Here is a 72,089-nt window from a genome sequence, read left to right on the forward strand (position 1 = left end):
ACTTACCTGAAGGGCATAAGAACAGCCCTGGTTTGTTTTCAGTCTAACATCAATACTATATGAGATTGACCCTGAGGCGTTGTCCCACATGGATAATATTTATCTCACAGATGACGAGCTCAACATATCTCTGGCCAGGGTGTTAGGATTTGCCGCTCAAGGCTACAAATTCAATTTCAGGAAAACTAAGGCCCTCATTATAACATTGGCAGTAAAAACCACCTACCGCCGCGGCGACGGCCGCCAAAAGACCATCGCCGCTGCTACCAGCTGTCCGTCGGATTATGACCACAGATGGATTTCTGCCAGGAGGATGGCGGAAATCAGGCTGTGGACATGCCGGTGGTTCGCGGTAAGGTGGCGCTGCTGCCATCAGCAGCGCCACACCAGTAGACCTCTGTCGGCCATATTATGACAATAATACGGCCTGGCGGTGTTCTGCTGGAGGACCTCCTGCCGGAGGACCCCCTGATGACAGGTAAGTCGGGTGCTCCGACAGGGGAGGGGGTGGGGGTGTTGTGTGTGTGTGTTTTGGGGTATGTGTGTATGTCTGTGAAAGCGTGTATGCGGGTGTGTGTTGCATGTAGTGTGTGTGTGCATGTATGTATGTGTGAGTGTGTGTATGTTGAGTTGTGTGAATGCGTGTATGTATGTAAGTGTGTGAGGTGTGAGGTGTGTGTGTGAATGTATGTATGCATGCATGGATGAATGTAGGAATGGGTGTGTCTATGCGTGTGTGCTTGTATGAAGGGAGGGGCATGTAGGGGGTTTGGGGTCTGGAATGGAAGGAGGGGTGGGGGAAACCAGGGGAGGGGAGTGGGGAAGACCCCTATCAGTGACAGGGAAGGAATTCCACTGATAATGCCTACCGCCATGGTTTTCGTGGCGGTAAGGATGCCACGAAAACCATGGTGGTAGGCGGGGTCATAATCCTGCAGGTGGCCAAGTGACGGCTGCCAGGCTGGAGAGTGAAATCTCCAGCCCGGCGGTCATTAGCCAAACCACCAATGTCTTATATTGGAGAAAAGTACAGCCAGCTTGTTGGCAGTACTTTCCTTCATATTTACGCTGACCGCTGGGGTCATAATGTCCCCCTAAGATTTCTTTCTTGAACGTCCTATTTCTGGGATACAAACTATCAGATGAAGGCAAGAGCCTGGCCTGCACTTTCTAGAAAAATGCGCTCAACTTCAACATCCAAATACCATTAAGAAATTGAGGTCATCAATGAGTTTCTTTAACTTTGGCAGAACATACATCCTTGATCATGCACAACGCATAAAACCACTTTATGATTTAATTAATTCAGATTTTTCAAGCAAACACTGGACAATAGAATAGTAATTTACCATGATGCTTTACTGAGTGACCAGAAGGAAGGCTTACAAGAGGGATTATCATGGCGATCTAGATTGGAGTTGCTTTGAAAGTGGACTTATACGTTTTACAAAGTGACATTGAGACTGAATTTACTCAGCCGAAATTTATGAAGCAGATTTATGTGAAGATTGCAATGTTCCTTACTATTACAAATCATCGTTGCCCTGAGGAGGTTCATTTGTGGTGAACGAAATGCGTTGGATGCTTTTCATTGTAAGAAGAAAATAAAGACTGTGTTGGAAGAGACCTGCTTGGATGATTCAACTTTTTTTAAATTGTTGTTGGTGCTCCTCCAATTGAGTTATATGGACAATAGATCACACGTGCATGCTCAGAGAAATGCAGCAGCACATGCTAAAAGCAAACCATTTACACACATGTGACAACAAAACAAATTTGGTAATCAGAATAATTGTTGGTGCCATCATCTTCACCAAGGTCACATTCAATGTAGGTGACACGGTACCCATAGCATACAAATCATATTTGTATTCCAATGCAGAACAATGTTTTACACCAACAGAAAAAATACTGACTGTTGTTCAGATGGCTGTCATCAAGGAGCAGTCACTTAACCCAAGTGACATGCATTATTGTTGCTACCCCTGTTGCAGCCCTCAAGTTGGTCACCAAAGCTAGTGTTCCAAACGGAAAAGCATTACATCCAGGTTGGATTCAATGCACAACCTCCCTAACTGCAACTGATGTTGATTACATATTTGACCCAAAACTTAAAACCCAGGAATTTTACACTATGAACAGGAGTACCCCGCACCTACTAATAAATTACTGTTAGACCAATACCAAACCGTCATTTACACTGATGGTTCAGCACAACCAGCTGTAGGTACTAAACATCCATATTCAGCCTCTTTTGCTTTCATAAGTGGAGTGATGAGGGATGGTGCATTCCTCCCTCAAAATACCTACACACAGATCCTAGGGGACTTCTCTACACAGTTGGCAGAGCTTAATGCTCTTGTCCTGGCACTGGAACATACAAATTCTGAACAACCAACACTTATTGTGTGTGATTCATATTATTATGTCCAATCCTATAATGACTACTTAAATCACTTGTGCGGGGTGCGTGGCTAGCCAGCGCCGAAGATGGCCGCATCTTAACGAATCTCCGGCCGCCGCCAAACTGTAACTCCTGGATATCTGCCATTAATCCAGCACTGAGGGAGTAAAACTGTTATAGCAAGGTCGGGCGGACTCACGGATCGGTACAGGGTCCGGTGATGCAGTAGAGGCGGTCGCAGTCATGACGACCCAGCGAAGGGCAGTGACGGAGCGGCCCTCCCGCCTAGAGGACTGTGGGGCCAGGGAGACGGCCCTGAAGCTGATTACGGTGAGTGGGCGCAGTGCAGCTTTCGGCTGCGAGGAAGGCCCGAGGGGGGACGGGAGGTAAGTGGGACTTCAATGGGGCCGATTACAGAGGGAAGGCAGCGGGGCCCGAAGAGGTGGCACGCCTGGCCATGAGTGAAAGGTTTCCTTCCTCGGTCCAGCCTCCCATCCCCCTACCACTACTGAAACGAGATCCACTAAATACGAGGCCCCGGGAGGTCGGAAATGACTATTGCCACACAGAGGTTATTGCGAGGTGGATGGCAGGTGAGGAGGACACTGAAGGAGGGCCACGAAATCGGCAGCCAGTGTGCTGGCAGGCGGAGGAGACGGAGGGACCATAGTGAGCGTCAAGAGGCTGCAGAGGCCATGTGCACAGAGACAGGCCAGAGGACATGGGGCCCGAACATCAATGGGGCCCCAGTGAAGCGGACAGTTTGAGAACTGTGAGGCGAGAGCTGGGGAGTGATAAGGTGGGTTGGCAGGGGAGCCGTAGTGAAGCCACTAGGGGGTCATGAGTGAATTGCGTCTGCACGCACAAACGCTAAAGACAGTGATTACAGACACATCCAATGGTTGCCCCCCCCCCCCCCCCCCCTGGAGAGCTGTGCAGCATTGGGCCAGGAGCAGACCCCGAGGCCTGCACTGGGTGAAAGCTGAAGTGGCCTTGGTAAACAACAACCTGCGGGCCCGTCCTTGCCCGTCATTGCCAGGAAGAGGCAGGGCAGGGCCACCCCCCTAACATTCTCCCAAAAGAAGTCTGGATCAGCTAGCCCAATTGGACAGGGCCGCCTAAAGGTACTGTGCCGGTGATTACTCTTCTAAATAAAAGAGGGTCCTCGGGGAGTGCCCCTTTGGCGCTGCTGTGGAGGAGCACTAATTACTAGCTGAAGGACTCACCCCCCTCACGCAAGGATTGACCTAGGCGATTCACCCACAAGCTATAAGTCAGGCCTATAACTCTATAACTGCAGTAGTTTTTGGTGTGGTTAAAGGCTGTGACTGGACATTTGAACCATCTAGGGTCTGACTATAATCTGATTCTATTTTCTTTCCCCCAGACAGGGGATCTGAGTTTGATATATCTGTTAAAGTAATTTACAGTGCCCTATCTTGGACATAGGGACTAGCCTGTCAAAATGGGAAAACGCAAGGGAGATAATGGGGGAAGGCAAACCACCCAGGAGGCCCCCCCACCCAGGCTAATAACAAGCTACCTAACGTCTGTAATGGGTGCCATTGAGACAGAGATAGGGAGGGTAGAAGCTACCCTAGAGTCGTCTCTTGAGAAAGCAGGAAAGGCTGGGGAGGGGGGACGGAACCCGTCGGCAACACTGCTGCCAAGTAAGATTAAGGAAAGAAACCCCTGTGTAATAACTGAAACTGATTTAATCGATCTAATAACTCCTACAACCCCAGAGAGTCCACCCTAAAAAAAAAGCAGGCAAATAATCCCCCCCCAAACGGCACTAACCCCCATACACCAAGGGGGACTTCCTGTAGATAGGGAAGGCTTTGGAGAGTCCTCTTCAGGAACTAAGAAGACCAAGAGCAAATGTCCCTCTAAAACCCCAAAAATAAAACAAACTATAGGGAAACAACCAAGAGACAGTAAAAATCTGGATTCAACTAAAACTTATTTTTTGCAAATTGAAGACCAACTCAGAGACATTAAAAAGCTATGCTCATTAGTTCTGGAGAAAGTGGCCGTCCTCGAACAGAAGGTTGAATCTATATCAAATATAAAACCCGAACCTCCGAAGGCTGAATCTCAGAACATTCATTCCATTCCGGAATATTTACCAGCTCCACCTACTCACCAACATCAGAACTTTAGAATATCTCCTACCCAGAACCCAATCCAAAAACCCTTGAATGTAGAGGCCCCACAACATTCTACAAACCCACAATATCAGCGGGACATAAATAAACGGGAAGGCCGCCGGGGCCAGGAAACTATAAGTACTCAGGCAGCCCGCCCAAGGATACCTTTGGCATGTACCCCCTATGTTTTAATCTTGGAAAATGCCCCCATACTGGAAAGCACCCACCCCGAATCCCATATGTCTCTATTGAATAAAGTGACGCATTGGGTAGAAAAACACACGGGAGGGCGGGTTGACTTCCATAGGGACATTTTAACTGTAAGAAGGGTACCTTGGGTTGGCTCATCCACCAAAACATCACCTGGGGACTGTATTATAATAAATTTTAGGACCCCCCGGACTGTTAATGTTCTGTATCACCACCTCTCATCTATGAGATCACCCGTAGGGCCTATAAGAGCCCAACTCCTGACTAAGTTTATCCATCCGTTACCAAACCCATGTCATTCTGATTCAACCTACTCTGGATTTCAGAATCCCAGTAACCTTGGTCTCTCTAACCCCTCTGATACCGCCCTGACACTATCTAATAGATATGAGACCCTGACCTCACTAGAGCAGTTAGATTGACAATCACTAACTGACCCATCCTTGCAAGATCCTCTGGAGACAAACGTACTCTCACAGTCCCCCCTAGAATCTAAAGGAGTCTCTAACATACGTGATATACAGGGTACGACACCCCTAGGGATTATTTCATGGAATGTTGCAGGTCTAAAATAAAAAATTGGAAACCCCGATTGGATAAATTTAGTGATGGGAAATCTTATTATTTGCTGCCAGGAGACCTGGCTCACAGAATCACCACATATTAATGGCTATACCACATACTATGTTCCTGCAACCAAGGCCCAGGCAGGTAGAGCTAATGGCGGTCTGGCTATCTTTTTATCTGTGGAGGCTGGAGGGACGGAAGCACGTGTTGTAGGTAAATCACCTTTTTTTCTGGCCCTATCTCTGAAACTAGAAGAATCATACGATATATTACTGATCAACTATTATAACAACACCTTTGACAACTCAGACACTAGCGTGGTCAGTAGCTTGGAGACCCTAATACATAAGGTAACAGTATCTAGTAAAAAGGACAGAAGAATAGTCTGGGTTGGTGATTTTAATGCCCATCTCTGCGAGTCAGAACTCCTCGACTGCTGTGGACTCCTGGACGAGAATGACATTCCCATTCAACACTTCAAACACTCCCCGTACGGGAACGCCCTCAACTCTCTGATAACAGTAAACTCCCTTTCCTTTCCCACACCTGCTACCTGAGGAATACCAACATTTGTAAGGGGGACACTAACACCAGTATTGATTATATTATTTATTCTAGAGAATTGTCCCCTATTATAGGTCAATTCAGGGTTACCCCGACCTGTTTTAGTGATCACAACCCCTTATCCATTATGATTAACTTAGATCTGACAAATGATCCAAGCAGAGGGAAGCAACACCCTCCCATGAAGCTCTCATCCTAAAAAGGGCTCACAATCAAATGGGGAAAGATAAACAACAACAAAAATTTTAGTGATGTTTTCTTGAACAAATGGCCAGATGTTATGACATCCCTGGACGACAATAAGGTCCCACACGAAATTATCCGGGCATTCTCCTTCCTAACAAATTACATGGCAGAGAAACTACAACCTCAACGAGCCAATAAAGCCCGTGGCCCAAGATGGTTTAACCACGCATGTACCTCATCTTTAAGCAAGCTTAAAAAAACAATCAATGCATCTCCCAAAGATCTACAAGCAATTAAGATTGCCCGGAAAAACTATAAAGAAGTTCTTGCCAAAAGGAAAGTTGATCTAAGTGAATCTGCATGGGAGGAACTGATGACTGCAAGCAAACTCAAAGATACAACTGCATTCTGGCGTGTGGTAAACTCCTCATTATTCAGCGATACCTATGAGACGCCCATGGACACTGTCATTCCAGCCAAGACCTAGGTGGACTATTTTAAAAAAACCTTTGCCACAGAGACAAACACCCAATCAGAAATACAAAAATGTTTAAAACCTGCAGGAAACGATCAGCTAAATTTGGCTTTTAGTAACACTATAAGTGTAGACGATGTTAAACATGCAATCCAAGATAGTCCATCTGAGAAAGCCCGGGGTCCAGACAGAATTCCTGCTGACCTATATAAAGCACTTCCAGACTTCTGGGGCCCATTGCTAACCAACGTCATGAGGTCAGCTGTGGTAGGCCCTTTAGTAGACTCTTGGAAAGAAGCGATCATCGTCCCGATTTTTAAGAAGGGAGATAGGGCAGACCCTCTGTGTTACCGCCCAATCTCTTTGCTGGATAGTTCAGTCAAAATTTTGGGCCGGGTAATTTTAAATAAGCTAGAAGAATGGGCGACTGATACTCACTCCCTCTCAGAGGTACAATTTGGCTTTCGCCCAGGGGTGGGCACAGTCGAACAAACCCTTAATTTGACACTCACAGTCCAGAAATATACTAAAGCCAAAAGGGGTTGTATACACTTAGCATTTATGGACCTCTCCTGCGCCTTTGATACAGTCAGCAGGGAGAAATTGTGGAAGGAAATGCTGGATATGGGCGGGGATGAACACATAGTTATATTACTCAGCAAACTTCATGCCTGCACAGAGGCTCGGTCCGTTACTCTCGGGAGGGAGGTCTGACAGAGACATTTCCCTCACAAAAAGTGGTCAGACAGGGTTGTGTCCTTGCCCCTTTTCTCTTTCTCTTATATATAAATGGGCTGGAGAAATTTCTTTGCAATCTAGAAAAAGACTCCGCAGTTATTAACAACTCCCCAATCCCTGTACTCTTATGTGCAGATGATGCAGTTTTAATTTCAAGGACAGCGAATGGCCTCCAGATTTTACTGAATGCTTTTAACACCTTTATGAGGAACCTTGGCCTTAAAGTTAATAGAACCAAGTCATTTGTCATGAAGTGTGGTCCTAAGTTAGCAAAAACGAAAACATTTACTTTAAATGGTCATGAGATAATTAAGGTCCCACATTTTACGTATCTGGGGGTCCCTATTGATGTAGATTTTAACTGGAAGTTTTTAGTTAATACACGCTCAATACAATTCCAAAAAACCATTGAAGCTATTTTTAGATTTGCAAGAAGACTACGACATAAACCTGTTAAGGAAATGATGACTGTCTACACTTCTAAATGCCTTTCCGTCGCAACATTTGGAGCTGGGGTCTGGGGGCATGCAGACTGCATAGGGCTCCAGATTATAGAAAACAAATTTTTAAGAAGGCTACTATCAGTCCCCCAATCTACACCAATAAAGTTCTGTCATAAAGAAGTAGGTCTAAGATACATATCCAGCTATATAAAACTTCAACCTCTCATATTGTGGATACAAATCTTGGCTAAGCCTGAAACGCTTCTATGTAGAAAGGTGATACAGGACTCCCTTCTTCTGTCACGATTTCTAGATATACCCTGGCTTAGATATGTTTACCTTTCCCTCCTATCATTAGGGCTAGGAGATTTTTTCCTTAAACCAGATACCTTAACAAGACAGGACATTAAGAAGGTCAAAGACATATTCTGGCAGAAAAATCAGGATATGGACCCAGCCTCTTGCTTAATGAGCCAACGGACAAGATTAGAGACACAACAACTTCAACCGAAGCTGTACTTGACCATCATTAATCATGAGCGACAAAGGTTTTTACTCACAAGACTACGCCTAAATACCCTACATTATCTGGTAGCATTCCCAGTCGCTGGAACCTGGTTTAAGATCCTCCCTCCCTGTTGCTGCGATGGAAAGACAACTCAAAGTACATTACGTTTTATGCTTTTTTGCACTTTATACACTACTCCAAGAAGAAGGTTTTTACGCCCACTATTTCAATCTAACAGTATTAGAACTAGCCAACTTGCTTACTCCCACTTACATGATTTGGGAACTATGGACATAATCCAGGCTGTGCTTAATTTTATACATGCTGCTTTTGGTGCTCGGAAAATGTATTAACAGTGTTTTTTAGAAATTTTTTATGACTGGAAATTCTGTATGTTATGTATTTATTTTATGTCTTTTATGGTCTTTTTGCACCGAATAAAGTAAATTAAAGAAAAGAAACAACCTGCGTAAAGGCTATGGTCAGAAATCGAGGTCCATGCCCCACACAGTCGCATAATACCACCAAATACGCAGTCCCACGAAAGGCAGCAACTGAAGTGTCCTCTGGGCGGCAACCTGCTTGCCTGGACCCGCCGCTACACACAGAGCCCACAGTGAGAGACATCATGACGGCCATTCAAAGCGTCAAAGACACTTTGGAGCCAAAGGTGGACACAGTAACATTGGAAGTAAACCTCATCAGGGCGGATTTTAAAAAAGTCACAGAGAAATTAACCGATCAGATCTCGGGCCTGCAATCAGTCATGTAACGCCTGGAGGAACAAGTACAAAATCTCACAAAGCAAACCAGGGTCCTCGCAGCCCCACTCGAGGATCAGGAAGGTAGGGTGTTAGAAATGGGGTTCTTGGTTGGCAGTCAGGTTACCCCCTGTCCAAGCAAGGACCCTCACTCTAGTCAGGGTAAATCACACACAATCCAAAATATCCTGTGACCACCCTCTCGTAGCTTGGCACTGAGCAGTCAGGCTTAACTTAGAAGGCGATGTGTAAAGTATTTGTGCAATAAAGTATACAATAACACCTTATAGCACCACAAAAATACAACACACAGGGCCTGATTCTGACCCCGGCGGTCAAGGACCACCGGGGCCGGGGTTGGCGGGAGTACCGCCAACAGGCTGGCGGTGCCCCGCAGGGCATTCTGACCGCGGCGGTTTGGCCGCGGTCAGAACAGGAAAACCGGCGGTGTCCCGCCGGTTTTCCGATGCCCTGAGGAATCCCCCATGGCGGCGCAGCTTGCTGCGCCGCCATGGGGGATTCCGACCCCCTCACCGCCATCCTGTTCCTGGCGGTTCCGACCGCCAGGAACAGGATGGCGGTGAGGGGTGTCGTGGGGCTCCTGGAGGCCCCTGCAGTGCCCATGCCAATGGCATGGGCACTGCAGGGGCCCCCGTAAGCGGGCCCTACATAGAATTTCAGTGTCTGCATTGCAGACACTGAAATTCGCGACGGGTGCAACTGCACCCGTCGCACCCTTCCCACTACGCCGGCTCCATTCGGAGCCGGCGTCCTCGTGGGAAGGGGTTTCCCGCTGGGCTGGCGGGCGGCCTTCTGGCGGTCGCCTGCCAGCCCAGCGGGAAACACAGAATGGCCGCCGCGGTCTTTTGACCGCGGTGCGGTCATTCGGCGGTTCCCGCCAGGCGGGCGGCTCCTGCCGCCCGCCGGGGTCTGAATGACCCCCACAGTGTTTAGAAAAAGATATAATATTTATCTGGATAAATGCAGGTCAAAACGATTAAATTGCAATAAGTATATGTTGAGATATCACTGAAAAGTGATATAAAGAGGGTCATTTTGACCCTGGCGGTACGGGACCGCCAGGGCTAAAACGACGGAAGCACCGCCAACAGGCTGGCGGTGCTTCCAGGCGTATTACGACCGCGGCGACTGCAGCGCTGCCCAGGGGATTACGAGTCCCCGACCGCCAGCCTTTTTCTGGCGGTTTGCACCGCCAGGAAAAGGCTGGCGGAACGGGGATGCACTGCCATGCCAGTGGCATGGGCAGTGTAGGGGCCCCCTGACAGGCCACCATGCAGCTTTTCACTGTCATGCAGACAGTGAAAAGCGCGACGGGTGCAACTGCACCCATCGAACGGCCGCAACACCGCCGGATCCATTTGGAGCCAGCTCCTATGTTGCGGCCGTAATCCCCGCTGGGCCGGCCGGTGGAAACCAGGTTTCCGCCGGCCGGCCTAGCGGGGATCTCCAAATGGCCGCGGCGGGGGTGCGGCCGCATTGGCGGCCGCATGGCGGTCAGATCTTGACGGGCGGATGATGCCACCCGCCAAGGTCGTAATGACCCCCAAAGTGTCTTAAATCTTTTAAAAGCAAACAAAGGGGGTCATTACAACCCTGGCGGACGGTGTTAAAGCAGCGGAAATACCGCAAACAGGCCGGCGGTCAAAAAAAGGGAATCATGACCCTGGCGGAAACCACCAATAAAGACAGCCACTTTAACACTTCGCCCGCCCCGGCGGTACAGACAAGCAGGGCGGCGCTCACCGCCAACAGACAGGCGGAAGACAATGTACCGCCCACACTATTACAACCCGCCAATCCGCCACCTTTTCCGGGGCGGATTCACAGTGGATAAAAACACGGCGGAAACAGCTTTTGCTATGGGAAAACGCTCACCTTAACATATCCCACGAGGAATCCATGGAGCCGGAACTCCAAATACTCCCTGCCCTTGTGTTTCTGCTCTTCTACGACCAACAGCTACGTAGGCGCCGCAGACAACGGTGAGTACTGCACCTACGACATGGGGGAGGGGGGAGGCAAAAGTTAGGGGGACACACACCAAACACCCCCACCCCCGCATATTACAACATACACACCAATGCATTCACAAAAATCACAGTACCAACCCACAATCCCCCCGGAAGAATGAATACACAAAGCGAAAATCGGTCAAACAATGTAATGTGCCAACATACATGTCATACAAAAATATACAGATATATATTTGAAAATCAGTCATAATTATATACAACACGAGAAGTAGTGCAGATATGTACATAACAATGTCCGTGCACCATCAGTCCAAAAATACATGGGCGAGGCCCACAAACGATACCTGACCACAATCGGAGAGAACACTGCCGGGGCATCAGATAGAAATACTACTGGCACCTCAGGGGGAAGGGAAGGGGGGGGCACCTCAGCCGTATGACTGCAAAGCCAGATCCTCGACGGGGCTCCATGCCCATTTATGCCCTCCTGGGGAGTGCAAAGCCACAGTCTCTCAAGTCTCTACAGTGGGTGGGTTGCCCACTGTGTCATCCTGGGGAGTGCAAAGCCACAGTCTCTCAAGTCTCTACAGTGGGTGGGTTGCCCACTGTGCATCCTGGGGAGTGCAAAGCCACAGTCTCTCAAGTTGATGCAGGTCTCTACTGGTACTGGGGGGGACTGGTGCCCAGACTGGATGAGTCTCGCCGTGAAAGGTCATGTCCTGTCACTGTCCCAGCTGCACATGGGATAAGGATGCCTGATGTGGCTGGCCATTCATTCCTACCCGGTGCATTGCCCTGTTCAGCTGTGCTTAGCCATGGTGGTTCAGGACTGTTCAGCGGTGCTTTGCCATGGCGGTTCAGGACTGTTCAGCGGTGCTTTGACATGGCGGTTCAGGACTGTTCAGCGGTGCTTTGCCATGGCGGTCTTTGCCCTGTTCAGCGGTGTTTTGCCATGGCGGTCTTTGCCCTGTTCAGCGGTGCTTTGCCATGGCGGTTTAGGACTGTTCAGCGGTGCTTTGCCATGGCGGTTCTGATAAGGACATTGGTGTGTGGCATGACGTTCTATACACTGGACATTGGTGTGTGGCATGACGTTTCATCATTGGCCATCCTGGGCACTGACTCCGGCGGTGGTCTCCTGACCAGTGACAATACTTGGGCCCTCCTGGGCTGTGACTCTGGCGGTGGTCTCTGGACCAGTGACGATACTTGGGCCCTCCTGGGCTGTGACTCTGGCGGTGGTCTCTGGACCAGTGTCGATACTTGGGCCCTCCTGGGCTGTGACTCTGGCGGTGGTCTCTGGACCAGTGACGATACTTGGGCCCTCCTGGGCTGTGACTCTGGCGGTGGTCTCTGGACCAGTGACGATACTTGGGCCCTCCTGGGCTGTGACTCTGGCGGTGGTCTCCGGACCAGTGACGACGGTGCTGGCGGTTGTGTCTCGACCGCCGGAAATGATGGCGCACTTCTCCGCCGTGACACTCCCAACAGGCTGGGCAGACTTCCTCTGGCCCTTCCCCACCTTTGGTGGAGTCACAGCTGACTCTCCAATCCCCTTGGAACCCATGTCAGTTGTTTTCCCACCTGGAGTCTTAACACGGTCCCGTCGTCTACTCCCCAATTTTATTGCCTTTACAGGGGGTGGGCTGCCCTAGTTGCCGGTGCACTCCAAAAACCTTGAACAGGCACCACTGGTATTGGAGGCTTTTTGGCTGAGGCGCTACGACGGGACTAATGAATTGGAGGGGGTGGGGTGGGGGCAAAAAGGTCAACTTTACAGAGGGAGAGTTTCTGACGAACACTGGGCTGGGTAGCTGGAGGGGGTCTGGGAGTGGAGGAAGAGGAGGTGGTTGTCGGAGGTGTCACTTTAGGTGTTTTGGGTGCAGGTGCAGGTACTGGAGGCTGTCGTGAGGTGGATGGATGTTGGGTGAGTGATTGCCGGCGTTTGGGTACTTTGGGAGGGGGCGTCACAGACACACTGGGAGAGGACACAGGGGACGTGTAAATGGCAGTGGAGGTGGTGAGTGCAGGTGAGCGGGGTGTGGTGCTGGGTGTTCTGGTGCGAGTCCTAGTGGCTGTAGATGTAGTGCATGCAGGTGAGAGTGTAGACGACACTGGGAGGGAGGAGGGAGAAGAGGAGGAGGGGGACACAGTGGAGGCAGTGGATGTTGTTGTGTCTGTATGTGGGTGAGGCTTGCGTGAGTGCTTGTGGTGTGTATGGTGCCTATGTTTGCTTGAGCTACTTGGGTATGTTGACTTGTGTGCATGCTGGTCTGTAGGTGTGCTTGGGATGGGCTGGGGTACAGGAGATTGGGTCTGGGTGGAGGAAGTTGGAGGGGGGAGGCTAGACACAGGGACAATTGCTGCCATCAGTGCTGAGGCCAAAGATTGCAGGGTTTACTGAAGGACAGCCTGACCAGAATGAATGCCCTCCAGGAATGCATTACCGTGTTGCAACTCGTTCTACACCCTGGATGGCATTCACAATGGTAGACTGCCCAACAGTGAGTGACCTGAGGAGGTCAATGGCCTCCTCACTGAGGGCAGCATGGGTGACTGGGGCAGGGCCTGAGGTGCCTGGGGCGAAGGTGATGCCCACCCTCCTCGGTGAGCGGGCACGGGGCGAACGCTGAGGGGCTGCTGGGAGGGCGGTGCTGGTAGGGGAGGTGGCGGCTGTACCTGCAGAGGTGGGGGGCACAGATGGTGCCGCCACCACAATGGAGCTCCCATCGTCTAACGAGTCCGTGTCGCTGCTTGGTGATCCGGTGGCCGACGTGAAGCTCCCCTCGCTCTCCGTCCCACTGGTGCATTCAGAGTCTGTGGTGTGGCCCTCCATGGCCATGTGGGATGCAGCTCCCTCGTGCTCCGGTGCCACTGTACCTTCGCCTGTTGATGCTGATGTACAAAAGGACAGGGAGAGCAGACAAAGGGGGGGAGACAGAAGAAAGAGGGTTTTAGTGCATGGCATACAGCTACCGTTGGTGGACAAGACAAACGCAGATGCCCCCTGCATTACGCCGTGCTCCTGCCCTATGCACATGCAATTTCTGGGATATGGCCTATATGGCAATGGTGGACATCGGCGCACATGGATGCCACAGGGGCAACTATACCTCGACTTGGCACTCTGCTGAGGTGGGGTAGAGTGCCACATGGGCTACATTACGGAGGGGCCTTGCCTACCGAACTCGCCATGGCCTAGGGACCCCCACAGCCCACCACCACCACCCAGACACCTCCACTGCACGCAAAGTCTGCAGAATGAGGTTGTACTCACCCCCTTGTGTCTGCTGTGATGCCCTCAAGCGCCCATCCAACTCCGGGTAGGCCACCGCCAGGATCCGGAACATCAGGGGGGTCATGGTGCGACGGGCACCCCGCCCATGTTGGGAGGCCATCCCCAGCTGAGCCTCCGCCGTCTTCTTGCTGCAGCGGCGAATGTCCTCCCATCTCTTACGGCAGTGGGTGCCCCGTCTCTGGTGGGCCCCCAGGGTCCGGACCTCCTTGGCAATGGCACGCCAAATGTCCCTCTTCTGGTGGGCGCTGACCTACATGACATGTGTAAGGGAAGAGGAACAGTCATTACCAACTGCACCGTCATTGTGAGTGGCCCCCTCCCTACTCTGGCCATGTGGCCCATTCATTCCCATGCATTAATGTTCTATGGACTCTGCCCCCTTCCCTCTTCCAACCAGCCCTCTCCACCCAGGCCTTGCCCATACAACTTGCTCCCTGTGTACTAACCTGTTGGTCTGGAGGACCGTAGAGTAGCGTGTACTGGGGGAGGACCCCGTCTACCAGTATTTCCAACTCCTGTGCAGTGAAGGCAGGGGCCCTTTACCCAGACGCAGCAGCCATCGTCGCTTCCAGACCGAGGTCACAGAAGCACTTGCAGTGTTGGTCCTCTCCTGTCGAAGGTCAAGTATCTAGTGATTGAACAGATAGAAAATGGCGGTGACGTCCGCGGCGGTGATGTCCATGGCGGTGCGCATCATCAACGCCAGCGCACCTGTTCATTGGCTCCTGGGACCCATAGGGTCCAATGTTAACCAATGCAGCATTGCGCCGCGGTCTACGACCGCCTACCGTGACGGTGTGTAACGCCAGCGCTGTTACCCCACAATCCCATTTTCCCAGTTTAGAGGTCAGGCAGCCGCCATTTCAGGGGCCCACATGGCTTCATTTCATACTGCGTCACACATAGCTAGGCCTACACTCAACACACATACAGGAAGGGTTATGTGAGTGGTGTAGTCTTGTGTGTGACTGTGGGTACATACCTGGAGTAATAATGACTGGTTCTTCGCTGTTGTCCTTTGTAGGCACCGTCTGCTGGGACATATGAGAAGATGGCGGAATCCCCCGGTGTACCGACCGCTGGTGAACCTGTTGACAATGGAAGAGCGACATGTCATCGTAACCTACCGGTTTGACCGTGCCACAATCCAGGAACTATGTACCCAGTTGGAGCCAGACCTGATGTCACCAATCCGCCATCCAACTGGAATCCCCCCTGACGTGCAGGTGCTGTCAGGGCTCCATTTCCTTGCAAGTGGGTCTTTTCAGACAACAGTGGCCATGGCATCTGGGATGTCCCAGCCTATGTTTTCCAACGTGTTGTCCAGAGTGTTGTCTGCCCTGCTGAAACACGTAAGGAGATACATAATTTTCCCTCAGGTGGAGGATTTGCCTACGGTGAAAGGTGACTTCTATGCCCTTGGACATATCCCCAACGTCATAGGTGCTATTGATGGTACCCATGTAGCTCTGGTCCCCCCCACAGGAGTGAACAGGTGTACAGAAATGGGAAGAGTTATCATTCCATGAATGTACAGATGGTATATTTGGCACACCAGTACATCTCGCAGGTAAATGCTATGTTCCCTGGCTCAGTGCATGACGCCTACATCCTGCGAAATAGCAGCATCCCTGATATGATGGGTCAACTCCAGAGTCACTGTGTATGGCTTTTGGGGGACTCTGGTTACCCCAACCTTTCGTGGCTATTGACCCCAGTGAGGAATCCCAGGACCAGGGCAGAGGAACGCTACAATGAGGCCCATGGGTGGACTAGGAGGGTGATCGAACGCACCTTCGGCCTCCTGAAGGCCAGGTTCAGGTGCCTCCATATGACAGGTGGATCCCTATTCTACTCACCGAAGAAGGTGTGCAACATCATCATCGCCTGCTCCATGCTATATAATTTGGCTTTGCGACGCCAGGTGCCTTTTCTGCAGGAGGATGATCCAGATGACGGTGTTGTAGCAGCTGTGGAGCCTGTGGAGCCTGTGGACAGTGATGAGGATGAAGCTGATGAAGAAGACAACGACAACAGGGAGTCAGTCATACAGCAATATTTCCAGTGAGACACAGGTGAGAACATTTTCATTTTTAGCATTACATTAACTTTCACACGTCTACCTCTATCCAGAGTTGTACCCTTCCATTACGGTTTCACAGGTGTGGTTACCTATGTGTCAACTGCTTGCATCTTTCAAGGGCTTGTGATGTGTGACATAGGTATGTTAGCTTTAGAATGGTACACCCATTATGACACTGTCATTGATAGTACATTTTTACTAAATCACAGACTGACTCCAGATTGTTTTGTGTTTCAAGGGTGTTTATTGAAGTGCTCAGAAATGGGAGGGGGTTGTAAAATGAGGATGGGTGATGGTGGAGGAATGTCCATGGCAGAGTCCAGTCTATTAGTCTTACAGGTGCACTGCCCATCTGGGCATAGGAAGAGGAGCTGGGGCAGTTAAAGTATGGACAGGGTAACAAAGTGGGACAGTGGGAGGACAATCAGGGTGGTGTCATTTCCTGGCGGGGGTCTTGCCATCATGCTCTGTCCTGTTCCTGGATCTCAGGGACCGCTTGCGTGGTGGTTGTCCGTCTGCAGGGGGTGGGGTGCTGGTGTGTTGGTCCTGTGGCGGGGCGTCCTGTCCACTAGCGCCGGCAGAGGTGGTGGGCATTTCATTGTCCATGCTAGTGTCAGGGGCCCCTTGGAGTGCCACGGTGTCCCTCAGTGTCTGCTGTATGTCCTTCAGCACCCCTACGATGGTGCCCAGGGCGGAGCTGATGGTCCTGAGCTCCTCCCTGAACCTCAAATACAGTTCATCCTGTCCAGAACCGTCGCCATCGTCTCCTGGGAGTGGTGGTATGCTCCCATGATGGAGGCGAGGGCCTCGTGGAGAGCGGGTTCCCTTGGCCTGTCCGCCCCCTGTCGCACAGCAGCCCTCCCAGTTCCCCTGTGTTCCTGTGCCTCTGTCCCCTGGACCGTGTGCCCACTACCACTGCCCCCAGGTCCCTGTTGTTGTTGGGGTGGTGGGTTAGCCTGGGTGCCTGTAGTGGTGGACATACCGCTGATTGACCTGTCCTGGGTAGGGAGGTTTGGGCCCGCTGGGTGGGTGCTGTGCTGGTGTTACCAGAGGGTGGAAGGTCGGTGTTGGGCTGTGCCTGTGCAAGGGGAACCGACTGTCCCGAGGTCCACGATGGTCCGGGCTGGTCATCAGGATCCAGTAGGGCAGAGCTGCTCTCGTCACTGTGGGCCTCTTCTGGGGGTGGAGTGGTGTTGTCTGGACCCTCTGGTGTGGAGATGGTCCTTCGAGTTCCTGCAGTGGCATAAGAGCATGATAATTGCATGTGTGTGTGTAATGATGTGCAATGGGTGGGTGTTTGTGTACCCCAGTGCATGCATTCCTGTGTGTGAGTTTGTGTGGTGATGGTTGGGGGGTGTACTGGGTATGTGCAGTGGGCATGCTTTAGTGAGGGGTGTCCATGCTTAGTTGTGTCATGCAGGGCTTGGTGTTGGGATGGGTGGTTTGTGTCATGGGTACATTAGTGAGGAGTTGTAGTGATAGGGGAAGGGGTGAGGGAGGGGGTGTGTGATAGCATGCAGGTAGGGTGGGGGATATGATAGTTAAGAATTGACTTACCAGTGTCCCATCCTCCACCGACTCCTGCGAGGCCCTCAGGATGCAAGATGGTCAAGACTTGCTCCTCCCATGTTGTTAGTTGTGGGGGAGGAGGTGGTGGTCCGCCGCCAGTCCGCTGCACCGCGATGTTGTGCCTGGAGACCGTTGAACGCACCTTCCCCCGTAGGTCGTTCCACCTCTTCCTGATGTCCTCCCTATTTCTTGGGTGCTGTCCCACGGCGTTCACCCTGTCCACTATTCTGCGCCATAACTCCATCTTCCTGGCTATTGATGTGTGCTGTACCTGTGCTCCAAATAGCTGTGGCTCTACCCGGAGGATTTCCTCCACCATGACCCTGAGCTCCTCCTCGGAGAAGCGGGGGTGTCTTTGGCGTGCCATGGGGTGGTGTGTGTGATGTGTGGGGTGGTGTATGTGGTGATGAGTGTGGTGAGTGTAGTGGTGTGTGGTGTTTTGTGCGTGGATGTTGTGTGGGTGATTGTGTTGTGTGCCTCTGTGTAGTGGGGTTGTCTGTTCTGTGCTCTCTCTCTGTCGCCTTCGTGTCTAATGTTTGGTAGTAGGGGTTTGTGGGTGATGTGGGTGTGTGTTTTATATTATGGTTGGTGTGTGGGTGTGTTGTTTGTATGTGTATCAGGTGTGTGTATTTGTAATTGTCCAATGTGGCGGTGTTTTGGAGATGTGTGTGTATTTTGAGCGTGGCGGTGTGTACCGCCAATGGAATACCGCGGTTGAAAGACCGCCGCGTGGATTCGTGGGTCGTGATAGCATGGGCGTGTTTCTGTTGGCGTGGAGGTGGAGGATTTGTTTTCGCCAGTTTAACACTGACCTTTGGTGTGACGGTGTTGTGTGGGTGTCTGAATTTCGGCGGATTGCAAGATGTGTGTCATAATAGCTGTGGCGGAATGCTGCCGTCGCAGCGGTGTATTGGCGGTCTTCTGCATGGCGGTAAGCGCCTTTTACTGCCAATGTTGTAATGACCCCCAAAGTCTCTTTCAAGCATAAAGTATCTGGTTTGCATGAAAAATCTCTGCAAAGAACCGCAGAGGAGGAGAAGCGTGGAAACAAAGGGGTGTGCTGGCCACACACGGCGATGTGTAGTTTAGTTTTCACGCAGAGATGGCTGTGCGTCGATTTCCGGCGCTCATTCATGGATCCTCTTTGGGTTGCAGGGTTTTCAGACGCCCTAGAGACGATGTGTGGCTTTCCCGTGCTGGCAGGACAAAGTCACAGGTGCTGCGTCGATCTGGTGGGCATTGCATCTAATTTTCTACCGCACGGCAGGCGCTGGGTCGATTCCTCTCTGGAAGTCGGGCTGTGTCACTCTGACTCAACTGTTTGTCGATTGGGTGAGGCCGTGCATCAAATTTCTGATCGCTATGCTGGCGCTGCGTCGATCTTCTCATTGCAAAATCAGGCTGTGTTGTTCCGGTTCGGTGTGCGGTAAAATTTTCACTGCGGTGCAGGCTGTGTGTCATTTCTGGCAGGCTGTGCATAGAATTTCACTGCACAAGGAGTCCTTCTTGAAGAGATTAAGGGGGTTATCACAACTTTGGAGGAGGTGTTAATCCATCCCAAAAGTGACGGTAAAGTGACAGATATACCACCAGACGTATTACGAGTTTCATAGGATATAATGGACTCGTAATACGGCTGGTGGTATATCCGTCACTTTACCGTCACTTTTGGGACGGATTAACACCTCCTCCAAAGTTGTAATAACCCCCTAAGTCTTTTTGGTCCTTAGACTTCAAGGAACAGGAGGCAAGCTCTATCCAAGCCCTTGGAGAGCACTTCTTCAACACAGCCAGAGAGCAGCAAGGCAGCAGGGCAACAGCAAGGCAGCAGTCCTTCACAGAAAGCAGGCAGGTGAGTCCTTTGAGCAGCCAGGCAGGTCTTCTTGGCAGGATACAGGTTCTGGTTCAGGTTCTCTTCTCCAGGAAATGTCTGAGTTGGCAGGGGCAGAGGCCCTGTTTAAATACCCAAATGTGCCTTTGAAGTGGGGGAGACTTCAAAGAGTGGCTTAGAAGGGCACATGGTCCCCTTTCAGTTCAACCCTGTCAGCCAGGGTCCCAGTAGGGGGTGTGGCAGTCCTTTGTGTGAGGGCAGGCTACTGTCTTTTGACATGCAACTGTCAGGCCCTCCACCCTCCCAGCCCAGGAAGACCCATTCAAAATGCAGATGTATGCAAGTGAGGCTGAGTATCCTGTGTTTGGGGTGTGTCTGAGTGAATGTGCAAGGGAGCTGTCAACTAAACCCAGCCAGACGTGGATTGTAAGGCACAGAAGGATTTAAGTGCAGAGAAATGCTCACTTTCTACAAGTGGCATTTCTAAAATAGTAATATTAAATCCAACTTCACCAGTCAGCAGGATTTTGAATCACCATTGTGGCCATGCTACATGTGACCTTCCTGCTCCTTTCAGATCAGCTGCTACCACTCAAACAATGTATGAGGGCAGCCCCAATGTTAGCCTATGAAGGGAGCAGGCCTCACAGCAGTGTAAAAACGAATTTAGGAGTTCTAAACTACCAGGACATGCAAACTACACAGGTACATGTCCTGTCTTTTGTCTACAAAGCACCCTGCCCTATGGGCTACCTAGGGCATACCTTAGGGGTGACTTTTATATAGAAAAAAAGGGAGTTGAAGGCTTGGCAAGTATTTTTAAATGTCAAGTCGAAGTGGCAGTGAAACCGCACACACAGGCCTTGCAATGGCAGGCCTGAGGCATGGTTAAGGGGCTACTTATGTGGGTAGCACAATCAGTGTTGCAGGCCCACTCGTAGCATTTAATCTACAGGCCCTGGCACATTCAGTGCACTTTACTGTGGACTTATAAGTAGATTAAATAAGCCACTTGGGTGTGAATCAAGGTTACCATGTTTGAAGGGAGAGAGCATATGCACTTTAGCACTGTGCAGCAGTGGTAAAGTGCGCAAAGTCCTAAAACCAGCAAACACAGTGTCCAAAAAGTGGAGGGAGGCAGGCAACAAGTTAGGGGTGACCACCCTCAGGCTGTCAAGTCTAACATAGGGTGAGACGGAACAATATCCGAATATTCGAGGTACATGAGTGGGCTGTGGGCCATAGTGTCGACCTGTTTGTGGAAGACTTGATCACCAATAAGCTGCTGCCAAAGAGACTTTCAAAAACATTTTCACTCGAGAAAGTGCACAGGGCCCCGGTTCCCCATCCATGCCGGGGGACCACTCCTAGAACTATCATAGCCCGCATATTCAATTATAGAGATCGGTATGCTATCCTGGAAGCAGCCTGTACACATGAAGAGCTTCAGATTGAAAATGTAACAGTGCGCATCTTCCCTGACTTTACTCTACAAGTGCAGAAACAATGAAAGTGCTTTTATGAGGTTAAACGTGCCCTATGAGACAAAGAGTTGAAATACATGATGCTGTTTCCTGCAAAACTAAAGTTTGTCACGGAGGGGAAGACCTGGTCGTTTAGCCCACCGGAAGAAGCATGGGACTGGCTCGAGGGATGGAGAGCGCAAAGAAAGAAACAAGGGACAAGCAGAATTTCACTGGATCCTCCGCTGGGTCGAAGCAGCGGACGGCTGTCGGGCGAGAACTGCCGCTTAAGAAATACGCAATCTTCACCAGAAAAATGAGACTTGACATGACCTAGAGTATACCACCTATAGGGGTTCGGCGATCGTCGAGGCCTGAATGCCTGCATGGAAGAGAACTCCCAATAGAAAGCAGGATTTGGGGGAGATTGAAATAGGACGTATTCAGTTATCTGTGCAGCACGGCGCGATGGATATGACACACTTGCACCTGTTCATGTTGTTAGGGCGACAGGCTCTCTGCGAATTGGGGAGGTGGGTGGTTGACAACTCACAAAGCAGGGTAGCAGGGTGGGGGGAAGTTAGAGGGAAATTTGAACTGTTTTTTGTTAAATGTTACAATTTGTTGAGAAATGTAGCTGATCGTTCAGGTAAATTATGGGACGATATGGTGATGCAAGGTATTACGAATCATCAGTACCAGGCCCCTTTCTGATGGAGCAGAGGCGCTATAAATCTGCCCTTTCCAGTGGGACCCCACAGCCTAATTAATGGCAGCACCACATAGCTTACATATATGGTCCTGGAATGTTAATAGTCTGGGAAATAAGATAAAACGCATGTTAGTCCTCCAATATCTCAGGAAACACTCCCCAGACCTGGTGCTGCTCCAAGAGACACATCTCTGAGATGCCATATGCAAGGCCTTGATAGATTTGGGTACAAACTAAGGCCCTCATTACGACCTTGGTGGGCGGCTGAAGCTGCCCACCAAGATCGGACCATCGGGCGGCCGCCTATGCTGCCGCACTCCCGCCGCGGCCATTTGGAGATCCCCCCTGGGCCGGCGGGGGTAAGATCTCAGCCGCAACACAGGAGCCAGCTCCAAATGGAGCCGGTGGTGTTGCGGCCGTGCGACGGGTGCAGTTGCACTCGTCGCGCTTTTCACTGTCTGCATAGCAGACAGTGAAAAGCTGCACGGGGCCCTGTAAGGGGGCCCGCGACTCCCCGTACCGCCAGCCTTTTCCTGGCGGTTTGAGGCTGTCGTTAGGGGGACTCGTAAACCCCTGGGCAGCGCTGCAAGCAGCGCTGCCCTGGCATATTACAACCGCCGGGGCCATTGTGGCGGGAAACCGCCGGCCCCGGTGGTGTGACCGCAGCGCTTCCACCGTGGTCGTAATGCCTTGGGAAGCACCACCAGCCTGTTGGCGGTGCTTCCTCCGAAACAGCCGCCAGGGTTGTAATGAGGGCCTAATTGTCCAGCAGGATACACAAGTGGCTCTAGAGGAGTGGGGATATTGGTTAAGTAGTCGATCCCCTTCATGGCTGAACGCACATGGCATGACACTCTTGGGAGGTATGTAATACTATCAGGCATGTGGGAGGGAGAAGCTATGAATGTGGGGTCTGTATATGTTACCCCGCCTACATTTGTTGATTTTCCACAAGCTGAGTGCAACCTTGCTAGGCATTCCACACGGGGTTCTGATCTTGGGGGAGATATAAATGCCATAATGGACCCTCGTGTGGACAGGCTCTCTGGGGCCATGGTGGGGGGCGACAATAGGGTGCTGAGCACATTTGTGGATGCCGTGGGACTGGTGGACATTTGGCGGGCACACAACTACATGCTCGAGGTTACACCAACTTCTCACCCCCACACAATACTCTCATATAGACTACCTGCTTATGCACCACAGGGATATTCACAGATTTCAAGATCCTAGTATCAGACCCCTGGGTGCCTCAGACCACTTCCTAGTCATGGTGACTTTACTGAGCAGAGTGCTGACTACATCCCTACCCCATAGAATAATTGCTTGGCATCTTAAAGACCCAGAAATCAGTGAGGCACTAAGGACCGGGGTGGAAACATACTTTAAGGAAAACCTGGGCTCTGTGACCTCTGCAAGTACTTTATGGGAAGCATTTAAAACAGTTATAAGGGGACAGGAATAGGCTCTAATAAGAAGTAAGAGAAAAGAATCGATCTTACATTGTCAAGAGCTGGAGCCTACTGCATCTAAAGCAGAGGGAACTGAGGGACTTAATTGAGGAAGCGGCCAACAGCTACGCATTGGTTGTACAGCGGTGCCTCAATGACATCGGTGATAAAGCCAGTAAACTGCTGGCATGGCTAGAAAGGAGGGAACGGAAGAGGTGGTGGGTGCTAGAAATAGAGGACGAAGAGGGGATGCTTTGGCGAGACAGTCCGTCCATCACCAATTTATTTGCAAATTACTATGAGAGAATGTATCAATTAGCCACCCACATGGGCAAGACCGAATGCACGGAGCTCCTGAGTGATATCCATTTAAATTAGTTGGAGGAGGAATCGTGGGAGGCTCTAGAGGGAGATCTAACAGTAGAGGAGATAACACAAGCAATGCAGGGGCTCCAATCCGGGAAAGCCATGAGCCCAAACGTACTGCCCATAGGGATGTATAAAGCCATGGTCTACATGGGCCATGTTTCAAACAGCACTGCGGGATAGGATTCTCCTGGAGGACTAACGCATGGCTACCATAGTAGTGATACAGAAGTTGGGGAAACCACAAACCAGATGCACCTCGTACAGACCAATCCCCCTTCTGAATGCGGAAAACAAGATTTTAGCAAAGGTGTTGGCAAACAGGCTTCAGACAGTAATAACGCCCCTGATTCACCCTGACCAATCTGGCTTTATGCCTCAGGGTGTTAGGAGAGTTAACCTTAGAAGGCTATAGTGCGCTATATATGACTACTGCCCCTCTTTCGGAGGCAGCAGTCCTTGTGGCACTTGACACCGCAATGGCCTTCATATGGTCGTACCTCTTTGCCACACTCCATAAAATGGTATTCAGACTGAAGTTTAGAAGCTGGGTACGCCTCCTCTACCGGCCACCACTGGCACGAGTGAGGATCTGGCACGAGTGAGGATGAATGCCCCCTCTCTACCATGATATTTGCCCTGGCTATAGAGCCCCAGGTGGCCAGGATCTGCCAAGACTTCCTGATATGGTGGATCCCTGGATGTGGAGGTTGGGAAGAGCGTATCTCTCTATACACTGACAACATCTTATGTCTTACACGTCCCACCGGTTCAGTTGACAGGGTGCTGCACATCTTCCAAATATTTTGTTGACTATTCCGGATATCGTAGAAATTGGTCCAAATCAGTGCTCTTCCCACTAACAATGGGATTCCTACAATTACCATGGCCCTTAGAGATATAAGTGGCACAGGATAGCTTCAAATACTTAGGACGCTTATTACAAGGGACCCTCAGAAATTTCTAGACTCAAATATCATCCCACATATAGGGCGGCTTGAATCCGATGTCTCGCGCTGGAGTTCATTACCACTATCATTGATGGGCAAAGCAGCCCTATTTAAAATGGTGTCCCTCTGGCCTACTACATGCCCTACAAAATACACCCTCAAAACCCCACAGGCTAAATTCCGGCAAGTAGACCAGGAGCTCAGACTTCTCCAAAGGGATGGGGAATCCCCATGCATTGCATTGCGTAAATTACAACGGGGAGTTTTGAGGGGGGATTGTGCTCCCAGATGTCTCCAAGTACTACTGGGCCTCACAGCTGGCAGTAATAAATGATTGGGTGTTTGGTGACAGAGGCGAGCCAGCTTATCAGGTCCACAGATCTCAAATGGGAAAGAGGAACTAGTTAACGGTGCTATATAGGCGCAATGTAGAGAAGACACTCCCGGTCCACACACGGACAGTGGTGAGGGCTTGGAGGGAGGCTCCAGGTCCCCTGGGGTCACGAGGCATCTTAACAGAACAGACCCCACTGTGGAATAGCGACCTCCTATGACAGGTGGCAGGCTGGAGGTTTTCACTAAGTAGGAACTATTAGGCATCTAGCGATTGGGTGACATCTGGAGAGACCAAGCATTTCTCTCCTTCGAAACCCTGGAAGAGGAATATGGCATGAAAAAAAACAGAATACTATAAATATTTACAGTTGGGCCACACCTCGAAGTGCCACATCAGAGAGGAGGAACAATGGTCGTCTGCCACTCCTCTAGAAGACAGGCTACTCACAGAACATATACCACAAAAAACAATTTCCCTAATATATAGGAAACTTCTGAACAATGCTCCAGACACAGATAAGCATGGATCAGGGATCTGGGTGAATTCACGAGGAGGACTGCAGAGCCCAAAGGAAAGAGCTATCTGTGCCTGGTTCAGGCTAATACAGTTAAAGCTCCTTCATAGGGCTTATTGCTTCAGAACTCTTCTTCACAAAATTGACACACCTACTTGCTTTCGGGGATGTGGACAGCTGGGTGCATTTTTTCATACCCTCTTGGCATGCCCTGTAAATCAGATCTTTTGGGCAGAGGTCACAGCACGAGTCAAACAGACATTGGGACTCCAGCACCAGATAACTGAAAAATGGATCCTACTATACATAACAGAGGATGAGCTAATACCCAGATATGCTAGGATATGTGCGTTGTTGGCATTTGGAGTGGCCAAATAAAACATAGCGAGACTCTGGGGTCGCCCAGCCCCGCCAACAGTGCAGCAGTGGGAGTCTGACCTGGACTGGTGTCAAGGGGCTTTGTATCAGAGCTGGGGTTGCCCAAAGAAGTAGGAAAAAATATGGGGACCCTGGACCTCAGCCAGGGGACACATGAGACTGGAATCACCACACTGGTTCTTCCTGGGTGGCATTGGAGATAGCCACTGATTCCCCTTATGTGATAAAGAAGCAAGACCTGGGCCGTAAAAGCACCAAAAAATGCTAAAACTTGAAATGGAGGGGTAAATGTGACGGATGTACACAATATCTGCTATGCCAAGTGGAACTATCATGGTTATACATACTGTATATAGTACCTTGAGCTGAGTTAAATAAAAATATATTTTTTTAAATCACTGGTGCCTGAATGGTTCCAGAGATTACAAAGGGAACACCACCAAACACAGAATGCATGTGTGAGGGTAGCTGACCTACGGGACAGAATATCTAAAGCTCATGTAGTACATGCACTGGGCCGTCAACATGTAGGAGTACATGTTGTAGGATACACTTTGGCTGATGAAGCTGCCAAATTTGCAGTAGCTACGGCTTCTGTTGCAACTATAACTCGCTCACAGATGAGGTTGGAGAATGAGGTGCTGGTTGTTGTGAAAGCTTTGGATGGCAGCAAGTCTTTACCAAAAGCATTCCCTGCATAATATTCCGACCATCTCAGTGCCCAGAACAATGCATTTGCAACCATTCCAGGGTTAGGAGATTGTGTGATCCCCAACCAAGACCAGAGAACAGACCTCATCACAACAGCACAAGAGGGTGCCGCTTCTGCTCACGCAGGTGTGGCGGCTACAATATCACCATTAAAAAAACACTTTTGGTGGTCAGGACTTTACAAACAGACCAAGCATTATGTCCTTTGCAGTGACATTTCCCAGCAAATTAAAGGGTCCAGCTGAAACACCCACTGCAGAGAAACCTCCTAATTTCTATCAAACCACTACAATGTGTGTACCTGGACCACTGTGGTCCTTAACAACCTGATGGTGCATACAAATACATCTTAGTCACTGTTGATTATTGTTCTAGATTCCTGTGGGTATGGCTACGAGACTGTTATGAAAGATTTGCTAGTCTATATTGGCACTGGCTCCTGTTTCTTCACAGACTGCTTCTGGTTATTTCATCGACATGGATCACTTTTCTACTGCCTCATCTGCTTCTACAGCTGAGACTGTATCAAAGACATGCAAGCTGTACGTTTGGCTTAAGAACAAATACTTAATTAAGCCATGGTATTATCTGTTGATACTGTTGGCATTGCTTGCCTTTCTGCTTTGGATTGGTTTTGCTATTGTATTTTTCCTTCTAATATATGGTCATTATCTTCCTGAACGCTCTGCCGTTGAGCCGGTGGGTAAGGTTTTGAGATCTTACCTATCTTCCCATAAGGTCTGAAGAGACATGTCCCTTGTGAACATTTTAGCAATTCTGATTTCAGATGGGATTGTGTGGGACAAAGTATCATTTGACCTATAGGATCCTACTGAGGTTATTCAAATTTAGTATGTTTTTAAACTATCACTGAGTGATGTAATTACACCTCATATTATTTCCGCAGACTGGAATGCTAAAGCATTTGATTCTATGCTGTCTGAGCTTGAATTGCATTTGAAAATGAAGATGTGTACATAAAGGTAGCAAATTATGGGAAAATGCTTTGTTATCGTCGTTATGGACATTCATTTGTGCACCAAACCTGTGCTGCAGGATTAGTTTACAAGTACACACAGTGGGAACATATTTCGACACCACCTGTGGTGAGGCCCAAAACATATGTAGATAAGGTTGAGTATTTTACTGGGTTTACTGGGCATGACACCAGCAATGCTGAGTCATACTATTTCAAATTACCGCCTTACAGAATGAGGAAGGTATTGCTAACTGATACAAAATTAATCTATTCCGATTCCTTTGTTTCCCGTCTTGCTGTGGAAAGCCATAAGTATTGTAAAACACTATTTATTTGAAAAGTGTTAGGGGAACAATCAATTGGCAAATACAGGGTAGGGAAGCTTTGCTTAGAGCATTGCTTATTCCTTTACAAATTATATTTTTGAATGACACTGTCCAGCAAGCATCCTGTTTGGGGTTAGCAAAAATGAAGGAATTGAATGCACCAAGGGGCATATTTACACAGAAGAGGGGCAGCGTGGTGCTTTGCTAAAATTGGTTGTGCCACGCTGCGTCACTTCTGAAATGCAGGGATGTGCTGTATTTACACAAATATGGCAAGGGTGTCTGCGTTGAAGGGAATGATTGTTTATTTGTAGGTAGGTGTCCCTTCCTGCACATAAACAATCTACAGAGGTGATGTGTTTGCTCTGTGTGTGCTGCATAATGCAGCGCACATAGAAGTAGCAAATTGTCATTATTGAATGATTGTTTATGTGCAGGAAGGAACACCTTCCTGCACATAAAGAATCATTCGTGGAGTTTTGTTCTTTCTATATATGCAGCAGACCCAGAAAGCCACGCTCAAAGCGTTTCCTGTATGCCATATATAAAGAGATCTCCAAAATTTCCCAGATAGAAGCTGCTGACGTTTAATGCGGATTGATAAGAAAAGCATGGAAAAGGATTTAGCTGTTGTTGAAAATTGTATGAACACTTTGTCCAACAGAATTTATATGTAAAGTAATTGGGTAATCTGCAATAGATATCGTTCCGAATGACGTGTCCTATTTCAACATTGACAAAGCCTGCTGCGTTCTATCATGAAGATAAGCTGGACTCCTCAGGTTCTCAAAAGTGGCCATGTGCCCTGGAAGCACATTTACATTACTCAATTGTTTGCTGCTTTTAATTTGTCAAGACAATAACAGATAATGGCTAAAAAGGAAACAAGTTACATCATGCTTAACATTGAGAAATTGCAAAAGTTGCCTTTCACTGTAGCAGAAATCCCCTCGCCAGTATGGCTAACACATGGAGTATTAAATCTGCCCATTTGCACCTTTCGATTAACCAGTTGCTCAAACCTGCCTACTGCAGATTTGAGCAGCTAGGAGACAGATACATGCAAGAGGTATGGGAGCTGCCTTTTTCGATTACAAATGAATGAACAGTGAAACAGAGGTCTTTCTTAGTGGTAGTAAATCTGAGACTAGTGTTAATAATTCTATGATTTGTAAGCAGGTGTCCTTGTACAGCCTGTGCAACGCTGAGGTCGCAAATTTGGCATGCTATCTAAAGGGTACTCCTGTCTACTTTATCCGTCCAGTATTTCAGATACTTTCTACTGAAAGTTATGTGGTTCTGAACGATCAAAGCTGCAGTGGAATGAAGCCAGGAATCGCTTATGTGATTTCAGTTACTCAAATGGTAACTTGTTGCCGCCATGTTATATTCCCCCACCTACAAGAGATAAGAGTGGCAGACTTGTGGCCCCACAGTGCTGCTTTTCATGTAAACTTTGACAAGCTCAGCAGACTAAAGTTGCTATTGTTTAAAAAACATGTGGCCCTGACATCAGCCAGAGAGACATATGATCTCCGGATAGCAAGATCATCGTCCTAGATACAATCCCTATTAAATACCAACTTCCAAAAGCTTAGTAGAGAATTGGTCATCAGAATATCCAATTCATCGAATACAGTGAGGATTGAGAACTTTTTTAAGGTTGTCGTTTCTTGATTTGTGAGCACCTTCCATACTATGGGGCTCATTCTGAACTCGGCGGTAAAAGGCGCTTACCGCCGGTCAGAAGACCGCCATAACACCGCCGCGGTCGCGGTAAACCGCCACGGTCATTCTGACCCGCAACTGGCAAACCGCCAAAAACCCGACATCAACAAAAGTCCGCCACACCAAAGGTCAGCGGGAAACTGGCGATGACCAAACCTCCACCGTCACGCCAACAGAAATACGCCCATACCATTCCGACCCACAAATCCCCGCAGCGGTCTTTCAACCGCGGTATTCCATTGGCGGTACACACCGCCGCGCTCAAAATACACACACCTTTACAAAACACATCCACATTGGATAATTCAAAATACACACACCTGAGACACATACACACACCACTCCCACACACCCAATTAAATATAAAACACACACCCACATCACCCACAAACCCCTACGACCACAATTGTGACTGAAGTACAGAGAGAGACAGCACAGAATAGAGTACACCATCACACAGAGGCAAATCACAACATCACCTACACAATATCCACGCACAAAACACCACACACCACCACACTCTACAACACATACACCACCCCTCACCTCATCCACACCACCCCATGGCACCCCAAAGACACCCCAGGTTCACTGACGCAGAACTCAGGGTCATGGTGGAGGAAATAGTTCGGGTAGAGCCCCAGCTCTTCGGGACACAGGTGCAGCACACCACCATTGCCAGGAAGATGGAGCTATGGCAAAGAATAGTGGACAGGGTCAATGCTGTGGGACAGCATCCACGAAATAGGGACGACATCAGGAAGCGGTGGAACGACCTACGGGGGAAGGTGCGTTCCATGGTATCAAGGCACAACATTGCAGTGCAGAAGACTGGCGGCGGACCCCAACCTACTCCCCCAGAATTCACAGCATGGGAGGGGGAAGTCTTGCACATCCTGCATCCTGAGGGCCTCGCAGGAGTAGGTGGAGGAATGGACTCTGGTAAGTCAAATCTTCACTACTTCATTCCCCCCACCCCACCTGCTTGCCAAATCATACCCCCACCCTCACCCCACCCCATCACACCAACTCCTTGCTAATGGCTCACCATCACAACCCACCCATCCCAAAACCTACCCCTGCATGCGTCCCCAAAGCATGGACACCCATCACCAAAGCATGCCCACTGCACACACCCATCACCCCCACAAGCCACCGTCACAAAAGCCCCCACAAGGGAATGCCAGCACTGGGGGACACGGCCACCCACCCATTACACGAAATGGCACACACAGAAGCAATAACCATACTCTTATACCCCTGCAGGACCTGAACGCCACCACACCGCCATGGAGGGTCCAGAGATGTCCATCCCACCCCCAGAAGAGGCCCCCAGTGATAACAGCAGCTCTGTCTCCCTGGACCCAGATGACCAGCCCGGCCCATCGAGGACCTCGGGACAGTCGGTTCCCCACAGACAGCCACAGGCTACAGCAGACCTAACCCCCTCTGGGAACACCAGCACAGCTCCCACCCAGCGGGCCCATGCCTCTGTCTCCAGGACACGTCAATCAGCGGTGTGTCCACCACTACAGGGCACCCAGGTTGACCCACCACCCCAACAACAACAGGGACCTGGGGGCAGTGGTAGTGGGCACACGGTCCAGGGGACAGAGGCCCAGGGAAACAGGGGAACTGGGAGGGCTGCAGTGCGACAGGGGGGGGACAGGCCCAGGGAACCGACTCTCCAAGAGGCCCTCTCCTCCATCATGGGAGCATACCACCGCTCCCAGGAGACGATGGCTACGGTACTGGCCAGGTTCCAGGAGATCCAGGTACTGCAGGAGGAACAGTATATGGGGTTCAGAGAGGAACTGCAAAACATTAGTTCCGCAATGGGGACCATCGTCGTGGCCCTTAACCAGATAGTCACCACATTGAGGGACCATGTGGCACCACAAAGGGCCCCTGTCACTACCATGGACCAGGAACAGCCTACCACCTCCGCCGGCGCTAGTGGACAGGAGGCCCCCACACAATGACAGGCCACCAGAACCCCACCTCCTGCAGAAGAAGAACCACCCCGCAAGCGGTACCTGAGATCTCAGAAGAAGACAGAGTAGGATGCCAAGACCCCCGCCAGCAAAGGATACCCCCTGATGTCATCCCACTGTCCCACATTGTCACCCTGTCCAAACTTAAACTGCCCCTGCTCCATCCTTCCACAGGCATATGGACAATGCACCTGTGAGACTGAAAACTGGACTCTGCCATGGACATTACTCCACCATCACCCATCACCATTTTACAATCATGTTCCTAAATTTAGCACTTTAATAAATTCACTTATTGTACTTAAAAAATCTGGAGTCTGGCTGTATTTTGAACAAATGTATTAGACATAACGGTGCCAAAATGTTCAGTTACCTTGTGATGACAACACACCACTGTCACACAGCTGTAGTTCATGGGCAAACAAAGCAGAGGTCACGCAGTGGGGCCCACAGCTCTGAAAACGGAAGGGAAAGTCACAACTCAGTTAACAGGAACTGGGGGGAAACACAGACAGTAGAGAGGCAGGAGACTTTAAGTAAATGTAAAATGGCGGGGTTGATTCGTACCTGTGTGCTACTGAAAATACTGTTGTATCACTGTGTCCCTGTTGTCTGTGTCGTCCCCGTCGTCTTCCTCCTCTTCACTCTCCACAGGCTCCACAGCTGCTACAACACCACCATCTGGACCATCCTCCTGCAGGAAAGGCACCTGGCGTCGCAAAGCCAGGTTGTGAAGCATACAGCAGGCCACGATGATATGGCACACCTTCTTTGGTGAGTACATTAGGGATCCACCTGTCATATGCAGGCACCTAAACCTGGCCTTCAGGAGGCCGAAGGTTCTTTCTATAATCCTCCTAGTTCGCCCATGGGCCTCATTGTAACGTTCTTCTGCCCTTGTCCTGGGATTCCTCACTGGGGTAAGTAGCCACGACAGGTTGGGGTAACCAGAGTCACCTATTAGCCACACACGGTGTCTCTGTAGCTGTTCCATCACATAAGGGATGCTGCTATTTCACATGATGTACGCGTCATGCACTGACCCAGGGAACTTGGCATTTACATGGGAGATGTACTGGTCAGCCAAACAGACCACCTGGTCATTCATCGAATTATAACTTTTTCTGTTCCTGTACACCTGCTCACTTCCACTGGGGGGAACCAAAGCCACATGAGTCCCATCAATGGCACCAATGATGTTGGGGATATGTCCAAGGGCATAGAAATCACCCTTCACTGTAGCCAAATCGCCCACCTCAGGGAAAACAATGTAGCTCCGCATGTATTTCATCAGGGCAGACAACACTCTGGACAAAACCTTAGAAAACATAGGCTGAGACATCCCTGATGATATGGCCACTGTTGTTTGGAATGATCCACTTGCTAAAAAATGGAGTACTGACAGAACCTGCACCAGAGGGGGAATCCCTGTGGGTTGGCGAATGGGGGACATCAGGTCTGGCTCCAGCTGGGCACACAGTTCCTGTATAGTGGCTCGGTCAAGTCTGTATGTCAGTATGACATGTCTTTCTTCCATTGTCGACAGGTCCACCAGCGGTCTGTACACGGGAGGATTCCTCCATCTCCTCGCAAGTCCCAGCGGACGGTGCCTAGGAAGAACAACATGGAGCACAGAGTCAAGCAACCCACAGGTACGTAACCACAGCTTGCACAGTACACGATTCGCTATGCATTGAATGGCTTGTATGATTGGGCCTGTGTGACGCAGTAGAAATTAAGCCATGTGGGCCCTTGAAATGGCGGCTGCCTGACCTGTGAAGTGTGACAATGGGATGTGAGGTCAATGCGCTGGCGTGGCACACCGTGGCGGTAGGCGGTCGAAGACCGCGGCGCAAAGCAGCATTGGTTAACAGTGAACCCTATGGGTCTCAGGAGCCAATGACGATGTGCGCCGGCGGGCGCGGTACGCACCGCCGCGGTACGCACCGCCGCGGGCGTGACCGCCATTTTCTATCTGCTTAATCACTCGAGACCTGATCATCCACAGGAGAGGACCTATACTGCAAGTGCTGCTGTGACCTCGGTCTGGAAGAGACAATGGCTGCTGCGACTGGGGAAAGGGCCCCTGCCTTCACATCTGAGGAATTGGAGAAACTTGTTGATGGGGTCCTCCCCCAGTATGCGCTACTCTACGGTTCTCCAGACCAACAGGTAAGTACACAGGGAGCACGTTGTATGGGCTATGCCTGTGTTGAGTGGGGTGGATGTAAGATGGTGGGGAGGGGAGCGAATGAGGAATGCAACGCACGACAGATGAGAGCATGTGCCACATGGCAAGGTTGGGGAGGGAGGGCCACTCTTATCGACCATGCAGAAAAGTGATGATATTTCTTTTCCCACCCTGTAGATGTCACACAGGTCAGCGCCCATCAGAAGATTGACATTTGGCGTGCCATCGCCAAGGACGTCCGGGCCCTGGGGGTCCACAACAGACGGGGCACCCACTGCTGCAAGAGGTCGGAGGACATCCGCCGCGGGAGCAGAAAGACCGCTGAGGCTCTGCTGGGGATGGCCTCCCAACCTAGGAGGGGTGCCACACGGCAATTGACCCCCCTGATGTCCCGGATCCTGGCGGTGGCCTACCCCGATTTGGATGGGCGCGTGAGGACATCACAGCAGACACAAGGGGGTGAGTATCAGCACATTCTGCTATATTAGCGCACAGTGGAGGTGTCTGGGTGGGGGAGGAGGGCTGTGGCTATCTCTAGGCCAGGGCGGTTTCTGTAGGCTAGGCCCCTCCGTAAGGCATGGCCCTGTGCCCCCGCCCCCCACCTCTGTAGGGTGCTAAGTACAGCTATCCATGGCCCGGGCTCACCTATGTGTGCATTTGTCGTCCATAGACTTGTAGGCCAAGTCACAATAATTGAGTAGTGTACCCCGAGTGCGCAGAGTAGTGCAGGGGTCTTCTGTGTCTGTCCTCTCCGCCAACGGTGTCGCCAATGCATGCACTCAACACGTCTTTCTTTCTTCTTCCCCCCCTTTTTTTTGGTTTTCCTGTTCATGTGTGCCTTAGCATCATCAGGCGGAGGAGAAGTGGCATCGGCGCACGAGGGAGCTGCATCTCACATGGCCCCGGAGGGCCATGCAACCGACTCCGAGTACACCAGTGAGATGGAGGGCGAGGGGAGCTCCACAACGGGGACCCGTGGAGACATCAGCGACACCAACACGTCCTCGGAAGGGAGCTCCCTTGTGGTGGCGGCAACATCCGTGCCCACCGCAATAACAGGTACAGCCGCTACCCAGCGCAGCAGCTCCGCCCTCCCAGCAGCCCCTCAGCGTTCGCCCCGTGCCCGCTCGGCCAGGAAGCCGGGCATCTCCTTCGCCCCAGGCTCCTCAGGCCCTGCCCCAGTTACCCCTGCTGCCCTCAGTGCGGAGATCATTGACCTCCTCCAGACGCTCATTGTTGGGCAGTCTACCCTTTTGAATGCCATCCAGGGGGTAGAAAGGGAGGTGCATCGGAGCAATGCATACCTGGAGGGCATTCATTCGGGTCAGGCTGCCCATCAGCGGTCGTTCAACGCTCTGGCCTCAGCACTGATGGCAGCCATTGTCCCTGTCTCCAGCCTCCCTCCTCCAACTCCCTCCACACAGTCCCACTCCCCTGTTCCTCTGCCTATCCCAGACACACCTACAGACCAGCCTGCACACACATCAACACCCAAGGGCAGCTCATCCAGACATAAGCACCACAGATCACACAAGCATTCACCCAAGCAACATCCACATGCAGACATGCCAACAGCCACTGCCTCCTCTGTGTCCCCCTCCTCCTCGTCTCCCTCCTCCCTCCCTGTGACGTCTCCACTCACACCTGCATGCACACCACCATCAGCCAGTACGTCCATCACCACCACACCCACCAGAACAGTCCGCACACGTGCAGTCACCACCCCCACTGCCATTTACACGTTCCCTGTGTCCTCTCCCAGTGTGTCTGTCACCCCCTCTTCCAAACCACACAAATGCAGGCAGCCACCCACCCAACAGCCATCCACCTCACGACAGCCTCCGTCACAAGCACCTGCACCCAAAGACAGCACACTTGACTCTCCTACAACCACATCCTCTTCCTCCACTCCCATACCCACTGCACCTACCCTTCCCATTGCTCCTAAAAAGTTGTTCCTCTCCAAAATTAACCTCTTTGCATCACCTGACCCACCCCCTCCATCCTGTAAGAGTCCAAACAGCACCTCAGCCACCACAAGCCCTGCACCTACTAGGACCATCGTTCAGGGCTATTGGAGTCCACCAGCTCCTAGGGCAGGAACATCGGCCAGCAGCAAGGGGACAGCCAGCCCACCCCCTGGGAAAAGAACCAAAAAAGGGAAGGGCTGGCGCGACAGGCCTGAGACGGCTGCCCCCAAGGACACCACCCTTGCACCGTCACCTGGCACATCAACAAAGGGAGGCAAGGGCCCCAGAGATTCGGCGAAGGAGGGCAAGGGCAGCAGGGCGGACAAGTCCGGCAGCAGGCGAGCTGCCCAGGAGGGCCCCACCAGCCCCATTTGGGGTGTGACGGAGGACACCCACGGGCCCAGGACTCCAGCACAGGAGGGCCCGCAAGCGAAAGGTCGGATGGCGACTGAGCGGGAATTATTGACCAGATCTGGTTCCCTAGGAACACAAGACAAGCACCGCTGAACAGGGCCCCGCCGTTAGAAGCACCGCTGAACAGGGCCCCGCCGTGAGAAGCACCGCTCCGCTGGGCCCCGCCGCCTCTCAACTGCTCCGCTGGGCCCTTCCTGTCAAGCACCGCTCCGCTGGGCCCTTCCTGTCAAGCACCGCTCCGCTGGACCCTTCCTGTCAAGCACCGCTCCGCTGGGCCCTGGCGTCTCTGAACTGCTCCGCTGGGCCCTTCCTGTCAAGCACTGCTCCGCTGGGCCCTTCCTGTCAAGCACCGCTCCGCTGGGCCCCGCCGTCTCTGAACTGCTCTGCTGGGCCCTTCCTGTCAAGCACCGCTCCGCTGGGCACCGCCGTCTCTGAACTGCTCCGCTGGGCCCTTCATCTCAAGCACCGCTGGCCCATTGGCAGGGCCGGATCTGTGTCGGGCAGGGCTTCACGAAGCACTCTGGCCAACATGCCTCCTCCATAACCAGTGGAGTCTGTAATCCACCTGATGGACTGTGGCTTTGCACTCCCCAGGATGGTACAGTGGCCAATCCACCCACTGTAGAGACTTGAGAGACTGTGGCTTTGCACTCCCCAGGATGGTACAGTGGGCATGGAGGCCCCTCGTGGATCTTGCGTCGTGGACTCATGTGGCTGAGGTGCCCCCCCTTCCCTTCCCCCTGAGGTGTCTGTGGTTTTATTATCTGATGCCCCAGCAGTGTTCTCTCCAATGGAATCGGGTCTCGTGTGTGGGCTTTGCCCATGTGTTTATGCACATTGGCCCACGAACAATGGAATGTAGCCAATATGTGCCGGACTTTTGGACTATGTATATATTGTTCATGTTGTAATATATTTTTTTAATATATTTCATATTTCACTTAACTTCAAATATGCTATAATATACTTCAATTTTAATGATCATTTTATTTTGTCTTTGCATTATTCCGGGGGGTTTGGGGGTGTCACTCTGACTTGTTGCTCTGCATTGGTGTGTAGGGATTTATGGGGGGGGGGGTGTCGCGTATGTGTGTGCCCGTAACCTTTTCTCCTCCCCCCTCCCCTGTGTCGTAGGTGCAGTACTCACCGTTGTCTTCTGCGCCGGCGTTCGTGCTCCTGGTAGAGGAGCAGGAAGACAATGGCTGGTAGGATGTTTAATTCGGGTTCCATGCTGTCCAGATTCCTCGTGGAGTGTGTATAGGTGAGCGTTTTCCCGTTCGTAGTCTGTTTCCGCCGTGTTTTTATCGGCGGGGCTCCCGCCCCGGAAAAGGTGGCGGATTGGTGGGTCGTGATAGTGTGGGCGGTACATTGTCTGCCGCCTGTCTGTTGGCGGTGACCGCCGCGCTGTTTGTTTGTCCCGCCGTGGCGGTCGGAGTGTTAAAATGGCGGCCTGTGTTGGCGGTTCCCGCCAGGGTCAGAATTCCACTTTTTTTTACCGCCTGCCTGTTGGCGGGTTGGCCGCCGCTTTAACACCGACCGCCAGGGTTGGAATGACCCCCTATGTTTGGAGTAATGCCCACAGCCATACACTCACTCTTTTCAAGTGTCTTTGGTTGGTTCTCTATGACTTTGGCATTAATTGGTGGAATTCTGCTGCTGCTATTTTTAATATGCAGTGGCTGTTCTCTCTCAGCAAAGAGGAGTGATGGAGCTACCACCAGCCCAGTTGTTTTGAACGCAAGATGCAGTATTTCAGAGCTTCCTTGCTTGGGGAATTGGAGCAAGATTGTTTTTTTACATTCTGACCGGTCTTGACGTGTGTCCAGCCAGTCTTCCATTGCATCCCCTGCCTCTTCGAATGTGCACCAATAATGTGTCTTGCCGTGCAGCCTGCACCTCCTGTGGACACGGATCTGTTAACGTTCTTGATGAGGGTTTATTCACAGACATGCCCCTTGAGACTGTGGCATCCTCTAAGCCACCACTTGTGGATTTGCTGGCTCCAAAACTTCAGGCACAATTAACAGTGCAACCTATGCAGTTCATTCTGTGCCGGAGGCTAATGCACACTTCTGCTCTGTGGATCCTTCTGCCAATAATTTGATTAACTTGGCACCTGCTGAAGTGGCATCCTACTTGGTCTCAATCTCTCTTGATGAACTCAGAAATTTCCTGCAAGACCATGATTACTGTTAAATTTCGACCAATGGCTTTAAAAAAAAGTAAATTGTGACACCAAATTGCCTTCAAATGCGCCCTGTCTGTTGGCCTGCTTGGTTTGTCAGTTTAAACATTTGTTCCTTATGTTAATTTTTAGCTATACGTTTAGAGTTTGTATGCTATTATTAGTGCATTTTTAAAAATAGTGCTTTGACTTCGCATCCTTGTTCCGGCAATAAAGCAGGATGTAATGGGTCCATTTTAGTTAGTGGCTTGGGCACAGTTATTGCTTAGCTTAGGCTTGCTGCCTGTGCCCTTTTATCCAGTTACCATGCTCTGTCATTTTCATTCATTTTCTTTTCCTAACACCTTTAGTAGTTTTGCTTTAATTTCATTCTCAGCCGCTGGTCTGCGAAAGTGTCATTTTCAGTGCTAAAAATGACATACTTTGCATTATGTTCTTTTCCACAGAATCACAAGAACGGAATGCGGGGCACACAGAATAATATTTTGTATTGTGGACCCCAAGCCTGCATAAACAGTCCAGTGTCCAGGTACATACCCTGTCATGCTTCTGTGCATGAACATAAACATGTCCCCTATAAGACCATCTTGTAGGACAAAGAGCATTAAAAGGGGTTCCAGTAGAATTCCCATCCATGCTGCATGCCAGTTTTTGGCCGACCTCAGCCTTTGTGTCTCCGCAGATCCTGATCTGGAGACAGGCGGCCTGACCTTGTACACAGGTAACAAGGGTGGGATGTGTTTCTCATGTACACTGTATTAAAAGATTTGGTTTACATCACCATAGTCTCGCTTAGGGGCCAGAGATTAGGTAGGAATTGTATACTTATGACAATATGTCAGGGTTGTTTATATTTACATCTCTAGTTATCACAATCCGGATTTTGTTATTCCTCATTATCCTAATCATTGCAGCTCATGCATTTCATCACAGATTGCAATCTTTTCAATAAACGTATTGAAAACTGTACTGAATTTCTTCTCTTTCCTATGTGCGTGTAAGAGACTTGTATGGGGGGAGAAAAGGGTAAGGCTTGTTTCTACCATGATTTCCCTGCGGGGTATTCAGAGTCCACGCAAGGCTGCCACAAATCACCTTTACCTGTTGGGTTTAGGTGAGGTGCTGCTAGTGAGTTGGGAGGGTTGGGCAGACAGAAGTCAACTGGTGTGAGAACGACTCAGTTTCCTACAATGCAGAGGTGCTGCCACCCCAATTCCAGCAGTCTTGTTGCTATGCAAGAGTCCTCATGACACCACTAATAAATGCGAAGTCTCCTGGTGCCATGAAAACATTCCCACTGTACCACATCTAGTGGTGGTGATTGAGTGTTTGTGTCTGACCATCTCAGTGAATTGAATATCTTGATTGGGGATTTTGTAAGAAATGCATTTATAATGCTTGCTCCCGTATTGAGCCTGTTTCTAAACACTCCTACTGTTAACAGATAAGAGACAAAGGTTTTATAGCATTTGTGAGGCCTTGGATTCACTTTCATTCTGATTCAAATAATCAAGTCACTTCCTTTTTACACTTGACTTGCCAAATATAGTGATATCTAGCACACAGAGCTTACTCTGACACAGAATAACATAGTATTTTCAAATCTATGAGTATTCTAGAGACTAGGGAGTAGTCTGGAATAGAACCCTCAAATATCTCCACTGCACACAGTCTGCACCATGTATATTCTTCGCTACACCTATGCTGAAATTCCATCTCCCAGCTCCACCTTGCTGGCATCAGTGCAGCCCTGGGTCACACCACTTCCAAACATTTTTGGCCCTTGGTAAAATATTTGCATGTACCATGTGGTAGACACCAGAGTAGAAGTTATGACATTTTGGTGTCTGAAAAACTACTTGTAAGGTCCTACTAACTTGTTCACTGGAAGCAGGGAAGTTGACTCTCGCCTTCATAGTGCATAAATTCAAGAGGAAGTACCAGTCATAGACCTAGCACAACTCATCTGCCCTAAATCTGCCTCTTTCCTTTGTTTCTTTTGGTATGCTGTATAACACTAATCTAGTCAAAATGCAGCAGTGCATTGACAGAATCAAAGGTAAGGATTCAGGCACTGAATGATTGGAGCAGTAGCTGGTTTAGAGAAGCAGAAGTGTAGTGTTAGTGCATCATCATTACATCTCATAGGAGATGGTAATCCGTTCAAAAAGGGAAGGGGTCCCAAGGGAGCCTTCTCTTTGTGAATGTTGAACAAAACTTTTCTTAGGAAGAGGCAGTGGGGGAACCACTGCTTACTCTTAAAAAAATGGTTGTGAAACTTAAAATATTTTTTATAAACCCATCCCCTTTTCCATTAAGGAAAACAAACTGCATTTAAAAAAAGTATATTGCTTTATTTAAAAGCAATCACAGACATAGGGGGTCATTCCTACATTGGCGGGCGGCGGTCACCGCCCGCCAAGCGGGAACCGCCACTTGGCCGCTCCGTGGTCAAAAGACCGCAGAGGCCTTTCTGGCTTTCCCGCTGGGCCGGCGGGCGCCCGCCAGCCCAGCGGGAAAGGCCCTGCAACCCAGAAGTTGCACCCGTTGCGATTTTCACTGTCTGCTAAGCAGACAGTGAAAATCATGCTGGGGCCCTGTTAGGGGGCCCCTGCACTGCCCATGCCAGTGGCACGGCACCCGTTGCGATTTTCACTGTCTGCTAAGCAGACAGTTAAAATCATGCTGGGGCCCTGTTAGGGGGCCCCTGCACTGCCCATGCCAGTGGCATGGGCAGTGCAGGGGACCCCCAGGGGCCCCACCAGGGGCCCCACTACACCCGTTCCCGCCATCCTGTTCCTGGCGGTAAAAACCGCCAGGAACAGGATGGCGGGAAGGGGGTCGGAATCTCCATGGCAAGCAGCGCCGCCATGGAGATTCAGCCCAGACAGGGGAAATCCGGCGGGAAACCGCCGGATCCCCTTTTCTGACCGCGGCTTTACCGCCACGGTCAGAATGGGCAGGGAAGCACCGCCAGCCTGTTGGCAGTGCTTCCGTCATTTTAGCCCTGGCGGTCGCGGACCGCCAGGGTTAGAATGACCCCCATAGTGGTGTGCTGTTACCAGCAGACCACTATCCCACAGATGGCACTAAATCACATTGAGTCTCAATTTGTGACCTACCTCATTAATATTCATGAGGTAGGCCGAATTGTGACCCACTGTAATTTGGTATTTGGTGAACTGATCTATTAATATAGAAGTCCGTTCACAAAATAACACTACATTTGGTAATAGTCGGCATGCAAATTACAGCCCCTTTTAACAAATGCATTCTTAGTGCATCTAATCCCATATTCCCAGCAGGGTTTTCTGTCCTCAGGTATATGTCTATGACAACATCCTCCCCTGTGAGTGCTGCAGTACTTCAAAAACATCCTCCAGATTTGCAACCAAGAGCACCACAGAGGAATGAATGAATTAGTGGCTCTCCAAAAAATGCGCATGTCTCTGCTTTTTGGTGCTTCCTGTTAATGAATTTATGTCTGGATGGTGTGGGCACAGAATAACATCTGGAATTTATGTTAATTTTAACTGAAGGACATTTCTACACCTGTTTTTTCATGTCTGGATCTTTACAAAATTAGGAAGAAAGACAGACTTTTAATGACTTTGGAATAAGGGCATGTAACTCAGCCATGCAATTGACATTGTGTGTCAGGGATTTGAGAATGATTGCATGTCTTACTAGATTTTGGGACTTACTATGTCCGTAGTTGACAATTTTTTGGAGCATTGATTATCTTACATTTTTCTGAAGTTACATGTTCTTGAAGTTCTGATGAATCTTTGGTGCAAAACTTATGCATTGCTGGACTAGCGTAAAAAAATTATGCTACTCCAGCAATGCCAGGAGGCCTCTATTAAGAAAAGCCCTGCATCAGTTTTATGGCTGCTCTGAGCACACAGTAAAATTCTGACACAGTGAAGTTGCAGAATAACGCAGTGGAATGTTGTAAATTTCACTTCATCAGTTCTGCATGGCTTTTCCCATGGGAATGCCTACCTTTCATACATTATAACTGGTGCAGGTATAATGTGATGCAAGGCTTTACAAACTGACGCATTGGGCCCAATGCGTCAGTTTGTAAATGAGGAGTAGTGTAGAACACTGCTTGCACCACCGTTGTTTAAAAAACAATGAAGCCAAGATGGCCCAAAAGCCTTGTAAAAGAGGCCCTATTTGTGGGGTTGTCACCATGAGCTATGCAACTAGGGTGCTTCGTTCGCCTGGGCTAAACTATTCTGCTATTGAGAAGGCATTATTAGCATGCTACCGGGCCATGGAGAACCTTAAGTCTTATGTGTGGGGTAGGAAGTTTGAACTCCATATAGATGTCAAACCACTGGTACACATCCTTAGTGGTGAAAGAGTAAAATATACCAAAATGATTACAATATGATTTTGACATTAAACACATATCAGGTAGAGACAATGTCACTGCACATTTGTTATCCAGGGTGCCTGTGTGTGATCAAGAAGAATCAGACCCAGAAGACAAAAATGAGAATTGTTTTATGGCTTTAGTGGATGTCCCTGAAAATTAAGGGTTTTCAGGAACTGAGTGGAGAAGTGCATGTGATGTGAAGTCCAGGAATCTATTGTAAATGGATGGCCTAACGAGAGATGTGTGTGTGTATGTGGAAAGTCAACCATACTTCAAGATTTCAGATGAATTATCCATAGATGATGGAGTAGTAGTAAGGGGTGGTAAGTGTGTCCCTCCTGAGATGTTTAATTCAAAACTGAGGGTATTTGGGATCAACAATAACTAAGGGTAGAGTTGGAGCCTATTATTGGTTGCCCTCAATAGATAAAGACATTGATGCCTTGGTGAAAGACGCTGTTGTGTGCAGTAATGCTGAGAAAAGCTTTAAAGTGGTGACTCCACCATTGCAGACCATTCAATTCCCAAAAAGACTGTGGGTTAAAGTAGTGTTAGAACTGGGGTTTCTGGTTGTCAGAGTATGGACCCCTCACAAGCAGGAACCACCACTTCCAGTCAGGGTAATCTAGATACACACTCAGAGAAACCTGTGTTCACCCTCTGGCACGGAGCAGGCAGGCTTATCTAAAGAAGCAATATGCAAAGTATTTGTGCAACACACACACACACACTGTAAAATAATGAAACTACCACAAAAAGACACCACATGTCTATAATAATAGAGATTATCTATCTGACTAAAATGGGACCAAAATGACAAAAATCCAATAAGTAGAAGTCAATATATGAATTTTTAAAGGTTAAAGCAAAATAGGGCATAGAAGTCAATATGGCTAAGAGGTGATGCGTTGTTTCTGATCCGTGCAGTCGGGTTCATGCATTGGTGTTGAGCCTCATAGTCGGGTCCCACATTGACGTCAAACTCTGTTGAGATTAATGCAATGCGTTGCAGTCACACCTCAGTCAGGTCCTGTGTTCTCGTCGAATCAGCAATGTGTGAGTGCCAGAGGGCACTGCGTAGGTTTCAAGCGGCACAAAGACTCTGATGAGTTGGCTTTTGAAAAAATACAGCAGTGAACCCACTGACAAGGCCCAGTACTAAACTGGCACCTGAGGCAAGGGTAGGACTCACAGATGGCAGAGTCCAGCCACAAACACAGAGTTGAAGGCAGTCTTTGATGCCCCTGAGACTGCTGGAAAACAGAGGACAAGTCAGAAAGTCCTTGGAGTGACTCTGGGGTAGATGAAAGGGTTCAGTCTTTCCTCAGCTAGGCAAATATCAGCAGGGTAGCTCATCAAGGCAGAGAGCAGTCCTTCATGGAAAGCAGTCCAGCAACATGGCACTCCTTGAATCCCAGCTCCCTACTCCAGGCAGTTCTTCCCAGGTCCAGTAGTGTACTGATTTGATAGGGGTCATATCAAATGTGCCTTTGAAGGGGGGGACTTAATACAGGGGCCTTTGAAGTGCACATAGGTGTCTTCCTAACCCTTGCTCCAGACTACCAGTAGAGCATAATCAGCCATTTATGTGGGGACAGGCACTTTCCTATTCAAGTGTACGTGTCCGCTCCCCTCCACCCTTCCTGCTCAGGGAGGCCTATCAGAAGGCTGATGAGTGCTCAGACACACATAACCTTCCTGTGTTTGTGGCCGTCTAGAGGGAATGCACAAAGTATAGCTGTCACCCACCCCAGATGTGCATTTGAGAAAAGCTACAAGGCACACAGAGTCATAAGACCCGAGAAATACCCACTTTCTTAAAGTGGCATTTCTAAAATAGTAATGTTAAATCCGATTTTACCAGTAAAGAGAATTTATTATTAGCATTCCATTGATATGAAACACAATGTAGCTACTCCTTTCAAGAATTGCAGCTTAAAAGTATAGTAATGAATTCCCATTGCTGGCCTATGAGAGGAGTAGGCTTCACAGTAGTGAAAAACGACATTGGGAGTTTTTCACTACCAGGACTTGTGAAATGTAAAAGTACATATCCTGCCTTTACCTTACATAGCACTCTGCCCTCTGGGCTACTTAAGGTCTACCTAAGGGGTGACATATGTAACAAATGAGGCATTGAGTGAAACCGCACATACAGGCTCTCCAGTGAAGGCCTGAGACATGTTTAAAGGACTACTAAAGTGGGTGTCACAATCAGTGCTCCAGGCTCACTTGTAGCATTTAATTTACAGGCCCTGGGTATGTGGTATACGACTTTACATGGAGTGTATAAGTAAATTAAATATCTTAATTGTGGATATACCAAAGTCACCATATTTAGGAGAGAAGCACATGCACTTTAGCACTGATCAGCAGTGGAAAAGTGCTCGGAGTTCTAAGATCAACGGAAAGATAGAACAAAATTGTGAGGCAACCAGGCAAAAGGTTTGGGGGAAAATCATCCTGAAGCTGACAGGTCTAACTAGTTGGAATTGAAATGGTTGGACCGTTCAGTTTTTTACCATATCATGCACTATATGTGTTTGTCCTGATGGACTACCACAGCCAATGGCCAGAGGTAAAAAAAATTTCCTCTTCAATCAATCAATCAATCAATGCATTTATAGAGAGCGCTACTCACCCGAGAGGGTCTCAAGGCGCTGGGGGGGGGTGGGTTACTGCTGCTTGAAAAGCCATGTCTTGAGGTGCTTCCTGAAGGCGAGATGGTCCTGGGTAGTTCTTAGGTGTGCGGGGAGGGAGTTCCATGCTTTGGCTGCCAGGTAGGTGAAAGATCTTCCTCCGGCGGTGGTTCTGCGGATGCGCGGGATGGTGGCGAGAGCGAGGCTGGCTGAGCGGAGCTGACGGGTGGGCGTGTAGAACGAGAGGCGTTTGTTGAGGTATTCGGGGCCCATGTTGTGGAGTGCTTTGTGTGCGTGGGTGAGGAGCCTGAAGGTGATCCTCTTGTTGACGGGGAGCCAGTGTAGGTGTTTCAGGTGGGCAGATATGTGGCTGTGGTGAGGGATGTCGAGGATGAGTCGTGCGGTGGAGTTCTGTATGCGTTGTAGACGTTTCTGAAGCTTTACGGTGGTACCTGCGTATAGGGTGTTTCCGTAGTCCAGTCGGCTTGTGACGAGGGCATGGGTGACTGTCTTTCTGGTTTCGGCGGGGATCCATCAAAAGATTTTTCGGAGCATGCGGAGGGTGTTGAAGCATGATGACGAGACGGCGTTGACTTGCTTGGTCATAGTGAGGAGGGGGTCCAGGATGAATCCGAGGTTGCCTGCGTGATCCGAGGAGGTTGGTGCGTTGCCCAGGGCCGTGGGCCACCAGGAGTCGTCCCAGGCGGAAGGGGATTGTCCGAGGATGAGGACCTCCGTTTTGTCTGATTTCAATTTTAGGCGGTTGAGCTTCATCCATTCTGCGACGTCTTTCATTCCTTCCTGTAGGTTGATTTTGGCGGTGGTTGGGTCTTTGGTGAGGGAGAGTATCAGCTGGGTGTCGTCGGCGTAGGAGATGATGTTGATGTTGTGTTTGCGAGCGATGGCGGCGAGGGGGCTCATGTAGATATGTAGATATGTAGATATCCAATGCTGTATTACTTTTTGAGTGACATACTCTCGACAGAAGATACAGAACATATTATCTTAGACAACGGGTGCAATTTGTGAATGCTGAGTTGGAGAATTTCTTGAAGGAATCAGGGGTTAAGCATCTCGAGAGTTTACTCTATCATTCCCAAACCAACGGGTTGATAGACAGAACAAACATTGTGGTGATAGACTGTATCAAATGGGCCAAGCACAATAATTACAATGTTGAAGAAGCCATGAAGTCCATGCTCTAGTTTTAACTCACTATTTCTCATTCTATAAGTCACATGACTCCATTCAAATTATTAAGGGGTTGACAACCTACATCACTATTGTCTCCTTCTTAGTTCATTAGGTCCATTATGCATGAAGCAGTTGATATGGTCTATCAGGAAACCATACTTCAAAGAGTGACCGAAAATCAAATTAAACAAAAGGAAATGTATAATGTCAGAAAGTGTGCCGAAAGTCTAATGTTTCAGGTTGGTGCAAGTGAAGAAACCTGTTTTTGTGAAGAAAGTTGAACAGGTTTGTGGCAGTGCAGTGTGTGTGGAAGGGAGACATTGGAGTAATGTCAGTGAAATTGTTAAAGTTTCAGGCTTAAAATGCTCTATGGTGGGTTCAGGTAGACAAAGATTTACTGAGAATTTGTGTTAATCTAAAGATTGTTTGGCGGGTCCATCTGTGAAGATTCTAAGGAAGTCATCAAGTGAAAGAGTTGTACCTTGGTAGTAGAGGTAAACATATGGTTCTGCAATATTTCCAGTTTATATAATTTGGGTATTTTTATCAATATGTTACTCCTGTATTTTCTTTGATTTGTACATATATATTGTATTTATAGTTTTAAAAGGGTGTGATAATTATTATTGTTATTCTAGAATTTTGTTTGTGTGTGATTTTATGTTATATTTGCTTATTGATTTTAAAAAGGGAGAAAATATGTTGTACTATAACATGGTATTCTTGAAGGGATGTTTGTGAAATGTATGCTGTCAAATTCCACAATTGTGTCCCTTATGAAGAACATTCCACTGAGATCAGTTGGAGCATCTCCTTGGAGAGGGCGACAGCGGTGGTTTCATGTCCTTCAATCTTACAATAAACTTTAATTGCAATCACTAACTTTGTGTGAGCCGTTATCACTGCACTAAGGTTTTCAGATATTTTGTCCTTTGGTCCAGGAAGAATAGTCCCCTCGCTTCACCTCCCTACCATCTTAAGTTCTAATGGTTTTCTTTGCCTTCTGCTGCAACACTAGGAAGTGCAACAGAATATTTTGCACGAACACCATATGTTCAGTGCGGTCCTGGAGTGGTTTGAGCCCTATAAGGATGCTCAAGGTGAATTTTGACCAATAGGAATCATGAGGGCCTTCAGATTTTTGGGCAGTAGTTAGGTAGGTGGTAGAGATAAGAACTACAAGTCTGTGAAAGAGGCAATTGATTCCCCATTAAATATTAGGGGCCTACTGTGTCAGATCCTTGGTGTAGCACATTTAGAATCCACTCTGAAACTGTAACAGTTTACCTAGTCATGGACACAGGACTAGCTTCTCAGATAAAAGTACCTGCCATTTGTTCATGTTTTGTTGTTTTGGAAGGGCCAAGAGCTATTAGCTGAAAATGATTTTTTTAAAATAAATTCTCAGTATTTTCTTAACATGGCAATTATCCCTCTGTTGCCTGTAAAACTGATATTTTTAAAGAATTTATACGGATGTTCATGTACTTTCTAAGTTGTTTCTTTGTATAATTGTTGTATTAGGTGTGTATTTTATGAGGGAAAAATACCAGATGTAACTGCTTTTCCCAATGTATGTACTGGCAGGAACATAAAAATCCAGGCTTGGCTGGTACAGTACTTCAAGTTTTCAACCATGAGTTGAGGGAGCTCTTCTCTGCATGTTCTACAGATACCCAGCCATTGTTACCCCTTGGGTGCTCCATTCCTTTGGTGGAGAGAAGCTTTCCTGGCCTGTTTCAACCCTACCCCAGCATGATACATGGAAGTACCAGCTGGAAAAACATCTTCGTGAAGCGAATTAGCATTGTGCCCTTCTGAAATTGGCCTTCAATGCCTCTTCTGTGAGCCGACCACCAAAATGATCTCTGTTAGTAATTTAAAGGCCTTTCTCAGGCATTCTGAATCACTGTTGGTGGAAATTTCCAGTCCGTCTCCTAAAATCCCATTCTCCCTACATTGTAGGTTCCCAATTTGCCCATATAGTGCCTCTCTTTAACAGCGCTCAAATTATGACTGAATAGAGGCTGACCTTTTTTTCAGTAGCGCCAGCTCTCCATCTGTTGATGGTGTTTAGCTTGGCAGATTGATACTGATAGAGAATTACACCACCTGCAGATGGATATATGTGTGGGGCCTTATTAGCATGCAGTGACGGTGGGCGCAAATGTCAAAGGGGGATCGGAAGACGACGGGGGAAACTACTTTAAATATAAAAATTTTAAAAACGTACCGTTCCCATTGCACCGTCCATCTCCTGCTGCCTTGCTTCTTTTGTGGTGTCCCAACATTTACTGGGACACCAGCACAGGCTTCCCAGCAATCCTGGTGCTGCTTTCATGCAAAACTTTGCATGAAAGCAGCGTCAGAATTGATCCGAGGGTCTCGGACTGCCACTCAGGCACAGCCCCGGGGTCTGTGCAGTTTCTACAGCTCAGCTGTTAAACACAGCTGGGCTGGAGGAACCTAAGGCGGTCATTACAACACTGGCAGTAAAAGCCGCTTACCGCCGTGTAGAAGACCGCCAACCCACCGCCGCGGCCGCGGTAAACCGCCACGGTCATTATGACCCACAACTCGGAAACCACCAAAATACAGACACCCACAGAAGTCCGCCACACCAAAGGCCAGCGATAAACTGGCGATAACCAAACCGACACAGTCACGCCAACAGAAATACGCCCACACTATCACGACACACGAATACACACACTCCTACTAAACACAGCCACATTGGACAAATCCAAATACACACACCTGATACACATACAAACACCACTCCCACACACCCAATACAATATAAAACAAACACCCCCATCACCCACAAACCCACAAATCCCCACCACAAAAAAATTGGGACGACGCACAGAGAGAGAGACCATATAGAAGAATCGAGCACCCACACGCACATATTACCATCTCCCACACAAATACCACGCACTTCACACAACACCCCAACACACATCACCACACTTATCACCACACATTCCACCCCACACATCACCTACACCACCCCATGGCACCGCAAAGACAACCCAGGTTTTCGGAGGAGGAACTCAGGGTCATGGTGGAGGAAATCATCCGGGTAGAGCCACAGCTATTCGGAGCACAGGTGCAGCATACGTCCTTTGCAAGGAAGATGGAGCTATGGAGCAGAATAGTCGACAGGGTCAACGCAGTGGGACAGCACCCAAGAAATCGGGATGATATCAGGAAGAGGTGGAACGACCTACGGGGGAAGGTGCGTTCCGTGGTATCCAGACACCGGATTGCAGTGCAGAAGACTGGCGGCGGACCCCCACCTCCTCCCCCAGAGTTTACGACATGGGAGGAGCAGGTCTTGGCGATCATGCTTCCTGAGGGCCTCGGCGGAGTATCTGGAGGAATGGACTCTGGTAAGTCACATCTTCACTACTTCATCCCCCCCACCCCACCTGCATGCCAACACATACCCCCACCCTCAGCCTCACCCCCATCACTCCTACTCCTTGCAAATGTCCCACCATCACAACCTACCCATCCCAACACCAAGCCCTGCATGCGACCACAAAGCATGGACACCCATCACCAAAGCATGCCCACTGCACATACCCATACCCCCCCCCAAACCACCAACACAAAAGCCCCCACACAGGAATGCAAGCACTGGGGGACACGGGCACCCACCCATTGCACACCATTCCACACACAGATGCAAAAATCATGCTTTCATACCCCTGCAGGACCCCTACGCAACGTCGCCGCACAGGAGGGTCCACAAATGTCCACCCCCCCACAGAAGAGGCCCACAGTGATGACTGCAGCTCTGTCCACCTGGATCTAGATGACCAGCCCGGCCCATCGGGGACCTCGGGACAGTCGGTTCCCCTCACACAGCCACAGGCCACTGCAGACCTACCCCCTCTGGAAACACCAGCACAGCACCCATCCAGTGGGCCCACACCTCTGTCTCCAGGACACGTCAAGCAGCAGTGTGTTCACCACTACAGGGCACCCAGGTTAACCCACCACCCCAACAACAACAGGGACTTGGGGGCAGTGGCAGTGGGCACACGGTCTAGGGGACAGAGGCCCAGGGAAACAGGGTAACTGGGACGGCTGCTGTGCGACATGGTGGGGACAGGCCAAGGGAACCCACTCTCCACGAGGCCCTCTCCTCCATCATGGGAGCATACCACCACTCCTAGGAGACGATGGCTACGGTACTGGCCAAGTTTCAGGAGACCTAGCGCATGCAGGAGGAACAGTATTTGGGCATCAGGGAGGAACTCAGAACCATCAGCTCCGCCCTGGGCACCATCGAAGGGGTGCTGAAGGACATACAGAACACCATGAGGGACACCGTGGCACTCCAAGGGGCCCCTGACACTAGCATGGACCAAGAACTGCACACCACCTCTGCCGGCGCTAGTGGACAGGAGGCACCGCCACAGGACCAACAGGTCACCAGCACCCCACCCCCTGCAGAAGGAGAACCACCCCGCAAGCGGTCCCAGAGATCCAAGAAGAGGACAGAGTAAGATGCCAAGACCCCGCCAAGAACTTTGTCACCCTGTCCATCCTTAAACTGCCCCAGCTCCACTTCCCAGACCCATTTGGACAATGCACCTGTGAGACTAATAGACTGGACTCTGCCATGGACATTCCTCCACCATCACCCCTCACCAATTTACAACCCCCCTCCAATAATTAGCACCTTAATAAACACCCTTATTGCACAAAACAATCAGGAGTCTGTCTGTGAATGTGAATATATTTATCTGTAATTACAGTGCCAAAATGCTTATTTACATTGTGATGCCAACATACCAATGTCACACAGAAAAGGACAGACAGTACAGAGGTAGTAGTGTTTAAGTACATGTAGTAGGCCGGTTTGTATTCTTACCTCTGTTCATTGGAAATATTGCGGTATCACCGTGTTCCTGTTGTCTATGTCGTCTTCTTCGTCTTCCTTCTCTTCACTCTCCACAGGCTCCACACCTGCTACAACACCACCATCTGGACCATCCTCCTGCAGAAAAGGCACCTGGCGACGCAAAGCCAGGTTGTGAAGCATACAGCAGGCCACGATGATCTGGCACACCTTCTTTGGTGAGTAGAATAGGGATCCACCTGTCATATGGAGGCACCTGAACCTGGCCTTCAGGAGGCCGAAGGTCTGCTCGATCACCCTCCTAGTTCGCCCATGGGCCTCATTGTAGCGTTCCTCTACCCTTGTCCTGGGATTCCTCACTGGGGTCGGTAGCCATGACAGGTTGGGGTAACCAGAGTCACCAATTAGCCACACACGTTGCCTCTGGAGCTGACCCATCACATAAGGGATGCTGCTATTCCGCAGGATGTAGGCGTCATGCACTGAGCCAGGGAACATGGCATTCACATGGCAGATGTACTGGTCTGCCAAACATACCATCTGGACATTCATGGAATGATAACTCTTCCGGTTTCTGTACACCTGTTCACTTCTGTGGGGGGGACCAAAGCCACATGGGTCCCATCAATGGCATCTATGATGTTGGGGATATGTCCAAGGGCATAGAAGTCACCCTTCACTGTAGCCAAATCCTCCAACTGAGGAAACACGATGTAGCTCCGCATGTGTTTCAGCAGGGCAGACAACACTCTGGACAACACGTTGGAAAACATAGGCTGGGACATCCCTGATGCTATGGCCACTTTTGTTTGAAATGACACACTTGCTAGGAAATGGAGTACTGACAGAACCTGCACTTGAGGGGGGATTCCTGTGGGATGGCGGATAGGTGACAACAGGTCTGGCTCCAGCTGGGCACACAGTTCCAGAATAGTGGCACGGTCAAGCCTGTATGTCAGGATGAGATGTCTCTCCTCCTTTGTCGACAGGTCCACCAGCGGTCTGTACACCGGAGGATGCCGCCATCTCCTCACATGTCCCAGCGGACGGTGCCTATGAAGGACAACAGCGAGCACAGAGTCAAACATCCCAGAGGTACGTAACCCCAGCTTTCCAAAAACACGGATCTTAACCCATCGTATGGCTTGTATGAGTGTGGATGCAAGGCCTAGGTATGTGTGACGCAGTACAAAAAGTAAGGCATGTGGGCCCCTCAAATGGCTGCTGCCTGACCTGTAAAGTGTGACAATGGGATGTGAGGTAACTGCGCTGGCGTTGCACACCGTGGCGGTAGGCGGTCGAAGACCGCAGCGCAATGCTGTATTGGTTAACATTGGACACTATGGGTCTCAGGAGCCAATGACGATGTGCGCCGGCGGTCGCGGTACGCACCGCCGCAGACGTGACCGCCATTTTCTCTCTGTTAATTCACTCGATACCTGATCTTCCACAGAAGAGGACCTACACTGCAAGTGCTGCTGTGACCTCGGTCTGGAAGGGACAATGGCTCATGCGACTGGGGAAAGGGCCCCTGCCTTCACATCGGAGGAGTTGGAGAAGCTTGTGGATGGGGTCCTCCCCCAGTATGCGCTACTCTACGGTCCTCCAGACAAACAGGTAAATACACTGGGAGCATGCTGTATGGGCTATTCCTGTGTTGAGTGGGGTGGATGAAAGATGGGGGGGGGGAGATTAAGGCATGCTTGAAACGACGGTGAGTGCATGTGCCACATGGCAAGGGTAGCGATGGGGGGCCACTCACATTGATTGTGCAGAAGATAATTACTTTTCTTCTCCCCCTGACAATTTCATATAGGTCAGCGCCCACCAGAAGACGGATACATGGCGTGCCATCGCCAAGGACGTCCAGACCCTGGGGGTCCACCACAGACGGGGCACCCACTGCCGGAAGAGATGGGAGGACATTCGCCGCTGGAGCAGGAAGACGGCGGAGGCTCAGCTGTGGATGGCCTCCCAATATGGGAGGGGTGCCCGTCGGACCTTGACCCCCCTGATGTTCCGGATCCTGGCGGTGGCCTACCCCGAGTTGGATGGGCGCGTGAGGGCATCACAGCAGACACAAGGGGGTGAGTACACTCTCATTCTGCTAACTTTGCGTGCAGTGGAGGTGTCTGGGTGGGGGAGGAGGGCTGTGGGTATACCTAGGCCACGGCGAGTTCCGTAGGCTAGGCCCCTCCGTCAGGCACGGCCCTGTGCCCCCACTCCCCACCTCTGTAGGGTGCCAAGTACAGCTATTCATGGCCCTGTGTCACCTATGTGTGCAGATGTCGTCCATAGCCTTGTAGGCCATGTCCCAGGGATTGCAAAGTGGACCCCAAATGCGCAGCGTAGTGCAGGGGGCTTCTGTGTCTGTGCTGTCCGCCAACGGTAGCGGGAATGCATGCACTCAACATGTCTTTCTTCTGTTTCCCCCCCCCCCTTTTTGTGGTCTTCCTGTTCATGTGTGCATTAGCATCATCAGGGGGAGGAGCAGTGGCACCGGAGCACGAGGGAGCTGCATCCCACATGGCCATGGAGGGCCACACTACCGACTCTGAAATCGCCAGTGGGACGGAGGGCGAGGGGAGCTCCACGGCGGGGACACAAGCGGACATTAGTGGATCGGACTCGTCCTCTGATGGGAGCTCCCTTGTGGTGGCGGCAACATCTCTGCCCCCCGCAACAACAGGTACAGCCGCCACCCCCGCACCAGCACGCCTTCCCAGCAGCCCCTCAGCGTTTGCCCCATGCCCGCTCACCCAGGAAGGTGGGTATCTCCTTCACCCCAGGCACCTCAGGCCCTGCCCCAGTCACCCATGCTGCCCTCAGTGAGGAGGTCATTGACCTCCTCAGGTCGCTCACTGTTGGGCAGTCTACCATTTTGAATGCCATCCAGGGTGTAGAAAGGGAAGTGCACCAAAATAATGCATACCTGGAGGGCATTCATTCTGGTCAGGCGGCCCTTCAGCGAGCCTTTCAGACTCTGGCCTCAGCACTGATGGCAGCCATTGTCCCTGTGTCTAGCCTCCCCCCTCCAACTTCCTACACCCAAACCCAATCCCCTGTACCTCTGCCTATCCCAAGCACACCATCAGACCAGCCTGCACACACCTCAACATCCAAGGGCAGCTCACGCAGACATAAGTACCACAGATCCCACAGGCAGTCACACAAGCAACATCCACATGCAGACATACCAACATCCACTGCCTCCACTGTGTCCCCCTCCTCCACGTCTCCCTCCTCCCTGCCAGTCTTGTCTACACTCACACCTGCATGCACAGCATCTTCAGCCACTACTTCCCTCAGCAGCACACACACCAGAACACCCCGCACACGTGCACTCACCACCCCCACTGCCATTTACACGTCCCCTATGTCCTCTCCCAGTGTGTCTGTGCCGCCCCCTCCCAAGATACACAAACGCAGGCAGCCACCCACCCAACAGCCATCCACCTCACGACAGCCTACAGCCCAGGCACCTGCACCCAAAGCCACCCCACTTACACCTCCTACAACCACAACCTCTTCCTCCACTCCCATACCCACTACACCTACCCGTCCCACTGCTCCCAAAAAATGTTTCCTGTCCAAACTTAACCTCTTTCCCTCAACTCCCCAACCCCGTCCATGTCATAGGCCCAGAGCTAGCACCTCAGCCACTACACCAACGGGCCCGGTGGTGCATGTCGTACATGGTCACTGGAGTGCACCGCCCACCAGGGCAGACAGTCTGGTCCGGAGCCACAGCACAGCCAGCCCCCCCCCTCAGAAACATCCAAAAATTGCCAGTGCACAGCGGCAGAGGGTCAAGACACCAGGGACAAAAACCCCTACCAGGGCTCCCTGCGGGAGTGTCGAGGCAGCTGGGACACCGGCCAAGGTGGGGAAGGGCCACAGGAGAGCAGGAAAGCCTGGGAAGGGCAGCACGCCCGACAACACCGCCATCAGCCCAGCTGGCCAGGAGGGCCCCGCAAGCCCCATCCCAGCTGCCCAGGAGGCCACCAAAAGCCCCAGCACAGCTGCCCAGGAGGCCACCAAAAGCCCCAGCACAGCTGCCCAGGAGGGCCCCGGCACCCACAGGACATTTGGGCAGCAGGGCCCCCCAGGCCTAGCCCAGATGGCACATGAGCACCCCGGCATGGCCAGCACCTCTGAACAGGGGACCGCCATCTGAAGCACCGCTGAACAGGGCACAGCTATCTCAAGCACCGCTGAACAGGGGACCGCCATCTCAAGCACCACTGAACAGGGCACGGCTATCCCAAGCACCGCTGAACAGGGGACCGCCATCTGAAGCACCGCTGAACAGGGCACGGCTATCCCAAGCACTGCTGAACAGGGGACCGCCATCTCAAGCACCGCTGAAAGGGCACGGCTATCCCAAGCACCGCTGAACAGGGGACCGCCATCTCAAGCGCCGCTGAACAGGGGACCGCCATCTCAAGCACCGCTGAACAGGGCACGGCTATCTCAAGCACCGCTGAACAGGACACGGCTATCTCAAGCACCGCTGAACAGGGGACCGCCATCTCAAGCACCGCTGAACAGGGTATGGCTATCCCAAGCACCGCTGAACAGGGGACCGCCATCTCAAGCACCGCTGAACAGGGCACGGCTATCCCAAGCACCGCTGAACAGGGGACCGCCATCTCAAGCACCGCTGAACAGGGGACCGCTATCTCAAGCACCGCTGAACAGGGCACGGCTATCTCAAGCACCGCTGAACAGGGGACCCGCCATCTCAAGCACCGCTGAACAGGGCACGGCTATCCCAAGCACCGCTGAACAGGGGACCGCCATCTCAAGCACCGCTGAACAGGGGACCGCCACCTCACGCACCGCTGGCCCATGAGCGGCAGGGGCAGTGCCGCATCTGTGTCGGACAGGGCTGCACGATGCACTCTGGGCACTAGGCCCCCTCCAGAACCAGTGGAGACATGCATCCACTACCTCATTCCCGCACAGGAAGAAGCACTCTGGCCAATAGTCCCCCTCCAGAACCAGTGGAGACTGTTATCCACTTGAGAGACTGTGGCTTTGCACTCCCCAGGATGGTACAGTGTGAAACCCACCCACTGTAGAGACATGAGAGACTGTGGCTTTGCACTCCCCAGGATGGAACAGTGGGAAACCCACCCACTGTAGAGACTTGAGAGACTGTGGCTTTGCACTCCCCAGGATGGAACAGTGGGAAACCCACCCACTGTAGAGACTTGAGAGGCTGTGGCTTTCCACACCCCAGGATGGAACAGTGGGCAACCCACCCACCGTAGAGACTTGAGAGACTGTCGCTTTGCACTCCCCCAGGATTAAGCAGTGGGCAGACCACCCACTGTAGAGACTTGTGAGACTGTGGCTTTGCACTCCCCAGGATTGAACAGTGGGCATGGAGCCCCCTCGTGGATCTGGCGTCGTGCACTCATCCGGCTGAGGTGCCCCCCCTTCCCTTCCCCCTGAGGTGCCTGTAGTTTTGCTATCTGATGCCCCTGCAGTGTTCTCTCCGTTTAGGTCAGGTATCCGGTGTGGGCTTTGCCCATGTTTTTTGGGCCGAGTGGTCCACGGACAATGCCTGGTACAATGCCTGGACTTGTAAATTTGGTGTATATAATAGTTTTTAGTGTGTATATATTTTTAATTGCTGTATTTCAATATATTTCAATGGTTACAGTCATTTCCTTTTGTCTTTGCATTTTTCCAGGGGGTCTGGGGGGTGTAACTGTGATGTATAGATATGTATTGGTGTGTTGTAGTGGGTGAGGGTGGGGGTGGGGGTGTTGCGTGTGTGTGTCACTGTTTTTTCCCTCCCCCCTCCCCTGTGTCGTAGGTGCAGTACTCACTGTTGTCTTCTGCGCCGGCGTACGTGCTCCTGGTAGAGGAGCAGGAAGACTATAGCTGGGAGGATTTGGAGTTCCGGGTCCATGCTGTCCTCGTTCCTCGTGGGGTGTGTAGAGGTGAGCGTTTTTCCTTCGAAATGCCTGTTTCCGCCGTGTTTTTATCAGCGGTGAATCCGCCCCGGAAAAGGTGGCGGATTGGACTGTTTTGATACTGTGGGCGGTACTTTGACTCCCGCCTGGCTGTTGGCGGTGGCCGCCGCGCTGTTTGTTTGGACCGCCGTGGCGGTCGGAGTGTTAAAGTGGCTGTCTTTGTTGGCGGTTTCCGCCACGGTCGTGATTCCATTTTTCTTCCCGCCGGCCTGTTGGCGGTTTTACCGCTGCTTTAGCACCGACCGCCAGGGTTGTAATGACCACCTAAGTGTGCATTTTGGTGCACTCTCTCGTCCTCCCCCAGGCCTGCCCCTCCCTGTAGTGCTATCTCAGCCAGCTGATGAAAAATATAACGATTGCAAGCTATTGTTTTATTTTTCATCTGGTGGCTCAGCCAGTGGGGCGTAACTCCTCTGCCATTGTGGAGGAGCCCCTCTTGTTAGCATGGGGAAAAGCCTCTTGTAAACGCAATTTGTATTTAGAAGAAACTTGCCAGAGATGAACTCTGCAGATAGATGTAGACCACGGAGCACCAGACTTCCCACTCTTCCACCTTTCTCATTAAGTAGATACTACTGTACCATCAAATGTGCAACAAAAGCAATAGTTTCAGTCATATAGTTTGCTGTATTTCAATGTTCATTCTGAAGGTAACATTCGGGCTTAGTGGGCTGAATTTAATTCTCTTGACGTAGCAAGTCACAGTCATGTTCTGCATTCCTTTCATAACGTTCCAGTAGACGACTCACCTTTCATACAGAAACCACCTTTATTTCTAGGGAGCTTGTATATAATGTTCGTCTGTGGGTCCAGCACTAGTGGCCTGCAAGAGAGATTCTTGCATGCACCTAATCCAGGCACCAGGCCACAGTTCCACTGTCAGTTTCAGTTCCACGCCTCTCTTTCAAGCACAAAATCTTGTATTCCATTTCAGAACCATGCCACAGTCATAACCTTTTATTTCCTTTCAATATATGTTGCAACCCTACTATTTAAATATGTTATATGATAAACAGGGTGCTTGGGAGAGGGGCCTAAGGAAAAGAGAGGGGAATGCGGACTGGTAAGGGGGGATAAGTGAGGAAAAACACAATATTCTGTCAAATTATAAATAGTTTTGACAACTTTAAAAACTGAGAGGGAGAAAGTCTGCTTGCGTTTTTGTCTGAATGTGTGTAAAAAAATCATGGTGAAATCCGGCAGACACCACATCATTCCCAACTGAAAGCATCTGTACCCAACTATTTATCAGCAAATTAATTTATTAGGGGGTGTAGCACTACAAACACACCCTCCTGAAGCTACGCCCTTGTTGGTCTCCTCTTCTGCATGTATCATATTGGTGCTTGACCATGCCCCTCTCTGTAACACTGTTTCTGGGGCTCTTCAATAGCCACAAATTGAAATTCCTGCTTTTAATCTCGCATTCTAGACCTTTCATATAGGTACGTTCCTGCAGTCCTTATCTGTGATCTCTGGTAGACACAAGGCCAAATCCCAACTCTAGGGTCACATTTGCTACTTCTCTTTATGGTTAATTGTTATATTAATTTTCATATCCTCTTCTGAGGTTTCCGTTTTTGTCTCTCCACAGATAAACAGGGCAAACTCATACCCTGGGAATCAAACATCTAATGATATATTTTTTCAGTTTGATTTGAGGAGTCCAATTTTCCTCCACTGCTCACAGCTAAAGAAGCTGTTCCAAGCTTTCATTCTGTTATTTTAACAAATCCTTGTCATTCTTCTTTAGAGAAATGAGGCAGCATTGCAGGCATACAGCTGCAGGAAGTGGAAGGATTCAGTAAATTCTCTAAGGGCTGTTCACAAATGCATTTTGGAGTAAGTAAAGTAGCTCTGAAGAATACAAGCCCATGATGGATGGAATGCTTGAATTAATCTCAGCCACTGATAATTGCTCAGATCTCATTCCAGTCCATAATTGTTTTGCGCACAATGCCACCTCAGTTTGGACTCAGCCATATGCAAATCAATCTTGGCTCTGCGCCAATAGGATCAGTCCAGCCCAAACTGACAGGCCAGACCACCCCTCTGAACCAGAACCAACAATAGGTTTTTCCTTGACTCGCTCTCATCAGTCAGGTGCAGCTTGGTTCCAGTGACACAGCAAGCATGGGCCCCATGTCTGGGCACACCCATCACACTTAGGGAATTGACGTGAAGTATAGTAATAAAGTGATTGATGGTATGCTTGACTTAATCTCTGTCACTGGTAATTATTAAAGGCCACATCCCAGTCCATGATTATTTTGGACGCTCTGCGGCCGCAGTTTTGACCCATCCATATTCAATCGATCTTGAGCTTGATTCAATAGGAAGTGTCCATCCACTGGAACTTTTATACACTCTTACATGCTTTTGCGAATTGGCCTATGACACATACAAAATTATAACATTTAGGGAATAGATTAATACTATTAGTACCAATTGAAAGGATTGTGCATCCTGTTTACTTTTGCACACACGGATGTGGCCTTTTCGAGGACAATTCCAAAAGTATGTAAGGGTACTTAAAAGAGTACAAATATGAGATCTTACTTCCTATACTCATAAATGCTTTTGTGAATCGGTCCCTTTGGCTTGCTTGACAGAAGTTGGTTGCAAAAGAGAACTTGTAACTGAATAATGCAATAACCGTCAAAGGAAGGAAAGCTATTTGAGTGTGGACACCCGCCCCATGGAAACCACAAGCAAAGGTTAAGCTGCTCTTTGGAAACAACGGCCAGCATGACCTTGCTCTGCTACTTAAACTGTGTGGGGCTTTCCCAATACCCCGACATGCTTAGTCAGAGCGGGGACTATTTAAGGAGTCCTTCCATTATGACAAGCTGCTGACTTCCTTTGAAGTTGTGCACAGTGTTGTACTTCTTCGTGGTGGGAATCACACATGGTTCGCTAGTCTTGTGAGCAGCTCCGGATGTCTGGCGCACTGCTGTTTCTTCTTCTTGTAGTGATCACACCCAGGGTCGGACTGGCCTAAAGGGCAATCTGGCAGTGTCAGAAAGGCTGGTCTGGCAGGTCAGTGTGTAGGCCGTTTTTTTGGCGGCTTGTAGGTATATTTTATGGTTTAATGAGCTAGTTTTTACTATTGATCTGCTGATATTCCCACAAACATAGCATTTTGCCGGCACAAATGCATGCATTTTCCCACACCCTGCAAAACACCTATACAGTGTCTCCCTACAAGTTCCAAAGAAGTGGCCTACAGTTCTAGCTATATGATTCGTTAATGGGGGCTACTTTTATTTTGGTGCACTGGCCTATTTTCTCTCACAGTGTGACTCTGAACGCAAGTTCTGGTGCTGCCTCTGTGCAAGTCAATAGCTGACGTTGGCAGAAGAAAATATTAAACTGTGTTAGCAAGACCAGAAGAACACATTAATGTAAACATTATGTTTCAGACTGCATGATATGCAGAGGCACTGGAAATATGCAAATACTATAGCCACAGTATTTTCTGCATAACTAAAGATTTGCCGTACTGGCCATAAAACCTACCATCTGAAGCATAAGATGCATATTTCAACAAAAATATTGTTTGGAGCTCAAAAGGATCTAAAGATAGGAATAAACACCACGCCTTGAACCATGAAGTGGCAGACCCCTTGCAAAGGTTAATTGGCCACCTTACGTTTGCTGATTGATATATACAGGTGATAAACTGGTACTTAGAAGGTGAAACCTTTGCTCAAACAACATTGATCTATACTAAATGACTCAATACTGAATTCCTAAGTAGACGTTGTCAGGTTTTACGAAGGGTTTGTAAAATGAATCTATTAGCTGAAAGCTATGAGTGGAGACATATTGTTAAGGCCACTACAACTCTGTGGCAATTGAAGATGACATTTTATGGCAGGGTAAGTAATGGTCTGATTTAGAGATTAGCAGTAAAGTGGCTTATATTGTAATGCCATTACAAAAAGGTGGATGGGAAATCTGTCATGTTTGTGACAGAGTACCCACGCCCAAACTCTAAATCAGGCCCTACATTATGTGTCATTAAAAGACAAATTATGTGATATAGGGGCATATTTATACTCTGTTTGTGCCAGATTTGCGTAATTTTTTTAATTCAAATCCGACGCAAACTTAACTCCATATTTATATTTTGATGCTAGACCCGTCTAGCGTCAAAATATTGGAGTTAACGTAATTTTTTTACAGTGAAAACCTACCTTGCATCAATGAGATGCAAGGTAGGCATTCCCGGGCAAAAATGACTCTAAAGCCTTAGCGCCTTATGTATCCTCCCGTGCAAAAATCACGCACGGGAAAAGGAGGGCCTTAAATAATGGTGCTAAGCCTGTTTAGCACCATTATTTAACGCCTGGATCAGGGCAGGCGATAGGGGACCTGTGGGCTCATTTCCATGGTTGGAGACCATTGAAGCAGTACACAGGTGCCCTTCCCTGCCCCCTGGGACACCCCCAGCCACCCCTTCCCACACCTGGAGGACACTTAAGGATGGGGGGACCCATCCCAGGTAAGTCCAGGTAAGTTTTACATTTTTTTTTTTAAAGTGACATGGGGAGGCCTAACTTTGGCCCCCATACATGGCACTGTGCTCAATGGCCATGCCCAGGGGACAGAAGTCCCCTGGAAATGGCCATTGGGCAGGGGGGGATTGACTCCTGTCTTTACTAAGACAGGAGTCATGTCCATGGGGGTTGTGCGTCAAAAAATTACGCTAGTCAGTTTAGAGACATTTTTTTCACTCTAACCTGACTAGTGTCATTCTTTGACGCTTGACCTCCTGTTTCCCCTATGCTTCCCCCACCCAATTAGCGTCATTTATTTTGACACTAACTGGGCCTTACTGCCGGCTAGTGTAATTCCTTAAATATGACGCCCGGCTGGCGTCCAGGAATGGCACTAGCTGGCGGTAAACTTTTTGACGCAAACCTGCGTTAAAGCAGGGTTGCGTCAAAAAGTATAAATCAGGGGCATAGTGCTTAATATTTAGTGAGAGTAATTTATGGGTCGGCGGTGAACTCCGCTCCATTGGCAGAATTCATGGAATTCACCAAAAAACTCTGCCAGCCGGCAGCAGAGCAGAGTTCACCGGTGCGCTGCTCATCCACCTGACAGCCCCTTCCACAGTTCTTCCCATGGGAACTAAAACTTTATAATCAGTATGGTATTTCATTGGCAACCTCAGTCCACCTGCAGGAGGGTGTGGCTTTTCGGTTTAACAGGCGTTTGACCAAATAGGAGTTTTTGTAAATGTTTTTTTTCTGAGTGCAGAAGAAGTTGACTTGGCTCTGGCAGGTCACGAGATGTCACCTCATTGTCTCCTGCGCTCATGGAGCAAGGGAGTCATTGGTAGATGGTTTGTCAAGGGAAAGACCCAGAGCGTGCACTACGGGCCCAGTGGGAGCGTGCCCCGTATAAGAAAAGGGGAGAGAGAGGAAGAAGTAAGAGAGACAGAAGCAACAGCTGCGGGAGGACATAACATGCATCTGCACACAGCCGCCGCTAGAGACTCCTGACACCACCGGACTGAGGCTCAGCAATCCATGTAAAATTGGCCCCGTTTGTTTTCACGTTTTGGGGGGCATGGCGAGTCTTCAAAAACATATATATACCCTAGACTTCATTGCCTTTAACACCTTTGCTGCCAGGCCTTTTCCCCTCGTGTGCCAAGCCTTTTTTTGGCTATTTGGGGCAGTTCACGCTTAGGCCCTCATAACTTTTTGTTCACATACCCAGAGTTTGTGGGTTCCCCTAATGGAGACCAAGAAATTGGCCAAAATACAGCAAAAAAATGTTTTTTTAAAACGGACAGCTAAACATTTCTGAAAAGTATTTGAATTCAGCAAGGGGTCATTTGTGTAGATCCTTCAAGGTTTTCCTATAGAAAATAACAGCTGAATTAACAAATATTGAAATTGAGGTAAAAAAACAGCCATTTTTTCCATGTTTTACTCTGCATAATTTTTCTGCGATGTCAGATTTTGGAAAGCATTATACCATTATGTCTGCTGGACTCTTCTTGTTGTGGGGCTATATAGGGCTTGCAGGTTCATCAAAAACTCTAGGTACCAAGAGCCAATAAAGGAGCTGGATCTTGCAATGGGTTTTCGTTGTATACCGGGTATACAGCAATTCGTTTGATGAAATATAAAGATTCAAAAATAGGTATCAAGGAAATCTTTAAATTTCCAAAATGGGCACAAGATAAGGTGTTGAAAAGCAGTGGTTATTTGCACATCTCTGAATTCCGGGCCCCCATGCTAGCATGTGAATTACAGTGCATTTCTCAAATAGATGTCTTTTTTACACACTGTCCTACATTTGGAAGGAAGAAATGTAGAGAAAGACAAGGGGTAATAACACTTGTTCTTCTATTCTGTGTTCCCCAAAGTCTCCCGATAAAAATGGTACCTCACTAGTGCCCGCGAAAGAAAACGCAACATGGACACATCACATTTTTTTACATTAAAATCTGACATGTTTTTTGGAAAGTGCCTAGCTGTGGATTTTGGCCTTTAGCTCAGCCGGAACCTAGGTCAACCTAGCAAACCTATACTTTTTTGAAAACTAGACACCTAGGGGAATTCAGAATAGGGTGACATGAGGCTCTTATCAGGTTCTGTTACCCAGAATACTTAGCAAACCTCAAATTTAGCTTAAAAATTAAAATGTTCCCACATTTCTGTGTGGGATCACTGCACCTTGCACAAATTTCCTACCACCCAACATTCCTCTCAGTCTCCAGATAAAAATGATACCTCACTTGTGTAGGTGGGCCATGTGCCTGTGACAGGGAAGAGCCCAAAACAGGTTGAAAATGAGGGGGAAGCAAAGCTGGTCCAAAAGGGCAGTTTGAGAAAAAACGTTTTTAGGCTGACAAGTGGAGTAGAATTTTTATTGGTATAGATGCGACAATGCTGGGTGGTAGGAATTTAGTGTATTCCTGCAGATTCCGGAAAGTTCTGTCACAAAAATGTGGGAAAACCGTGTGATTTCAAGCAAAGTTGGAGGTTTGCAGGGCATTGTGGGTAAGAAAATGGTGCGGGGTGCATGTGGAGCATACCACACTGGACTCACCCAGATGTTTAATTTTCAGATGTGTCTAAGTCTCATAGATGTTTCGAGATGGCAGCGTCCCAAAGTCCAAAAAGTGCAGCCCTCCCCATTTGAAGTGGGACGATTTTGCGAGTTAGCCAAGCTCTCATGGCCCAAATGTAAAACCAAAACCCAAAATAATCAAGTGTCATCTTGCTTGCCGTGTGATTAGATGCTTTAGTGTGTGGGGGTAGAACTGAAAGACTGTTACCCCTTCAGTTGGGGTGGGGGATAACCATGCCCATACTGGTTGGTAGCAACCATTCCACAATTTTTTTTTTTTAATTCCCTGGCATCTAGTAGGCTTTCTGCCCCTCCTGGGGACTGGATCAGGGGTAATTGTCTCATCTTCCCACTGGTGGGCAGAATAACTTTGTCCCCATTTATTTAGGGTGGGGATATGGACATTCCCCCACCCTCTATTTTTGAAAAAAACTTCTTCCCAAGTCTCTGGTGGGCTTTCTGCCACCCTCGGGGGCAGATAAGCCTTACAAAAATAGTCCGTTCTGCCTCAACGGGGGCCTAAAATAAATTTGCCCCCCGTGGAACGTCCCTTGCCTAAAGGGCCACTCCCCTTGCGTGAAATTGGCGCAAAAAAAAATCCCTGATGTCTAGTGGTTTTTTGCCCCCAGGGGCAGATTGACCTAATTAATATAGGCCGATCTGCCACCGGGGGGGGGGGGGTAGAAAAGGCCTAATGATAAAATTGCCCCCAGGGAGTGACCCTTTCCTAAGGGGGTCACTTCCCATATAAACGTAATAAAAAAAAAATCCCTGGTGTCTAATGGCTTCTGCCCCCTTGGGGTCAGATCGGCTTAATTAATATAGGCTGATCTGCCCTCAGTGGGGGCTGAAATGACCTTAGAAAAAATGTGCCCCCTTGGGAACCGACCGTTGCCAAAGGGGTTGCTCCCCTTATGCCAATTTAAAAATAAAAATAAAAAATCCCAGGTGTCTAGTGGCTTCTGCCCCCTCGGGGGCTGAAAAGACCTAAAAATAAAATTGACCCCTGGGGAGTGACCCTTTCCTAAGGGTGTTGCTCCCCTAATAAAGTAAATTAAAAAAAATCCCTGGTGTCTAATGGCTTCTGTTCCCCCGGGGGCAGATCGGCCTAATTAATATAGGCCGATCTGCCCTCAGGTAAAGCAGAAATGGCCTTAGAAAAAATGTCCCCCCTTGGGGACCGACCCTTGTCAAAGGGGTCGCTCCACTTATGCCAATTAAAAAAAAAAAATCCCTCGTGTCTATTGGCTTCTGCCCCTCTCCCCCCGGGGGCGGATCAGCCTAATTAATATAGGCTGATCTGCCCCCAAGCGGGGCAGAAAAGGCCTAATAATAAAATTGCCCCCTGCAGAGCAACCCTTACCTAAGGGGTCGCTTCCCTTATAAACTTAATTTAAAAGAAAAATTCCTTGGTGTGTAATGGCTTCTGCCCCCCTAGGGGCAGTCCTGTCAAATTAATATAGGCGCAGAAATGGTCTTAGAAAACGTGCCCCCCCCCCCCCTTTGGGGAGCAACCCTTGCCAAAGGGGTCACTCCCCTTATGACAATTGAAAAAAAAAAAGAATCCCTGGTTTCTAATGGCTTCTGCCCCACCCCTTGGGCAGATCGGCCTAATTAACATAGGCCACTCTACCCCCAGGGGGGCAGAAAATGCCTAATCAAAAAATTGCCCCCTGGGGAGCGACCTTGACATAGTAATAAACAAAATAAAAAACTCCCTGGTATCTAGAGGGCATTCCTGCAGCACTATTTCAGAATGCTCAGAGAGACATGAAAAGGGAAGGGAAAGCTTTTCCTTCCCTTTTCATGCCTCCCTGACCTCCCCTGCCCCTGTACCAAGGAGAAACTAATCTGTTTGGAAGGTGAACTCTAATGAGGTCAGCACGCGATCGTGCACTGATGTCATCAGATGTCACTGAGGGGTTCGGGGAGGGCGGGAATGGAAGGGGAAGCGATTCCCCTTCCATCCCTGCCTTAGGCTCCCAGGGGGAGCCCTAGAGTTCCCCCCATGCTCCAGTACGAGGACGTAATAGTTACGTTCTCAGCACAGGAGCACTCTGCCGCGGGACGTAACCATTACGTCCCCAGCACAGGACCGGTTAAATGTTTAAATGTATCATTTTGAAAAATACTCTATCACACAAACATACCATTATAGATCAGAAATTGACATCAAACTAACCCCCAACTTAAAAAACCTTAAAAGTTTAGCCTTAAAAGCCAATTTCATGAAATAATCAGATACCTCCAACTATACAGAGCATGCGCTTCTTTCTACTAACTATACCTTGCGCTTAATCTAGAACCGAGCAGCATTCCACTGCATGTGGAACTCCGCAGAATTTCACTGAGTTTTTGGATAGCTCCACGGAATTCCACGGAGTAGAACTCCGCTAGCACTGGAGCAGAATTATCGCACTGTAAAGGTAAATCGCATGCAATTTTACTGTTATCTCATTACTGTGCAATATGTAAGCAGGGCCATGGTTGGAAATCTGAAACAAAAACCAACCGCCTAAATTAACAGGCATTGGCAAAGCCAGTAGGTCTTGCCCATATAAAAGATATTGGCTTTGGCATTGTGCTTTGCCATGTTGTACACCAATGTGGCTGCTGTTCAGAATGGCTAAATGTTAGTGGCGTTGAGTGTCAGAGTGGAGTGGGGGAGTAGAGTGTCGTAGAGTAGATTTGTTTGGAATGTTGTAAAGTGGAGTAGGAGGAGTAGAGTGTCATAGAATTAAGTAGAGCAAAGTAAAGTTCAGTGGCAGAGAGTTTCATAGAGTGGGGTGGGGTGGAATAGGGTGTAGTGGGTTGGAGTGGATTAAGGTATTGAGGTGCATTGGAGTAGAGTGGGGAGGATTAGATTAGAATTGAGTGGGGTGGATTGAGTTGAGTAGGGTGGATTGATGTGAGATGGATTGGACTGGAGGGAGTGGATTGAAATGGGATGAAGTGGATGGGATTGGGGTGGATTTTAGTGGGATAGATTGGATTGGACTGGACTAGGGTGTATTGGAGTCACTGGATTGGAATGGGGTGGACTGGACTGGAGTGGGGGGGTGGATCGGATGGGAGGGGGGGATGGATTGGGTTGATTGGAGTAGGGGTGGATTGGATTGAAGTGGGGTAGATTGGAATGGGTTGGGATGGATGAATTGAAGTGAATTGGGCTCGATGGATTGCTGTGGGTGGATTGAATTGGGATAGAATGGATTGATTGGAATTGATTGTGGTAGATTGGAGTGAGTGGGGTAGATTGGAATGGGGTCGGTAGATTGGAGTGAGGTGAATTGGATTGAGTGGGGTGGATTAAAATGGAGTGTGCTGATTGGATTGAGTGGATTGGAGTGGATTGGAGTGGGGTAGATTGCATTGAGGTGGGGTGGATTGGAGTGCAGTGGGGTGGATGGATTGAATTGACATGGGGTGGAATGAACTGGGATGCGATGGGGTGGATTGGATTGGATTGGGGTGGATTGGAGCAGGGTGGATTGGAGTTGATTTGATTGGTTTCAGAGGGATGGATTGGAGTTGGGTAGGCTGGCTGAATTGGATTGGTGTGCGGTGGATTGAACTGGAATGGGTGGGCTTCATTAGAGTGGAGTGGGGTAGATTAGAGTGGGTGGATTGGATTAAAATTGGATGGACTAGAATGGGGTGGGGTGGATTGCATTGAGGTGTGGTGGATTGGATTAGCATGGGATGGACTGGAGTGTGGTAGACTGAATTGGGGTGGATTGGATTGGTGTGTATATGATCAGTGTGGATTGGAGTGAACAGGAGTGAGGTGGATTGGATTGAGTGGGATGGAATGGCTGAGTGGAGTGGATTGGCATGGGGTGGATTAGGGTGGGGCGGGTTACATGGGATTGAGTGTGATGGATTGGATTGGGTAGACTGAATAGGGGTGGGGTGGATTGGGTTGAGGTGAATTGGAGTGGAGTGGAGTGGGTGGACTGGGGTGGAGTAGATTGTGGTGGATTAGACTAGAGTGGGTTGTACTGGATTGGAGTGGGTTGGATTGGTTTGGAGTTGGTTAGATTAGATTGATATGGGGTGGATTGGATTGGTGTGTGGTGGATTGATTTGGAGACAGGTGGATTAGACTGAAGTGGTGCAGATTAGGGTGGTTTGGAGTGGGGTGGATTGGACTGGAATGGGGTAGAATAATGTGGATTGTATTGAGTGGGATGGACTGGTGTGGTGTGAGTGGATTGGAGTAGAGTGGGTTTGATTGGATTGGAGTAGAATGGACTGGATTGGGGTGGTTTGGACTGAAGTGGGTTGGATTGGAGTAGGGTGGGTTGGATTGGTGTGGGATGAACTGGAGTGGGGAGAATTGGATTGGAGTGGGATGGATTGGACTGGGGTGAGGTGTATTGGATTTGAGTGAGGTAGGTTGACTGGGCTGGATTGGATTGAAGAGGGGTGGACTGAATTGGTGTGGAGTGAACTGGACTGTAGTGGGGGGTTGTGGTGGATTGGAGTGGGGTGAATTGGGTTTGAGTGGGGTGGAATGGACTGGGCTGAGTTCAAGTGGATTGGATTGAAGTGGGGCAGGTGTTTTTTAATTAAAGTGGGTAGACTGAAATGGAATGCAACAGGGCAGATTGTTTTGGATTGAAATGGGGCAAATTGTCTTGGATTGGAATGGAACAGATTGGAGTGGGCCAGATTGTTTTGGATTGGAGTGGGGCAGATTTCTTTGGAGTGGAGTGGGGTAGATCGTTTTGGATTGGAATGGGGCAGATTGCTTTGGATTAGAGTGGGCAGACTGGAGTGGGGCAGATTATTTTGGATTGGAGTGGGACAGATTGGTGTGGGGCAGACTGTATTAGGGTGGACTCGAGTGGGGTGGATTCAGTTGGTGTGGAGTGGATTGGATGGGAGTGGGGTGGATTGGAGTGGGGCAGATTGGATTGAGGTGAGGTAGAATGGACTGGAGTGGGGCAGATTGGAGTGGGTTGGATTTGGAGTGAGCAGATTGTTTTGGACTGGAGAGGGGCAGACTTGAATTGGGAGAATTGGAGTAGGACAGATTGTTTAGGATTGGAATGGGACAGATTTAATGGGGCAGATTTGAGTGGGACAGATTGTTTTGGATTTGAGTGGGGTGGGTTTGAGTGGTACAGATTGTTTTGGATTGGAGTGGGGCAGATTGTTTTGGATTAAAGTGGGGCGCATTGGAGTGAGGTGAACTGGAGCGGGGCAGATTGTTTTGGATTGGAGTGGGGCAGACTGTTTTGGATTGCAGTGCGGCAGATTGTGTCGCGCCGCGCGGTGCGGCGCGAGCCGAGAGCTCGACTTCTGCCGGGCGTTCGGCTCGGGCCGCGCACCGCGTTATTAAGACGCGGCGCGCCCCCAGCCTCTCCTGCGCGTTTCGAGGCCCCAGATTTGCTTGGGGCCTCGTTCTTCCTTCTGCCTTTCACTGTCCCAGGGGTCTCTGAACCATCTTACCTGTTTTTCTTCGTTTCTTTGTCCTTCTTCTTTTTTGCAGTCTGTTGTGTGCCTTTCTTTATGTTTTTTCCTCCTTCCCAGATTCCTGTGCTTTCCCAGCATTCCTTGTTCCCTATTCTCTATGGTTCCTCTACTATTCTGTTCTATGTATTGTTTCCCTATCTAAGATGGTGTCCTTTTACTTCCTGTGGGTCACTTCCTGTTTTTTGGTATATAAGGGCTGTGTTTTTCCTCTTTCTTTGCGCTGCAACACTTTCTGCTCAGTTAGTGTCTTCGCTCCTGATTTCCTTGCCTTTTGGTTTTGGATTCAGCATTCTGTGTTTTCTGATTTTTGCTCCTTTTGGATTCCTGTTTGTTTGTTCTTGTTTTTCTCCAGGAGTCTTCCTGTTTGGAGGTTTTTTCCCCTTTTTAAGGGTTTTTTTCCCTCTGGCGCTACTTTCTGAAGGGCACGGTCTGTTCTTGGTGTCTCCATTGCCTACAGCACCGTGGCTACCAGAAAGAGTCGCCCCTTTTTGGGCCAAAGCCGAACATTGAAGATTCACGCCACCAGATCTGCAAATTCCAGGCGCAAGCAGCACGTGAGTCGTGACAGATTGCAGCGCCAAACCATTCCGACGTCCTCAAACACCATGGATAATACAGTGGCGGCTGCTGCAGATCCGGAGCAATCTCTGTTGACCACGATTCAGCAACAAGCCCAGGAATTGCAACAACTACGTAATGAAAATGCTGCGTTACGACAGGCTTTGGCCCTCCGCACCAGTGATGTTCCGACAATCTCCGCTTCTACCCCTTGTTTCTCTGGTGAACCAACCAAGCTTCGCGAGTTCTTGGATGCTTTAACGGTGTATTTCGCCTTCCGACCTACTCAATTCTCCCACGACAGGACCAAGGTGGGTTATCTTATCAGTGCCTTATCTGGTCCAGCCTTGGCCTGGGCAACCCCGATGGTGTCCTCCAACGACCCTGTATTGTCAGACTATTCCGACTTTGTGAGTCGCTTCAAACAGATGTTTAGTCGTCCTGGATTGGAAGCCTCCGCTGAAGAAGCCTTGTGCGACATCCAACAAGGCTCCCAAGACGTCCTGCAATATATAACCCGTTTTCGTCAGCTGGCGGCAGAGACCACTTGGGTGGAACGTACTCTGGTAACATTATTTCGTAGAGGACTCAAAGAAGAAATAAAGGATGAACTAGTGCATTCTACCAGAGCGGAAGATCTTCGTGGCCTGATGGATCAAGCACTGTCCATCGAATATCGTCTTCAGGAACGGAGATCGGAGAAGAAAAGGAGTAGAGGGTTTGCCCAGCCAAGTAGCTCACGTGCATACCTGCAGCGTTCCGAGGAATCTCGCACTCCTGCTAGAGACATCGAAGGGGAACCCATGCAGGTGGATACTACCCGAGGTCCGCTCTCTGCTAGTGAACGAGAAGACAGACGCAAGAGAGGGTTGTGCCTGTATTGTGGTTCTGCTGGTCACATGCTCCGTACCTGTCCAGTACGTCCGTCCAGGCCTTCGGGAAACGCCACCTCCCGTCCTCTGTAAGAAGGGAGGGGACGGGATCTACAGCTATACCTTCCATCAGCTCCTTTAATGACAATACAACTGCCTTGTTCATCTTTCCGGTCCTGTTACAACTTCCTGACGGTCGTCAAGAAAAGACTATGGCATTACTAGATTGTGGTGCTAGTGGTATATACATGGACAAGACGTGGGCTGCTGCTAACCTAGTCCCTACTCAAGCAAAAGAAGTACCCGAACAGGTACACACTGTGGATGGATCTTTGATATCCTCTGGTCCTGTAGACACCACTACCCTGATGTTAAGTCTACAGGTGGGAAACCATCAAGAACACATCTCCTTCGATCTTATTACGTCCCCTAACCATACCATCATTCTTGGAATTCCGTGGCTCATCAGACATAACCCATATATAAATTGGGTTACCCGGACAGTCTCTTTGTCTTCGCAATTTTGTCATGAGAACTGTTTTACTTCCGA

Source organism: Pleurodeles waltl, chromosome 11 (genome assembly GCF_031143425.1).
Source record: "Pleurodeles waltl isolate 20211129_DDA chromosome 11, aPleWal1.hap1.20221129, whole genome shotgun sequence".
Classification (NCBI taxonomy): Eukaryota; Metazoa; Chordata; class Amphibia; order Caudata; family Salamandridae; genus Pleurodeles; species Pleurodeles waltl.